Source organism: Nicotiana attenuata, unplaced genomic scaffold, assembly GCF_001879085.1.
Source record: "Nicotiana attenuata strain UT unplaced genomic scaffold, NIATTr2, whole genome shotgun sequence".
Classification (NCBI taxonomy): Eukaryota; Viridiplantae; Streptophyta; class Magnoliopsida; order Solanales; family Solanaceae; genus Nicotiana; species Nicotiana attenuata.
The window spans coordinates 184,973-246,981 of NW_017670936.1; the positions used below are offsets into that span (position 1 = coordinate 184,973).

The 62,009-nt window shown below is 41.0% G+C and overlaps 1 protein-coding gene and 1 pseudogene across 1 annotated transcript; both read left to right on the forward strand.

Annotated features, from left to right (window-relative positions):
• Positions 1–28,328: 28,328 nt before the first annotated feature.
• LOC109244621 (protein NRT1/ PTR FAMILY 1.2-like) lies at positions 28,329–32,395 on the forward strand. Its single transcript, XM_019411742.1, has 4 exons — positions 28,329–28,493; positions 28,579–28,796; positions 30,710–31,260; positions 31,449–32,395. Exons 1-4 carry the CDS (start codon positions 28,424–28,426, stop codon positions 32,344–32,346), a joined length of 1,737 nt encoding a protein of 578 aa, XP_019267287.1. The 5' UTR covers positions 28,329–28,423; the 3' UTR covers positions 32,347–32,395.
• A 6,647-nt stretch (positions 32,396–39,042) lies between these two features.
• On the forward strand, positions 39,043–45,260 carry LOC109244620 (annotated as a pseudogene).
• Positions 45,261–62,009: the final 16,749 nt, after the last annotated feature.

The following is a 62,009-nucleotide window of genomic DNA, read 5'->3' on the forward strand; positions in this document are numbered from 1 at the left end:
GAGCGAGTCGACGCCGTTGACAAGGATAAGTGGTGGGACAACAAAATTGAAAGCATATTGAACTGGAGCGGGTATGAACCTGGCAAGGGACTTGGCAAGAATCTCCAAGGAATCGCTAAGCCCATCAAGCTCAAGAAACACGGCACCACCTTTGGATTGGGGTATGAGTATACCTGGAAAGAATTCAACGAATGGTCGCCACCCTGGCGCGGTCCTTACTATCCATTGGAGCAGCCAATACCGCATTTGGAGCAGACCTTCCAACCGGCCGAGGTTATCTACGGGTCAGAAGAAGAAGAAGCACTGGTAGCAATGAGGAATTTGTTCCTAGAAGACGATGATATAGATTGCAGTGTCATTTTCGAGGAGGAGGGGGAGGAAGGCCCTTCCAGACAGGCTGTAAGCAGAGGAGCATGCCTCAATAACTGGACCGTCAGAACCACCAGAGCCCGGCAAGCCTCGGGGTAGCAAGGCTGAACAAGCATCATGCACTATTTTATTAGTGTACTTTCCTTTCACTTTTTTATTTTTTGCAAGAAAGAGCTCCAATGTTCGATACATTTATGGAATTTATCAAAGCATTTCAATTTTCTTACAAATCTTACTCTTATTATTTTCTCTCATTACTTTACTTATACAGCATTGCTATTACTTATCTTGATGAACCAATGACTGTGACATGCAACGAGACAACGCTACAGATGGACATAGATTCAGAGGAAGACGATATACCGGAAGAGATTGTTAAAGAAGTTGAGAATTTTGAGAATAGAACTAAGTCCAACCTGGACGAGACCGAAATCGTCAACCTGGGAGATGCAGAAAACATCAAAGAAACACGGATCAGAATTCATTTGTCACCATCAGAGAAGGAAGAATATACAGAGTTTCTAAGAGAGTATGAGGACATATTTGCCTGGTCGTACGACGACATGACTGGTCTGAGTACATCTATTGTGGCCCACAAATTGCCAACCGATCTAGCCTGTCCACCAGTAAAGCAGAAGCTCAGAAAGTTCAAGCCAGATATGAGTTTGAAAATCAAGGAAGAGGTCACTAAGCAGGTCAAAGCTAAGGTTCTCAGGGTAGTGGAGTATCCAACATGGTTAGCCAACATCGTGCCAGTACCGAAGAAGGACGGGAAGGTTAGAGTCTGTGTCGACTACCGGGATCTCAACCGGGCCAGTCCGAAAGACGACTTCCCCTTGCCAAACATACACATCCTGATTGACAATTGCGCCAAGCACGAGTTGCAATCATTTGTAGATTGTTTCGCGGGGTACCATCAGATCTGGATGGATGAAGAAGATGCTGAGAAAACGGCTTTCATTACGCCGTGGGGAATGTATTGCTACAAGATGATGCCATTCGGGTTAAAGAATGCAGGGGCCACCTACATGAGGGCCATGACTACCATTTTCCATGATATGATACACAAGGAGATCGAAGTATATGTAGACGATGTTATCATCAAGTCCAAGAAAGCCACTGATCACATGGAAGATTTGAGGAAGTTCTTCAATAGACTGCGAAGGTACAACCTGAAACTGAATCCCGCAAAATGTGCCTTCGGGGTTCCTGCCGGAAAATTACTTGGGTTTATTGTGAGTCGCCGGGGAATAGAACTGGATCCATCGAAGATCAAAGCCATTCAAGAATTGCCACCACCAAGGAACAAGAAAGACGTAATGAGTTTCTTGGGGAGACTTAACTACATCAGCCGGTTCATAGCACAATCAACAGTTATCTGTGAGCCGATCTTCAAGTTGTTGAAGAAGGATGCCGCCACTAAATGGACTGATGACTGCCAGAAAGCTTTCGACAGAATCAAGGAATACTTGTCAACGCCACCAGTTTTGGTCCCGCCCGAGCCGGGTAGACCTTTGCTACTCTACATCGCAGTGTTGGATGGTGCCTTCGGTTGCGTCCTGGGGCAGCATGATGAGACAGGAAAGAAAGAACAGGCCATTTACTACCTCAGCAAGAAGTTCACTCCATACGAGGCCCGGTATTCTCTATTGGAACGCACCTGCTGTGCTTTAACTTGGGTAGCTCAGAAGCTGAGGCACTACTTCTGTGCCTATACTACATATCTCATATCAAGGATGGATCCTTTGAAATACATCTTTCAGAAGCCCATGCCCACCGGCAAGCTCGCCAAGTGGCAGATCCTGTTGAGTGAATTCGATATTGTCTATGTGACCCAGAAAGCAGTCAAAGGACAGGCACTAGCGGATCACCTTGCTGAAAACCCTGTGGATGGAGAATACGAGCCCCTAAAGACGTATTTTCTAGATGAAGAGGTATCATTCATAGGAGAGGATATTGCAGAGTCCTATGACGGTTGGAGAATGTTTTTTGATGGAGCAGTAAATTTCAAAGGAGTTGGCATAGGAGCAGTTCTAGTGTCAGAAACCGGTCAACACTATCTGGTATCCGCCAAGCTCAGATTCCCGTGCACCAACAACATGGCCGAGTATGAAGCCTGCATCTTAGGGCTCAAGATGGCCATTGACATGAACATCCAAGAGTTGCTAATAATTGGGGATTCGGACCTACTCATACATTAGGTACGAGGAGAATGGGAGACCAAGAATTCTAAGATACTCCCTTATCTGCACCATGTACAGGAGTTGAGGAAAAGGTTCGCAAAGACAGAGTTCCAGCATGTTCCCAGAGTCCAAAATGAGTTTGCCGATGCATTGGCTACCCTATCGTCCATGATACAGCATCCAGATACAAACTTCATTGATCCTATTCCTGTGAAAATCCATAATCAGCCAGCTTATTGTGCTCATGTCGAAGAAGAAGCATATGGAAAACCTTGGTTTCACGACATCAAGGAATATTTGGCCAAAGGAGGATATCCAGAGCTTGCAAATACCACTCAGAAGCGCACACTTCGAAGATTGTCCAATAATTTCTTTCACAGCGGAGGAATCCTGTATAGGAGGACTCCGGATTTGGGTTTGCTAAGGTGTGTCGACGCGAAGGAAACATCTAAACTGCTAGAGGAAATTCATGCCGGGACCTGTGGTCCGCATATGAACGGCTTTGTCTTAGCAAGAAGATACTCCGTGCTGGTTACTTTTGGATGACTATGGAGACGGACTGCATCCAGTACATCCGAAAATGCCACCGCTGCCAGATACATGCAGACATGATAAAGGTACCTCCAAACGAGCTTAATGCAACAAGCTCACCATGGCCGTTCGCCGCCTGGGGGATGGATGTTATTGGACCAATTGAGCCTGCCGCTTCCAACGGACACAGATTTATCCTGGTAGCAATCGACTATTTCACCAAATGGGACAGAAGCAGCATCTTACAGAGCAGTAAACCACGAAAGTCGTGGCAGACTTTGTCCGCGACCGCATCGTTTGGCAATTCGGGATTCCAGAGTCAATCATTACTGATAATGGCTCAAACCTCAACAGCGACTTAATGAAAGCTATGTGTGAAACTTTCAAGATCAGACACAAGAATTCCATAGCCTACAGGCCTCAGATGAATGGAGCCGTAGAAGCCGCTAACAAGAATATCAAGAAGATATTGAGGAAAATGATAGAGAAGCATAAGCAGTGGAATGAGAAGTTATCATTTGCTTTATTGGGGTATCGCACCACAGTCCGCACATCAACTGGGGAAACCCCCTATAAGCTGGTTTATGGTACAGAGGCAGTTATTCCCGCCGAAGTAGAAGTTCCTTCCTTGAGGATCATACAGGAAGCTGAGCTCGACAATGCAGAATGGGTGAAGAGTCGTTACGAACAGCTAGCTCTTATAGATGGGAAAAGAATGAATGCAATTTTCCACGGTCAGCTTTATCAGAACAAAATGTCCAGAGCTTTCAACAAGAGAGTCAAGCCAAGACGGTTCACACCGGGCAGCTGGTGTTGAAGAAAATTTTCCCGTATCAAGATGAAGCCAAAGGGAAATTCTCTCCCAATTGGCAGGGTCCATACATGGTTCATCGGGTTCTGACAGGAGGAGCCCTGATACTTGCATAAATGGATGGAGAAGTTTGGCCAAAACCAATCAACTCAGATACAATCAAGCGCTACTATGTGTAATCTTATATTTTCCTATATGATGTAATTTGAACTACGTCTGACCTGATTCCCGTTTAAGAGGGGATACGTAGGCATCCTTATGGGTTCGGTCACAATTCAATAAAATTTTCATTTCCCCCCGCAATTGGAAACTGGGGCAGAATTTTGAGGAGGACCCTCAAAATTCCGAAGTAATTTCAGCCAATCATCGCAAGCTGCCGTTAGAAGTATCAACCCATTAAACTGGGGCAGAATTTTGAGGAGGGCCCTCAAAATTCCGAAGCGAGAGAGGTTGCAATGTCCTGAACCACGTCACAGTCGTCGGTTCATCTAAAAACTATTTCTTAAATATATACTTATGTCATATCTTTAACAAACTCATGCATGTTTATCGAAATCGCTTTGTTCAGCAACACTACCCCTATGATACATACCGCGTCATCAAATCAGAGCCGAGCAGGTCAAGCAAAGTCAGCGGGAACACGAACTAACCTTTCCCCTTAACAAAACTCACGATTTTTCTTTGGATGCAGGCACCCAAGTCGCAAAATCATATATTATCCACTCATACTGTTCAAGAATACAACTCTCAAAACTGTCACACCTATTCACAGTTACTATCTGCATATAGTACCCCCAACAGCAACGATATCGCAATTAGCTATCAGTTATCAGCTATCAGCTAAGAAATTTCATTACTATTCATCTTTTATTTCCTGCATTGCATAAGGCTACTATTCTGCCTTCCGAGACTAAGCTCTGTCTCCATCTGCATTTCTGCATTGCATAAGACTACTATTCTGCCTTCCGANTATTTAGTTTAGTAATGCCACTGTTCTACTGCTTGTTCTTTATGAATCTTGCTCCCTACCCATTACCCCTATGTGTTTGTGAGTGGACTCAGGGCATGGCAATATGAGTTGTTGTCCATGAACTGAGTTCTGAACCTTAACCTCCAAACAGGCTGGAGGGTGTGCCAGCATCTCCCATTACTGAGTATGCCCATTAGCCTGCTCTCCTTATGTTCTTGCAAATTCCCACTCCCCTACACCCTTATATATGCTGATTTTAAGTTGTTCCCCTTTTCCCTTTCCCCTTTCAGAATTCCATTCCTGCACTTACACTCTCTCCTAGCTTCTAAGTTCTGCCCCTCCTGTGAGCCTTGCCTTGGGACCCTGAGTTCCCTCTGAACTTGGACACTTGAAGGCTGGCTCTTCCACACTGCATTATGTCCTAGTCTGGTAATGTATTTGGGGTGTAAGCACTGACCGGAGTCCATGAGGCTCTTAGGGAACTCTGACACACCCCAAATAAGAGAAAGGCTTTTGAAATCTGATCTTTGGAGATGGTTTACTTCATACTTCAGACATGAAGTCTGAATCAAGCTCTCCTTGGTTGTAATTTTCAATTTCTGATGTATTTTTTTTCTTTATTCTCTTTGGGCTGTAACAAACTTTCGGGGATGTTTAGTGAAAAGGGAGGGGTGACTATGCATGAAAAGAGTAGATAATTTGCCTATAGGAATCTCTAATTTCAGTATTTCTCATGTAGTTACCATGCCTATAAGATTTCTGCACTTTCATATAGTTACCATGCCTATAAGACATGCATTTTCATGTAGTTACCATGCCTATAAGATTTCTGCATCTCATTTAGCTATCATGTCTATAAGAAACTCTGCATTCTCATTTAGATACCATGACTATAGTGATTCTGCACTTTCATGTAGATATTATGTCTATAGCTTCTGCACACGCACGTAGAGAATATGCCTATAGGTCTTTTCTGATCCTTGCATACCCGCTTTTCACTATGCAAACTTATCTATAGGCCCTAATAGCCAAAAATGTAATCAGATACGCAACGCTTAGATATCATGTTGTAGAATTTTTGCATTCTTCTATGTCTATAACAAAGTTTTAAGTTGGCAAATACATAGGAAGCATGCCTATAGGGGTTCTAATTCAAATCTAAATCGCCTCATTCGTTTATAAGTTTAAAACTGGCATTACCAATGGCAGAACCTGTGCTCATTTTTTTTTACTGGCAACTTTCTTTTTACCTAAATCAATCTGCAATCAGCTTACCTCTTATTTCTGAAATCTGTAGATATCATGCCTATAGGTTTTCGTCTATCACTTAGTCAAGCCTTAGGATAAACTTATAAACTGAATCAGTCTTTATCAATTACGACCAGCAGGCAGGCCTGATTCGGGTTTCTTATCTAAGCTATGTAATAAATCAGTCTGCCACCAATTCATTTTATGTTTTATTTAGACCTTAAACAGTACGTGTAAGACATGCTAAACTATGTGTTTTCTCTGGTTTAAGGAGGTTTGTCTGAGCCTTATTATTTGTTTATATGCTCTTCTTTGGGTACAAGATCGGAAATTCCATTCTCTTTTTTACCTCCCCCAAACTTGCTATATGTGTTTTGATTGTCGCCTTAGTATTTTAACCTTTTGAAACCACAAAATAAGCCAATGTCCCCTCCCTTTAGGATTAGTAATCCCAAATACCTCCGGGATTGATAGATTTGGGGCGGGTAATAGCATGCAATAAGTAAACGAGACTATTCCGCGCTTTAGTACCTTAACGGGGTGGGAAAGGGTAGATATGGATATGATGACCACGCGATAACACCACGTGTATAAGTGATTACCGGGTGTTGTGTGGGGTGATCCATATTATTTATAAACCTAGGACCCCCCTCTCTTTTACTTGTTTATTTTCAAATTTCTCAAACTATTTTTTCCTCAAAATTCAGCTTTTCTTTCGTTTCTTTTCACTCCATCTATTTGCAACCTTTATGTGAAAATCCCCTCTTATTTGAAGCCTTATTTGTCTATATGTTATTTGTACCCTAAAGTCACAACAATAGCTTGGCCAGGAACCACACTAGTGGATTCTGAGGGGTGCCTAACACCTTTCCCTTGGAATAATTTCAAGCCCTTACCCAATCTCTGGTTATCCAAACAAAACCCTTCTTAGTGTCCTAATGACAACTTGTTTTAATTATTGCATAAGCATGTTTTGAACATCATATTCCACTCGTGCCAAACAAAATACCATAGCAACGCTTATAATGAGTGGTTGCGCTCTTCCGATATTATCACCCCCCAAAATCCGGCAAAGGCATATTTGCGGTAAAACCAGTCGATCAACGGTGTAGTCGACGGTTCCGCGCCTTTCCCTCTTGAGTTGTCCGCTCAAGGGTACCAGTCTAATACCACATAGAAACCTTACTCTATTTAATTGTACATGCATCATGGTCAAACCTAGCCGAGTCAGTTATGTTGTCCGCATAATAACTCTTTAAGATAGCCTTGTCCAAAATCCACTGGGTTTCCTTGAAACCCAAAACGGACCATATCACGTTCTGTGCACTTATTTGGAGAACTAAAATGCTTTTATGCTAATTGTTGATATTAAATAGCCGAGTCTGGAGGGGGTAAGGGCCTAACCTTTTTGTCTTGCAGAAATATAAGGCACGAAGTTCCTAGATTCGGCATGGTCACCCACATCCACCCCAAACTGCTAAGCTGGTAGAAGGATCTTCACTCCAGTGATCAGACGCTCATCAGGAAATATCTGGGAAACCTACCTTCTCTCTTAGAAATTCAACCCAACAACAAAATCATAGAAGTTGCCACCCTATTCTGGAATTGCTGAAGGAAATGAAGGTGGACATCTGGCCAGAGCTTACTTGCTACTAGGACTGTACGAGCTGGGAGAGCTGTTCGAGGGAGCCAACAATGCCGAGTCTGGGAAGGTCCCTCCCGGACCAAATAGATAGGAATTTCCATTTTTCGCTCTATAAGATGTAATAAGGCCAATGGCCATTAGTGACTTTTAATTTCTTGTTATTTTAGTGTCGATGTGGGATTCGCCTACCTTTTATCAATGAAATGAGGCATTTAGCATTCTAAGTTCTCCAAATTAACTTGTCGCTAGGCCTACCTCGGGCACCCCAAAATTAGGACGCGCTTTATATTTCATGCACTACGTGTTTAAATACTGCAACCCTTTTTCTATAATCCTCACTGACTTGTTACCTTTTGTTTTATTTTTTGTTTATTCCCCTCCCCAAAGGTTAGTTCGTGAACTCTAGCAACATCATCATATTTTACGAGATCCAGGGGCCCTCCACCTACTCCTCCTCCCAGTCCTGTCAGGCACAAAAACAAAGGAAAAATGGAAGATTTGAACAACTCAGCTGAACGGGTAGAGGTCACTCATGGCACTTTGGTCCCCAAGGAAAACGCATCCCAACTGGAACAAAAGTTATTGAAATTTCAGGAAGAACTTGATCAAGTCCGGAATTTGGCAAATCTGTCATTTTCCCTCACCACTCCAGAGGTTACTTTCCCAAATACTCAGAATCCCGTACCTCCGCAAAACATCCCAAAGCAACAAAACCATCCCGCTCCTCACCACCACTGCAATACTTGCCATACCTCAAATGATACCTCACTGCTCATCCCAGAACTCCAGAACTCCACAAATGACCGCTGCCACACCCAACACAATACCCCCATCTACGTGGAGACTGTGCCACACTCCACCCAGCCCATCTCAAGCACACCCGAGTCCAATGATAAGGACTCGCTCATCAGAAATTTGGCCGAAGAGCTTAAAAGGTTGACTAGCAGAATTCAAGGCGTTGAAGGTAGTAAGGGAATTGAGGGGTTAAACTATGAAGATCTGTGCATACAACCCGATGTCGAACTGCCCGAGGGGTACGAACCTCCCAAGTTCGAAATGTTTGATGGTACAGGGGATCCCAAGGTTCACTTGAGAACATACTGTGACAAGTTGGTCGGAGCAGGAAGAGATGAGAAAATCCGCATGAAGCTTTTCATGAGGAGCTTGAAGGGAGACGCCTTATCTTGGTACATTAGCCAGGATCCGAAGAAGTGGTCGAGCTGGGTAAGCATGGCATCTGATTTCATGGACAGATTCGGGTTCAACACAGAGAACACGCCAGATATGTTTTATATCCAAAACTTGAAGAAGAAACCCACAGAGACCTTCCGTGAGTATGCTACTCGATGGAGGTCAGAAGCTACTAAGGTTAGGCCTGCTTTGGAAGAAGAGAAAATGAACAAATTCTTCGTTCGGGCCCAAGACCGACAGTATTATGAGAGGCTGATGCTGATTGAGAATCATAAATTTTCTGATATCATCAAGCTAGGAGAAAGGATCGGAGAAGGCATCAAGAGTGGTATGGTTACAAACTTTGAAGCCTTGCAAGCTACCAATAAGGCTTTACAGTCTGGTGGTACGTCTAAGAAAAGGGACGTAAGTGCTGTAATGGTTGCACAGAGAACCAAATCCCCTATCAAATACCAAACCTATCCAATGCCTCCACCCACATATCAACCTACTCCAACTTACCAAACTCCACCACCCACTTATCAATCAGCTCCACCTCCCGCATATCAACCCACTTCACCTAAATACTCCCAACCGGCACATGTCTACCAAGCCTACAACAACCAACCATCCCACTATCAATCACCTCCCTCACGTCAAAACTTTCCTAGACCACGACCAAATTTTGACCGTAGACCTCCTAAACAGTATACCGCCATTGCTGAACCGATTGACCAGATGTACGAAAGACTCAAAGCTGCTGGTTATGTCACCTCTATCCCTGCCATAACCCCAGAAAACCCTTCTCAGTGGATCAATCCAAATAAATCATGTGCATACCATTCCGGCATGAAAGGACATACCATTGAAGAATGCCGCTCTCTGAAGGATAAGATCCAGACTTTGATTGACAACAAGATCATTGTAGCAAAGGAGCCTGATCCAAATGTCCGCAATAACCCTCTGCCAGACCACAAAGGTGGAGGTGTTCACATGATCGAGATAGAGGACAACTGGGACCCCGAGGGATCAATTGGTTTAATCACAGAAGGCGACGATCCAAAAAAGCTAGTAGTCACCCCCAATCCAGTTGTGGTCCAGATTCAGCCTTCTGGGGATGCCGAGGTAGACATGTCCATGCCACTCGAGTTTGAAGCACCACCCTCTTCAAAGATGCCAGCGCCGATTGAGGTTGAGTTTATGTTGTCAGCAAATACACCTACACCCTTTGAAGTTGCAGTTTTACCACCTGAGAAGCCTGCTCCGTTCAGGGTAAAGATAGCCACGCCAATTTCGGTGGCAATGTCAGCCATAACACCGTTCCATACAAAGGCTATACCATGGGACTACATAGCCGAAGCCAGAAGAAAGGGGAAGGTCAATTTCGGGGAAGCCGTTGCAGCACAGGGTATGACAAGAACCGTCAGGGTTTATACCCCGGAGCATTTGGCTGAGTCAAGCAAGCAAGCCTCTAGTCCGCCAACCATCACTGAAACTGGTACCGACGATCTCTGGAGAAAGATACAAGCCAAAGAATACTCAATCATTGATCAGCTGAACAAAACACCGGCACAGATTTCTATCCTTGCCTTGCTGCAAAGTTCCGATGCACACAAGAATGCTTTGTTAAGAGTGCTGAGCGAGGAATATGTACCAAGTAACATCACAGGCGGAGAGATGGCAAACATGGTAGGCCAGGTATTGGAAAGTCACAAGATCACTTTTCAGGAAGATGAGCTGCCGCCAGAAGGGTTCAGTCACAACAAGGCATTGCACATCACCGTGCAGTGCGAAGATTATTTTATCACCAGGATCCTGGTCGATGGGGGGTCCAGTCTCAACATTTGTCCGTTGGTAACACTCAGGACATTGGGAAAAGGTTTGCATGAGATCAAGGACGGGGCCATCAACGTCAAAGCTTTCGACGGTTCTCAAAGGTCTACTATTGGGAAATTAGCTTGTGTTTGCAAATGGGGCCTACTTGGTTTGATGTTGATTTTCAAGTGATAGACGTACCAGCATCTTACAATCTGTTGTTGGGACGACCATGGATTCATGCCGCTGGGGCCATAGCGTCAACACTACACCAGGCAGTGAATTTTGAGTGGAATCACCAAGAGGTGATCATTCACGGCGATGGTAGCAATCCCATATACAGTCGCCAGACCATTCCAGCAATTGGAGGAAGAAGAAGGATAGGCGGGGAAACTTACCACCACATCGAGCGAGTCAACGCCGTTGATAAGGATAAATGGTGGGACAACAAAATTAATTGCATTTTGAACTGGAGTGGATATGAACCTGGCAAAGGACTTGGCAAAAACCTCCAAGGAATCACTAAGCCCATCAAGCTCAAGAAACATGGCCCCACCTTCGGATTTGGGTATGAGTATACCTGGAAAGAGTTCAACGACTAGTCGCCACCATGGCGCAGTCCTTACTATCCTTTGGAGCAGCCAATACCCCGTTTGGAGCAGACTTTCCAGCCGGCCGAGGTTATCTATGGGTCAGAAGAAGAGGAAGCACTGGCAGCAGTGAGGAATTTGTTCTTGGAAGATGACGATATGGATTGTTGTGTCATTTTTGAGGAGGAGGGGGAGGAAGGCCCTTCCATACAGGCTATAAACAGAGGAGCATGACTCAAAAACTGGACTATCAGAACCACCAGAGCCCCGCGAGCCTCGGGGTAGCAAGGCTGAACAAGCATCATGCACTATTTTATTTTACTAGTTTACTTTCCTTTCGCATTTTCTTAATTTTCGCAAGAAAGAGCTCCAATGTTCAAAAACATTTATGGAATTTATCAAAGCATTTCGGTTTTCCTATAAATCTTACTCTTATTATTTTCTCTCATTACTTTACTTATACAGCATTACTATTACTTATCTTGATAAACCAATGACTGTGACATGCAACGAGACAACGCAACAAACGGACATAAATTCAGAGGAAGATGATATACTAGAAGAGCTTATTAAAGAAGTTGAGAATTTTGAGAACAGACCTAAGTCCAACCTCGACGAGACCGAGATTGTTAACCTGGGAGATGCAGAAAACATCAAAGAAACACGGATCAGCATTCATTTGTCACCATCAGAGAAGGAAGAATATACAGAGTTTCTAAGAGAGTATGAGGACATATTTGCCTGGTCGTACGACGACATGACTGGTCTGAGTACATCCATTGTGGCCTACAAATTGCCAACCGATCCAGCCTGTCCACCAGTAAAGCAGAAGCTCAGAAAGTTCAAGCCAGATATGAGTTTGAAAATCAAGGAAGAGGTCACTAAGCAAGTCAAAGCTAAGGTTCTCAGGGTAGTGGAGTATCCATCATGGTTAGCCAACATCGTGCTAGTACCGAAGAATGACGGGAAGGTTAGAGTCTATGTTGACTACCGGGATCTCAACTGGGCCAGTCCGAAAGACGACTTCCCCTTGCCAAACACACACATCCTGATTGACAATTACGCCAAGCACGAGTTACAATCATTTGTAGATTGTTTCGCGGGGTACCATCAGATCGGGATGGATGAAGAAGATACTAAGGAAAATGATAGAGAAGCATAAGCAATGGCACGAAAAGCTATCGTTCGCTCTATTGGGGTATCGCACCACAGTCCGAACATCAACTGGGGCAACTCCCTATATGTTGGTTTATGGTACAGAGGCAGTCATTCCCGCCGAAGTAGAAATTCCTTCCTTAAGGATCATACAGGAAGCAGAGCTCGACGATGCAGAGTGGGTAAAGAGTCGTTACGAGCAGTTGGCTCTTATAGATGGAAAGAGAATGAATGCAGTTTGCCACGGTTAGCTTTATCAGAAAAGAATGTCCAGAGCCTTCAACAAGAGAGTCAAACCAAGACGGTGCACATCGGGGCAGCTGGTGTTAAAGAAAATTTTCCCGCATCACGATGAAGCCAATGGGAAATTCTCTCCCAACTGGCAAGGTCCATACATGGTTCACCGGGTTCTGACAGGAGGAGCCCTTATACTTGCAGAAATGGACGAAGAAGTTTGGCCAAAACCAATCAATTCAGATGCAGTCAAGCGTTACTATGTGTAATCTTATGTTTTCCTATATGATGTAATTTGAACTACGTCTGACCTGATTCCCGTTTAAGAGGGGATACGTAGGCAGCCTTATGGGTTCGGTCACAATTCAATAAAATTTTCATTCCCCCCCCCCCCACCGCAATTGGAAACTGGGGCAAAATTTTGAGGAGGACCCTCAAAATTCCGAAGTAACTTCAGCCGATCATCGCAAGCAACCGTCAGAAGTATCAACCCATTAAACTGGGGCAGAATTTTGAGGAGGACCCTCAAAATTCCATAGCAAGAGAGGTTGCAATGTCCCGAACAACGTCACAGTCGTCGGTTCATCTAAAAAATTATTTCTTAAATATATACTTATGTCATATCTTTAACAAACTCATGCCTGTTTATTATCGAAATCGCTTTGTTCAGCAATGCTACCCCTATGATACACACTGTGTCATCAGATCAGCACCAAGCAGGCCAGCAAAGTCATCGGGGACACGAACTAATCTTTCCCCTTTACAAATCTCACGATTTTTCTTTGGATGCTGGCACCCAAGTCGCAAAATCATATATATCACAATCGGCTATCAGCTCTCAGCTAAGAAATTTTACTACTATTCTTCTTTTATCTCTTGCATAAGGTTACCATTCTGCCTTCCGAGACTAAGCTCTGTCTCCATCTGCATTCTTGCATTGCATAAGGCTACCATTCTGCCTTCCGAGAATAAGCTCTGTCTCCATCTGCATTTTTTGCATTGCATAAGGCTACCATTCTGCCTTCCGAGACTAAGCTCTGTCTCCATCTGCATTTTTCGCATTGCATAAGGCAACCATTCTGCCTTCCGAGACTAAGCTCTGTCTCCATCTGCATTCCTGCATTGCATAAGGCTACCATTCTGCCTTCCGAGGTTAAGCGCTACCTCCATCTGCATGGCTGAAAGATCGCCACCTTTATTTTACACTTGCATCGGTTGAAATATCGCCACTTTACTTACATTTTGCATGGCTGAAATATCGTCACCTTTATTTACGTCTTGCATCGGCTGAAATATCGCCACTTTACTTACATCCTGCATCGGCTGAAATATCTCCACCTTTATTTGCATTTTGCATGGCTGAAATATTGCCACCTTTATTTACGTCTTGCATCGGCTGAGAAATCGCCACTTCATTTAAATCCTGCATCGGCTGAAAGATCGCCATTTTTTACTTACATTTTGCATGGCTGGAAGATCGCCACCTTTTATGTCTTGCATCGGCTGAAATATCGCCACTTTATTTACGCTTTCATGGGCTGAAAGATTGCCACCTATTGCATTTCATGGTCTGAAAGATCGCCAAATTGTCCAAAGGCGTCATTGTTCGGAGGCACCATTTGCATAGCCCGAGAACGCCATGCCATGGCCTGAGGGCCCCTTTTATCTTTTGCACATCATTATTCAAAGGCATCATAGCTCAGAGGCATCATTCTTATAGCCCGAGAGCATCATTTCATGGCCTGCGAATTCTTTATCATACGCTTCATGGCCCAGGACGTCATGGTCTGAGGACGTTATCCTAACCGTCCAAGGACAGCATTCATGGTCCGACGGGAACTTGCATCATGTTTAAATTTATGCACGATACACGCTTGTATTGTTTATTTTCAGGTAAACCGGCGAGCAACGACCATCTCGGCAGGAGCATTCCGCTCCAGTTCCCGCAGCCATACTAAACCTCGACCATTCAACCCAACCTGAATATTGCGTCCGTTCTTGGGAAAACCTCCATCGGCATGTTCCGCCGTCGGATCCTGAACTACATATAGCCTGATTCCGGTAAGACCAAGGATATGTAGGTAGCTCAGGAACCATAGCACGGTCAACCTCTTCAAACCATTTCACTCGGTCAAAATTGGCCATCATATCTTTACCCGGCAACTCTTTCATCCTTCCCGGGTAAAGAGGGGCAGATGTTGATANTAATTCATTTTATTCCCATGTTTATCCCAAAATATAGCAAAGGTAATTTTTGCACATTTTTACAAACTTATTTAGTATTTTTAAAGCTAAATTGCATATAATTGCAATATTAGCCTATTCTAATGATGTTCTTAACGTCAATACCACACAAGAGGGGGGGTGATTTGTGTGGTACCCAATTTGCGCTCTAAAAGAACCTGGTTCTTCTAGGTGTACTTACTACTACTGTTTGCGGAATTAAGAGTACATAAAAATAAAGAACACGGAGATTTTTACGTGGAAAATACCTGGCTCAAAAGGTGAAAAAACCACGACCTACTTCTCAGTAGGATTTTCCCAATCTTCCACTAAAATCACTGAGCCAAAACAGCATTTACAAAACTCTTGTAAACCTAAGGATTAAACTCTAATCCCAGTGTAGCACACAGCCTCAACTGTTGCGACACCTTCAAGTTAACTCTAACTTGAATACTCAAAGTACCTAATACAATTGCTTCTATGAAAGCTGGAAAGGTACACCTTTAAAACACCTACTACAATTGAACTAAAATAAAAGAAAGACACAATGGAATTGGTTCTTCTATCTTGTTCATGTAGCTTCAGGTTTGCACACTTGAATCACACACGAACTGCTTGCAAAAAGCCTTGCTATTTTGCTCTCAATTCACGTTTAACTTCTGCGTTTTTGTGCAACACCTGTAAAAGAGAACAATCACTGTTATTTGATTGAGACTCAATTGCTGATCTTCCATCGAAGTTGAGTCCTTGAACAATACAAACTCCAACTCTATCCTTTATCCGGATTGTGTCCTCTTCCCATGAGAAGACTTTCTCTCCTCATCCAATATGCAACCTTTTCGATTAGTTCAGGAGATATTGCTGCTTGATCACTGAGATTTATCTCCTTCACGTGTATATCACGTCTAGGTTGTAGATACTGTGCCTCACATGATGGACCTGGTCCATGACTGAGTTCATTTGTCATTCTTCAAAACTTCACTTGAACTTGGGCCAACATCTAAGAATTAATTGCGTTTGTAATTACAAATTTGATTCCAGTATTTTTTAATCTAATATTTATATACTATTAATTAATTTATCACCTTTAATTTATTTTCCGAAATCATTTTACTATTTTTATAAAATAAAAAAGGGAAAAGTGGCTATTTAAATACTAGCCCTATTTCGTTTCAATTATAGCCAAAATTAACCCCCCCCCCTAATTAACCCAATTTCAATCTCAAACCGGACCAGCCCAATTCCTAAATTACCCGACCCCTAACCCGTTAATAAAACCCGTCCGACTCCCCTTTTGATCCAGGTCGTTGATCATTTTGATCAACGGCCATAATTACCCATTTCCTTTTTAATTTCCCAAACACCCTAACCCTAATCACTTTCACCTAATCAGTCGCCTTTGAACCCCTTCGTCTCTCAAACTCTCTCGAACATTCCTGGAACCCTAATCGTCTCCCACCGTCTTCAACCTCGAAACCCACCGGAAACCATGGCTTATCAGGTCATGAGGGTCCTATACTCACCTCCTATTACTCCTATGTGCCTGGTACCTGAAGATTCGAGGTCTGACCTCGAAGGTTTTCATCCAGACCTTTGTCGGCTCGAGGTTTCATGGCCATCTCCGGCCTTGCTCCGGCGTATCCTGGTCTTCTGGGCCTGATTCTAACTTCTCCGACTCAGATCGGTGACTTTTCAAAGCCTTCTCATTCTAGGGTTCTTCTGAAACCCTAACCTTTCGAGGTTTTCTCCGGTTCTTTTTAGATCTATTGTGTATCTAGGCTCTACTTGAGTTTTCAAACGATTTCCCTAATTTTCTTTTGAAAATTACTTTCAAAACCCCTTCTTTTGCAATTTAGGGTTTTCTGGAAAGTGTTTAAGTGTTTTATGATTTTTCTTCTTTGTTATTCATATTGTTCTCTTACTGTGTTTCCTATATCATGTTCTCGCATGCTTTCTACTGTGTTCTTGTGCTTTCTCTTTTACCATGTTCTTGTATGTTCTTTTACTGAGTTTTACACTCCGCTCTTGAACGTTCTTTACTGTGTTCTATATGCTCCACGCTTGTGTTTCTTCTACCATGTTTTCCATATTATGTTCTCATGTGCTTTCTACTATGTTCTGGTATTTCTTCTACTATGTCCTGCTATACTATACCTTTCTACTGTGTTCTTTGATATTTTCCTCTATTGATCCTTGTTTAGGTTTCTTCTGAGAAAAAACTTTCTTAAGCATGTTTCTTCTACTCTTTCTACTGTGTTTACACGTTTTCTTATGAGTTTCTGGAAGAAACCCCTGAGCTGGTTTCGATTACTTGCCTCCTCATCCCTATATTTAATTCTAGGTGGAAACCCTAGAATTAAATTGATTTTCTTTCCTTAAATTGTACAACCGTGTGTACAAGGTCCCTCTCAGACCTTGTGATTTCTTGGCTTTTAATTGATTTTCTTTCCTTAAATTGTACAACCGTGTATTTCAGAGACCTTGTCCTTAAATAACCTTTTATGTATTTACCCTCAATTGCATGCTTTACACAAGTGTTTGATTAATTTCTTTCCTTAATTGTTTTATACCCGTTTGAATTTGAATCTCTTAATTAAAGGGAGTCTTATGTGATTGATTTATAATCAGTCTTCAATTATTTTCTTATCTTATTTCCTCATGACTTCCACACTATAAATACACGACCCCTCTTTTCACAAAGCAAACACACGATTAACACATTTCAGATCTCACAATTTCACAATCTCTCTTTGAACTCACACTCATAGTATTCTGTCTTCCTGTTTGCACTTTGGCTTTTACAAGACTACTGCCTTTTCTACTTGTTTCTTTGAAACTGGTATGTTCTAATTTAAGTTTCAGCATCACCCCAATGTGTTACTTACAGTTTTCTTTTGTATCCATGTCTACTTTATTATTTTCTGTGGAGTTTGATATTTAGTTTAGTAATGCCCATGTTCTACTGCTTGTTTCTTTTATGAATCTTTGCTCCCCTACCCATTACCCCTATGTGTTTGTGAGTGGACTCAGGGCATGGCAATATGAGTTGTTGTCCATGAACTGAGTTCTAAACCTTAACCTCCAAATAGGCTGGAGGGTGTGCCAGCATCTCCCATTACTGAGTATGCCCATCAGCCTGCTCTCCATATGTTCTTGCAAATTCCCACTCCCCTACACCCTTATATGTGCTGATTTTAAGTTGTTCCCCTTTTCCCTTTCCCCTTTCAGATTTCCATTCCTGCACTTACACTCTCTCCTAGCTTCTAAGTTCTGCCCCTCCTGCGAGCCTTGCCTTGGGACCCTGCGTTCCCTCTGAACTTTGACACTTGAGGGCTGGCTCTTCCACACTGCACTATGTCCTAGTCTGGTAATGTTTTTGGGGTGTAAGCACTGCCCGGAGTCCATGAGGCTCTTAGGGAACTCTGACACACCCCAAATGAGAGAAAGGCTTTTGAAATCTGATCTTTGGAGATGGTTTACTTCATACTTCAGACAGGAAGTCTGAATCAGGCTCTCCTTGGTTGTAATTTTCAATTTTTGATGTATTTTGTTTCTTTATTCTCTTTGGGTTGTAATAGACTTTTGGGAAGTTTAGTGAAAAGGGAGGGGTGACTATGCATGAAAAGGGTAGATAACTTGCCTATAGGAATCTCTAATTTCAGTATTTTTTATGTAGTTACCATGCCTATAAGATTTCGACACTTTCATATAGTTACCATGCCTGTAAGACTTATGCATTTTCATGTAGTTACCATGCCTATAAGATTTCTGCATCTCATTTAGCTATCATGTCTATAAGAAACTCTGCATTCTCATTTAGATACCATGACTATAGTGATTCTGCACTTTCATGTAGATATTATGTCTATAGCTTCTGCACACGCACGTAGAGAATATGCCTATAGGTCTTTTCTGATCCTTGCATACCCGCTTTTCACTAGGCAAACTTATCTATAGGCCCTAATAGCCAAAAATGTAATCAAATACGCAACGCTTAGATATCATGTTGTAGAATTTCTGCATTCTTCTATGTCTATAACAAAGTTTTAAGTTGGCAAACACATAGGAAGAATGCCTATAGGGGTTCTAATTCAAATCTAAATCGCCTCATTCATTTATAAGTTTAAAACTGGCATTACCAATGGTAGAACCTGTGCTCGTTTTTTTTTACTGGCTACTTTCTTTTTACCTAAATCAATCTGCAATCCGCTTACCTCTTGTTTCTGAAATCTGTAGATATCATGCCAATAGGTTTTTGTCTCTCACTTAGGCAAGCCTTAGGATAAACTTATAAACTGAATCAGTCTTTATCAATTACGACCAGCAGGCAGGCCTGATTCGGGTTTCTTATCTAAACTATGTAATAAATCAGTCTGTAACCAATTCCTTTTAAGTTTTATTTAGACCTTAAACAGTACGTGTAAGACATGCTAAACTATGTGTTTTCTCTCGTTTAAGGTTTGTTTGAGCCTTATTATTTGTTTATATGCTCTCCCCCAAACTTGCTATATGTGTTTTGATTGTCGCCTTAGTATTTTAACCTTTTGAAACCAAAAATAAGCCAATGTCCCCTCCTTTTAGGATTAGTAATCCCAAATACCTCCGGGATTGATAGATTTGGGGTGGGTAATAGCATGCAATAAGTAAACGAGACTATTCCGCGCTTTAGTACCTTTACGGGGTGGGAAAGGGTAGATATGGATATGATGACCACGCGACAACACCACGTGTATAAGTGATTACCGGGTGTTGTGTGGGGTGATCCATATTATTTATAAACCTAGGACCCCCCTCTCTTTTACTTGTTTATTTTCAAATTTCTCAAACTATTTTTTCCTCAAAATTCAGCTTTTCTTTCGTTTCTTTTCACTCCATCTATTTGCAACCTATATGTGAAAATCCCCTCTTATTTGAAGCCTTATTTGTCTATATGTTATTTGTACCCTAAAGTCATAACAATACCTTGGCCGGGAACCACACTAGTGGATTCTGAGGGGTGCCTAACACCTTCCCCTTGGAATAATTTCAAGCCCTTACCCAATCTCTGGTTATCCAAACAAAACCCTTCTTAATGTCCTAATGCACTTTAATCATTAGGTGCGACTCTTCATTTCTCTTAAACCCAATTCCCAAAAGGGAACGAGTTGTCCTCCCAAATGTCATAAACCCGATTTCGTGAGAAAAAGGGAGCATCGACAATGAGTATAATCGACCCTATGTACTCAATAAGTAACAAACCTAACCTTAGGTTGAAAGTAGTGACGAGCTGGAACATAGGTCGGGGTCCAACACCAATAGCCAGTAAACAGTTCATAACAATATAATAGAAGTAATAAAAGAAGTAACTCAGAGATAAAATGCTTAGTTCGTTCACAGTTCCAGAAAATAGATCTGCCTTTCAAGTATAAATCAGTGAACAATCCTAATCTTTTACCGAAATCGCCAAAAATATGAGTAAGTTTGAAAACTGTGATTTTTCCCATAGGCTTTCAACAGGTAAATGTTTCATTTTCAAATGGCATGAGGAAAATACATCTCTATGCCTACATGTCAATGTATGCATGCCAACTGTAATACCATGCAGTGATAAAACCATATGCATACTCTCGGTGCATCAATGCACTCAGTCCTCCCCATCACTCAATCCTCACAGTCACTCAGTTTTCCCAGCCACTCTGTCCTCACTGTCACTCAGTCCTCCCAATCACTCGGCACCGCACTTAGTTGGTACATGCACTAACTGGGGGTGTGTACAGACTCCGGAGGGGCTCCTTCAGCCCAAGCGCTATAATAAGTCAATCATGGTATGAATCAATATTAACTTCTGCGACGTGCAGCCCGATCCCATCAATATCCTCACAATCAGGCCCTCGGCCTCACTCAGTCATCAATCTCTCGAGTCTCTCACGCTTACAATATCATGAAAGAATAGTCGAAAAATAATGATGTGATGTATCAATGAATGGTAACATAGACTGAGATATGATATGTAGATGAATGCGTATGACTGAGTATGTAATTTCAATATAAACAGATAGCTCAATAGCAAAAATGACCCAGTAGGTCCAAACAGGATAAGCATATAGCCTAGATATGGTTTCTAACATGGATCACAGCTCAATTACTCTAGCATGTAGAGATTTCATGGATATAAAAAAGATTAGGTGACTACACAGTACCACAGAAATAACCGAGTTACAATTCACACAGTGCACGCCCACACGCCCGTCACCTAGCATGTGCGTCACCCAACACCAAACACATATCAGGTATATTCGAGATTCATACCCTCAGCACCAAGTTTAGAAGTGTTACTTACTTCGAACAAACCAAATCCAACACCAGCAAGCCAAACGATGCTCCAAAAATGCCATCCTGCGCGTACCAACCTCTAAACACCTCGAAACTAGGCAAAAGCAACTCAAATACATCAAATAAAGCCTAAGGCAACAATTCCAATTGATATAGGTCAAATCTTTACTCAAAAGCCCAAAATCAACCAAAAAGTCCAATCCGGGCCCGCGCCTCGAAACTCGACGAAACTTATAAATATCTGACAACCCATTCAATTACGAGTCCATCCATACTTTTCATTCAAATCTAACTCCAAATCGATGTTCAAAACTCAAAAATCCACTTTATGGAATTTTAGACAAAACACTCCAAATTTCACTTTTGAAATCATCAACCAATTGGCAAAAACGAAGATAGATCCATGAAATATAATAAAAAATGAGTAGAGAACAGTTACCCCAATCCATGTGGTGAAAATCACTTCAAAAAGTGTCCAAATCCGAGATGCCAACTCAATATATGACCAAATGAACAAACCCTTGATTTATATGCTTTCGCCCATCTGTTCTGCCTCGTTTCTCATGCCAAACAATCTCGAAACTCACTTTTGATGCCTCTAATAGATTCCTTGTTAAATTTCAGTCAATTTCAGCTTTTGAATCACTCCATTTGACTTTATAATGAAGGAGATATGTTGGTTTCAATATTTATAAATAGTGCAGATTTTTAACTAATTCAGTGGCAATTTCGTAATTAATCTGAAAAATCTGGCAACCCAATTATTAAATGACCATAAATTCCTCATACGATGTCGAAACTTGATGATTCCAGTTGCTATAGTTCTAAAACTTACGATAGTTCCAAAATTACGATAACATGGACTTACTCGAGGCCTCTAAACACACATAACAACATCGAAATGACGAATCGCACCTCAATTCGAACTTAATTGAACTTTGGACTTTCAACTTCCAAAACTCGCGCCGAAACATATCAAATTAATCCGGAATGAATTTAAATTTTTGCATACAAGTTCCAATGACATAACGAAGCTATTCCAATTCCCGGAACTACAATTCGAATCCGATATCATCAAAGTCAACTCTCGCTCAAACTTATGAACTTTCCAAACCTTCAAATTTCCAACTTTCGCCAATCTGCGTCAAAACCTTCTAGAAACATCCAAATGCAAATTCGGGCATACGTTTGAGTTAAAATCACCGTTCGAACCTGACTTAACCATCAAAACTCCAATCCAAGGTCAAATACTAAAAAAAGTCAAACTTGGTCAACTCTTCTAACTTAAAGCTTCAATCGTGAAATTCATTCTTCCAAATCGATTCCGAATAACTTGAAAACCAAAACCGACGATTCACACAAGTCATAATACATCATACGGAGCTACGCGTACCTTCAAACTACCGAGCGAATTGCGAATGCTCAAAACGACCGGTCGGGTCGTTTCAATAAGCCTTGCATTTATTTTTAAAAGTATTTTTTCAAAATAGCTACATACGTTTTAGCCCTCTTATCTCATCGCGTGGCTTCAAGTAATTCTCTTACTAGCAACACGCATATAAATTCTACCTTGTCTCACCGCATGCGTATCAACCCCTATTCTTATACCACCGCATGTGTATCCAAGCAACACAATAATAACTCGCACCACATGTGAACATATGTCACAACTTGTCAAAATCAACAATACCAATATTATCACAATAATTAGCCCACGAATCAATGACAATTTGTATAAGAATATCAATAATGACAAAATGAAAGAGAAATACTCAACAAGAAAAATATCTCAACAATCAACAAATTCAACCACAATGTGATGATAACTTCAACATCAATAACTCAACAAAAAGATATTCCACGAAATAACAACTTCAAGTAAGAGAAGTTCAACAATAAAAGAGGTAACAAGACAATAAGAGAGGTAACAACTTCAACTAAGACATATAAGAGCAATTACAATAATAAAAGATAAAACAAATGCTAACAATGTCAATTAGAGCATGTGAGAGTAAATTTAACAATGATAGATGTAATATGTTATAACAATTCAATTAAATACATGGATACGTCTTCCATATAGTACAATTAACACACAACAGCCCAAATCCTAAGGGTTAGTTCTCCCATACAAATTTTGGCAAGATACTTGCATCAACTAGGCTAAATCAACCCTCGAAAATAGATTTTCCCTAAAATTTGCCTCCACAATGCTCAAATTTAAGCAAAAATGACTTAATATCATGAAACAATGCAAGGAAAACCAATTGCAATAGATAAAGCCATGATCTTTACACATTTTATAAAAAAACAATAAAAGTCAACTCCGGGACCGCCCGGTCAAAACCCGGGTCCAAGGGTAGATTTCGACTACCTAGAACCCCACGAGTCCATATATTATTTTGTTTTCAAATCCGAGTCCAAATCGACCCTCAAGACCCAAATATTTATTTTTCAAAACTTTGACAAAAATTCCCAATTTTTCTCTTTGATTCTCATAAATTTGATGTTAAGTCTAAGATATAATCATGAAATATAGTTGAAAATTGATTAGAATCAATTACCCAATGTTTGTAGCGGAAAATTCCTCTCCAAATCGTCTCCCACCAAGTCTAGAGTTCTAAAATATGAAAAATGAGACTAAAATCCCGACTTCTTCACATTTTCTTCAGTTGCAGATGTCGTAATTGCGACAGTGGGTTCGTAATTGCGAAGAAAGTTTTGCAATTGCGTCTATCGACCAAACCTTCACATATCAATGCTGTTTCCAGTCGAAACCTTCCCGAAACACGTCTGAAACTCATCCGAGCCCTCAGAGCTCCAAAACAAATATCCACACAAGTATAAAAGCATCAAAGGAAATCGCTCACGTGATCAAAATACAAATATAATAACTAGAACTACAGATCGAATATCAAAACGCATGAATTTCAAAGAAAAGTTCAAGAACGTCTACAATTGCAACCAAGCATCCGAACTCTATCAAATTAATTCCAAATGACACCAAAATTTAAAGGCAAGTTCTAAATAGCATAACAGAGCCATTCCAAGTCCCAAACCAAATTCTGAAACGGATAACCAAAAACCAACATACGGTCTAACTTGAGAAATCTTCTAAACCTCAAATTGCCAATTTTCGGCAAAACAATACAAATCAACCTATGGACCTTATATTCGACTCTGGGCATACAACCAAGTCCAAAATCATGATAAGAATCTATCGAAGCCATCAAAATACTGTTCTAGAGTTGTTTTCACAAAAGTCAAACTTTGATCAATATTTCTAACTTAGGCCTTTAAACCAAGAATCAAGGGGTCCAAATCAACCCGAAACCTTTCCGGAATGAAACTAATCAATCCCACAAGTCATAAAACCACAAATACACATGTGTAAAGCATCAAAAGAGGAAACGGGCTCAAATACATAAAATGACCGATCGTTACATTCTCCCCCTCTTAAAACAAACATTCGTCCTCGAATGTGCAAAGAGACATACCTGAAGTGATGAAAAGGTGAGGATAACGACTCTTCATGTCGTGCTCAGTCTCCTAGGTCGCCTCCTCAACCGGATGAACCCTCTATTGAACCTTCACTGAAGCAATGTTCTCTAGTCTCAACTTTCTATCTTGCCTGTCTAAGATGGCCACCGGCTCCTCAACATAAGTCAAATCCTTGTCTAATTGTACTGAGCTGAAATCTAATACATGGGACGGATCACCATTGTATTGTTGCCCCGTTCCACTTTTTATTGCTTCTCATATGTTTCTTTGTGGTTATGTGACTTGTTGGGGAAGTTTCAGAGTGAATTGAGACACTTAATCCCAATGTTGAAAGCTTAAGTTGAAAGAGTTATTGGTATTTGTCTTTTGTATACACGACTCCAGAATGGAGTTTGGATGGTTCCAAGAGCTTCATATGGTGATTTTGGACTTAGGCGTATGTCTGAATATTGATTTGGAGGTCCGTAGGTTGTTTTGGCTTGAATTGACAGAAGTTGGAAAGTTGAAGGTTTGGAAGGTTTGAGAGGTCTGATCGAGAGTTGAATTTATTGATATCGGGTTCAGATTTTGGTTCCTGGAGTTGGAGTAGGTACGTTTTTGTCATTTATGACTTGTTTGCAAAAATTGAGGCCATTCGGAGTTGATTTGATATGGTTCAACATTAGTTTTAGAAGTTGAAAGTTCATTAGTTCATTAGGCTTGAATTAGGGTGCAATTCATGGTTTTGATGTTGTTCGACGCAATTTGAGGCTTTGAGTAAGTTTGTATCGTGTTTTAAGACTTATTAGTATATTTGGATGGGGTCCCGGGTCCCCTTGGGTGTTTTGGATGGTCGTCACCACTTTTGGACTTTGAAGACTGCTGAAATCTGTGTTTTTAGTTTCCTCTTTCGCGATCGCGAAGTAAGGGACACGATGGCGTAGAGTTAATGCTGGCAGGTGGTCTTTAGTTCTACGTGTTCGCGAATATTTGGAAGCGTTCGCGAAGCTTTGTGGTGTATGTGCATCGCGAACTCGAGCGTTGAGACACGTTCTCGTAGAAGGAAGGGAGGGCTTGAGGATGTCAGGCGTTTGTTCTTCGCGGTCGCGACATCTGGGACGTGATCGCCTAGTTGTTGGGAGTTGACCATCGTGTTAGCAAGTGAGCTGTCGCGTTCGCGACTGAGCTGACGCGTTCGCGTAAGAGGAATCGGTAACTAGTGAAATTTATTCTTCATGAACGCGAGCCATTTTCCACTTTTTCGCATATTGTAATGATTGGGCAAACTCTTTTAAATCTCATTTCAAGGGTTAAAGTTAATATATCATATTTTGAGTTGTAGAGCTTGATTTTAGGCGATTTTGGAGTTAATTTTCACGATTTGGATCGGGGTAAGTTTTTTTTTTTACTCGGATTTGTTCATTATTCATGATTCCGTCTTATATTTTATTATTTATTTGGTGAAATTAAAGTGAAGAAGTGGGGGATTTTAGTAAAAAAAATTAAAGTGAAAATTGAGGATTTGAGATTCGAATCAAGGTTGGAATTGGATGAAATTAGTATGGTTGAACTTGTAATTGAAGGAATGTTCGGGATATGTGAGTTTGATCGGGTTCCGGGGTACGGGCCCGGGGTTGACTTTTTGATTTTGATAAACATCGAAACTTTATTGTTTGAAGTTGTTTCCTACGGTATTATTTGTTGATATTAAGTTGTTTATTACTAGATTCGAGTAGTTCGGAGGGCGAGATGCGTGAGAAGGGCCTTTTGGAGTATTGAGTTGCCCGTTTTGAGGTAAGTAACATTTCTAAACTGACCTTTTGATTTTGATAAACATCGAAACTTTATTGTTTGAAGTTATTTCCTACGGTATTATTTGTTGATATTAAGTTGTTTATGACTAGATTCGAGTAGTTCGGAGGGCGAGATGCGTGAGAAGGGCTGTTTCCTACGGTATTATTTGTTGATATTAAGTTGTTTATGACTAGATTCGAGTAGTTCGAAGGGCGAGATGCGTGAGAAGGGCTTTTTGGAGTGTTGAGTTGCCCGTTTTGAGGTAAATAACATTTCTAAACTTAGTAGTAGTAGTAGTAGTAGTAGTAGTAGTAGTAGTAGTAGTAGTAGTAGTAGTTGAAAATATCACTGTGAAATCATATATTTGACATGCATATTTGACATGTAGGCATAGAGATGTACCATTCCTCATGCTCGCAGTACTTGACATGTTCCTATTAATGTTGGACTTTAATTGTTGCACTTGAAAGCATGTCTAAATTTCTGTACCATGAACGAGCTGATTAAGAAAATTCCTCTGAGTTATTTATTGTTATTGTCATTATTATACATGTGTTGTCATTATATTGGACTCTGACTGTCTTCTTCTGAGTTCGCCACTGCTTTCTACTCAAGGTTAGTCCTATTATTTTCTGAGTACATGGGGTCGGTTGTACTCATACTATATTCTGCACTTCTTGTGTAGATCCAGGTGCATCCGGACATAGTGATTGCTAGATCAGGGCTAGTATCAATGCTTGGAGACTTCAAGGTAGCTGTTATTACGTCCGCAGACCTTCACTCTTTTTCCTTTTATTTATTTAGTACTGTTCCATAACTCAGACAGTTGTACCAAGGATTTGGTTATGTTGTGATACTCAGTAGTGCTCATGTACTTGTTGATATACCAAATTTTGGGGTGATTGTAGTAGTATTTCAGTTATTTATAGCAGATATTTATGATATTTCCGCCGTTGAGTTTATGATATTTGATATTTATTCAGATGTTTATCTATTATGTGACTGTTGGCTTGCCTAGCAAGTAGTGTTAGTCACCGTCGCGGCTCCGGTGGAGTTGGATCGTGACACTAAGAAAAAGATATCCAACATTATCATCATTCTTAGTATTGAATTGAATTTATTTTGTTAGCATTAGTATTGATTTAAACTTTGTTTGAGTTACTACATTTATGAGCTATAAAATTTATCTACCATTTAAGAATGTTAAATTCAAACTTGAATTAATACGTTAAAAGATAAAATTGTGAAAAATTTAAGAAATTTTTACAAATTACATTACAACAAATATTTATATTATAAAATATTTATAAATATTATATAAATGTACTATCGGGTTAGTTTGGTTTTAGTTTGATTTTTTTTAGTTAAAACCAAACCAACAATGGTCAATTTTTTTCCAACACCAAACCAAATCAAACCGAATCACAATCATATTTTTTTCTTCTGATTTAACTCGAATTATTGATTTAATAACGTTTATCGACTTTCTTTGTACACACTCCTGTATACTTATTAATGTCTGCTTGACAGATTTCCTTTTCTGACAATGGTTATTATTACAGCAGGAAACATTTATTTGAAAGGAGAGAGATTTTTAAATATGAAAATCAGTGTAAGTTAATTTTACTGTGTACGAGAAGTATCTTGGAAGCATCGAATTTAAGGCGAGGTAATAGTAGGTAATGTATTGTAAGGTTATGAGTTCTAATTTTCAAGACATGGCAATTAACTGGGTTCGAAATATAATGTTTTATAACATACATTAAATAATTATTTAACACAAATCACTATGCAAAAGTCCTGTGGTTTAATGTTTCTACTCTTTCTTTTTCTCTCTTGTTCATATTAAAGCCAAGAGTGAACTGAAGAGCAATACAAGGACTGGTAGTGAAAATGGACAGAGACATAGAACTTGAGGAGAACCCAAGAAAGGGTGGTCTTAGAACAATGCCTTTCATCATTGGTACTTCTCTTTCATTTTTTTCTTCTTTTATTTTCTTTAAATTGTTTGTATGCTCATTGATTTTTTGTTTTATTGGGGTTTTCAGTAAATGAATCATTTGAGAGGGTGGCAAGTTATGGCTTACAAACAAACATGATAATCTACTTGATGACATTTTATCAAATGAGTGCTGCCACTGGAGCTAGCATTCTTGGAATATGGACTGCACTTTCAAATGGTTTGGCCATTGTTGGGGCCATTATTTCTGATTCTTACTTGGGTCGGTTCAGGGCTGTTGCCATTGGATCCATCTTCACTCTTATTGTGAGTTGTGCCATTTCATAATTTCAGGGAGATACTCTTTTTGCAATGCTAATTGTTTCATCAGTTGGAGTCAATCTGGCTTTTATCGTTTGCTTTAGTTATTCTAGTTGGTTTGAGTTTCTCTAACAGGGAATCAATTCTTATAGTTCTTGGGTGCTTTAATGTCATGTCAATGCATGGTACGGTGATGTTTGGGGCAAGTTTATCGCACCTCGACTATTTCACCGGTACCTGCTACCTCTAACTAGGATAGGTACTAGATAATTGTCCCACCAAGACTTAGGCTGATGTGAAGATTTTTTTTTTTGGTTGTGATTTGAACCCCGGTCTCCAATGAAATTTATCCACTTTTAGGCCACACCCTTGGTGTCCATCAATGGCCAAAGGGTAAATGAGTTAGCATCTTATAGGTGAAAGAGATGTATTCATCTCTTAGAGATACCCAGAGTGAGTCCTTTCTCTAATCGAACTCTTTGTGAGTATCAAATGTTGCCAGTTCAAAAAAGTTGTACTTGAGTAGCAGTCAGCGTTCCATGTTCACAAGCACTGGGAATTCCCATTTGTCTCGTCTTAACGTGTGCATCTCTTCTAGTTGAAGTCTGTACTCTACTTCCACAGCCTTCACCACTTAGTTTATGTTATATTTGGGGCACTCTCATGATTTGACTCTAAAGGGAAGTGGTGAAGTTTGTTGAACCTTGCCGCAAATAAATATGCTTGGTATTTTGAAAAGGGTATAAGAGTGGGCTCAATATCCAACAAGTTCCGAACCATGAGCCATTTGGCCTTTGGCTATTTCTCGTGTCTCAAAAGAATATGTTAGAACCAAGTTACAAGAAGTAAAGATTATATTCCTCAGTAGCATGTTCTGGTGTGCCAACTTTGTTTTGCTAGTAATCCCATCATACCAATTGAAGGAGACCTTGCAGATTGATTTCGTTTCTCAGTATGCTCATTAGAATAAGAAGCTTTTACGTTTACCATATACTGCAATCAGTACTATTGTGCTATTGCAAAGGAGTACTGGTTTAGCAGACCATTAAAGCTACAAAGATAGTCAAGAGAGCCTCGGCCAAATGGATTAGAGTGAAGTGAAAATGACTTCTATCTTTTAACATTAGGATGAGCAATTCGTTGTAGAAGGATAATTGACAAAACAGAAGGTCTTAGTCTGGTTGCCTTGAGCGGAAGGCATTATTAACATTCACGCAAGAAATTCAACAGATGCATGAGCAGCTTATGTTATCCAAATATCAATCAAGCTACATTTGTTTCTGATTTCTTTTGAAGTTCTTCTAACTGTCAGTTTCTAGATTATGTCACTTTAGCTAACTGGTACTTGACCATGTTCATTTCGAACTCCAGCAACTGTTCATCTAAGGAGTTGACCTCTTGGTCCAAAAAGATCTGATACTTTTTAAACATTTCTGTCATTACCTGCTTATGCTGATTAGGTTAGAAAGACTCGTCGAGTACCATATTATCTAATTGTCGGTTTCTTACTTCTGTAGTTCATGTTAAGTAGGACTCTGGTTCTCCTTTAGCAGAGTGAAGATTCATTGTTCAACAATTTTATTGCTGTTTCTTTATTCGTTGATACTGTGCTCCATCTATCTCGCAGCAACTTTATCATTATAGGGGAAACAAATATCTCAGTCCAGTTTCTTCTCTTTGTTAACCTCAATGTGCATTGATATAATCTATCAGTCAGCATTCAAGATAATGTAATTTGTTCCTGAGTTCATTTCTTCAGCATTTCTTGTGCATTCTATCCTTGGCTTTCTGCTGCGAGTAACAACTGCTCGAATTCTCATAAAACTCAACCATTTTGGTGTTTGACTAATAGCATACCTTTGGTCTGCTTCTCGTATTAGACTTACATGGCTAGAGAGTTTAATGCTCCTCTTCAACAGGGAATGATTATTCTTTGGCTCACTGCAATGATTCCACAACTCAAGTCCTTACCCTGCTCTCAGTTTCAACATGTTTGTAATGGAGCAACAGCAGTCCAACTTGCGGTTCTATTTTCATCTTTTGGGTTTATGTCCATTGGAGCTGGTTTTGTTAGGCCTTGTTCTATAATTTTCGGTGCCGATCAATTGGAAAAAAATGAGAACCCCGAGAACCAGAGGCTTGTTGATAGCTACTTCAACTGGTACTATGCTAGCATAGGGATTTCAACAATTTTTGCAGTTACCATTATTGTTTACATTCAAGATCGTTATGGATGGCAAGTTGGATTTGGTATCCCTGTTATCCTCATGTTTTTCTCTGTGTCGATGTTCCTAATCGGTTCTCCTCTTTATATCAAAGTGAAAGCTAAAGAAAGCTTGCTCATAGGATTGCTTCAAGCAGTTGTGGCAGCTTTTAGGAAAAGACATACCAGTCTTCCATTGACTGATTGTGATGACTGCTATCATCGGCCACTTGAATCAACTCTCCTGGCACCGTCAAATGACTTCAGGTCAGTGCCTCCATCTTTTCGTCAGTATTCCTCGAATTTTCCATAACTCTGTGTAAACAATCAAATGTGATTCGAAGACCTTATGGTCTGTTAATCACAAAACTACAGCTATAATTTTGTCACAACTTTTTCACCTTGTTTAGTGCTAAATGAAATTCCTTGACGCAAGATTTCATTGCATGTTATAGGTGTTTAAATAGAGCGTGTATGATTCAAGATCCTCAAAGAGACTTAAATCCTGATGGATCAGCTTCAAATCCGTGGTCTCTCTGCAGTGTGGAACAAGTGGAGTCATTGAAAGCTCTTGTCAGAGTACTTCCTATGTGGACCACTGGCATTATGATTTTTGTGACCACGAGCCAATTCTCATTTTCCGTACTCCAAACAAAGACAATGGATAGACATATCTTCCCTCAATTTGAAATACCAGCAGCATCCTTCAGCGTGTTCATGATTATTGCATTAACAATCTGGATTACCTTCTATGATCGTGTTTTGGTGCCTTTACTATCAAAATATACTGGACTGCCAAGAGGGTTAAGTCCTATCACCCGAATGGGGATTGGCTTAATTGTCTCCTGTATATCAATGGCATTGTCAGCAATAACAGAAAGTATAAGACGACAAAGGGCAATAGAGGAAGGGCATGATGACGACCCAAGTGCTTTAGTGAACATGTCAGCTATGTGGCTCGTGCCACAGTATGCACTACTCGGAGTGGCTGAAGCTGCCCATGCAGTTGGACAAATTGAGTTCTTCTACTCTTTGCTACCCAAAAGCATGTCCAGCATTGCATCAGCTATGTACACAATTGGTACTGCTGTGTCGAGTTTGGTTGGAAGTGTTCTGGTGAGTGGGGTGGATAGGCTTACATCAATTGGAGGTAAAACGAGCTGGCTTTCGAGCAACATTAATAGGGGTCACCTGGATTACTGTTTCTGGCTACTTGCTTTTTTAAGTTTGCTCAACTTCTTCTATTTTCTGGTCGTCTGCCGGTATTATGAACCTGGCAATGATAGGAGCTGTAGGTTATCTCATGAGTCAGAAGAGAAACGATGTAATTATAGGCTTTTACCTGAATCTTGATGATATGCTGTACAGTACCGCTGAATAATGAACTACGTACTATTTTTAACTCTTTATGGTTCAAAGAAAAAACAGTTAACCACCCATATTATCGACTAAAAAATGGGTTGGATAATAAACTTTTTAAAAGCGGGTCAAATATGAATAAGAACCATATTATCCATTTAGAAAATGGATAACCAATGTATCTAACTTTTATATTTGTAAATCCTCAAATTGAGGTTACTCAAGTTAGGGTGACTAAGCTAGCGTTTGGACATAGGTTTAGTTGAAACTTGAAAAAATAATTTTTGAAGTAGTTTTGAAAAATAATATTTGGAAGTTGAAATTATGTTTGGACATGCATTTTATTTGAAAAAAAATTGAAGTTTTGTGAGTGGGAGAACAAGTTTCACCCAAAATCTACCCTAAACTAGATTTTGGGAACTTAAAAAATAATTTCAGAAATTTTTCAAAAGTAGATCATTAATCTATGAACAAACAATGTTTTCAAAAAAGATTTGAAAAAACGGTGCCAAAATGTATGGCCAAACGGGGCCTAAAAATTCTCCCAAAAGTTATCATATGCAAGAAGTGATGGATAATATGGTTATCCATATTATCCGCTGGTTAACCCGTTTTTTATCCGTATTAAATATGGGTCAGATCAAATAATTTATGAGTTTTTTCATTACTGGTTTTCGACCCGAACCATATCTTACCCGATCCGCCCGTTTGCCCCTCCTAATCTCGTCATTTGTTTTGTGACTTTCCTCTACCAGAAGTTCAACATCTATCAACATGCATTTTGGATACCTCAGTTCTGACACATTGTCTTTTGCCAAATGGAGGCTTGGGAAATAGTATCAGCGTGTGGAAGAAAAGTTGGGATGTAAATAATTTTCACCCATCTTTAATACAACAATTTCATGAAAACACTATCTAATTTGCTAGCTTCATTATTAAGGACTCCATTTAAACATGATAAGCACCATCTTCTCGCTCATAGTTAAACTCTATTTTTGTGGTTAGTAAAATACAAAAATGTTTCTTCTTGTTACTGTTAATTTATTTCTTCATCCATTCTCCAAATACAGCCTAACCCATGATCACTAACACAAACTGTTTCTCCACCTTCTATCCATGACCATTATAGCTTGGTGACCGTGCTTAAAATCAACTTATTTCCAAAAAAATATTTTTTCAAAAGTGCTTTTCAAAAAAATACTTTTTGTAAGAAGCAGTTAGTGTTTGACTATTCAATTTGAAAATACTTTTGAGCAGCAATTAGTATTCGACCCAGCTTTTAAAAAGTACATTTAAGAACCCATTTGGCTAAGCGGCCAAAAACTACTTATTTTGAGAAGTGCTTTTACTCAAAAGTGCTTCTTAAAAAATGTATTTTTGAAAAATTACAGTTTGTGCTTGGCTAGTTCATTTGAACAGTTTTTTGCACCATGTAATTGTGTTTGAACAATCTTTTCAAAAAGTACTTTGAGTGTTAAATAACGAAAAAGACAATACATTTTCAATTTACAAGTAGTATATTATTTAAAAGAGAGGAATGAATTTAAATATTTATTATAAAAAACTTAATTAATTTTTTATAGTTAATTGGAATATAAAATATAAAGTAAAAATATATATATTAAAGATTTTAATCAATATAATAGTTATCCAAAGCAATAATTTTAGGCACCGATATTACTTATTGTTTACATGATGATTTAAATATATCAAAATATAATCATTCAGTATAAATTAAAAATCTGTTTTATTAATCCTATAAAAGAAGAGATCTATTGACAATGGAGAGACTATTTCAATAAAGAATAAGATAAGGAGAATAAAAATACGATAGAAATAAAATAAATAAAAAGAAATGGATGGTAGAAACAAAAAAGGAAAAGGAAAAAAAATAAAACTATTGAAGGATAAATTAAAAATATAAATTTATAGTAACGATACTTTTATCTTAAAACAATTATTTTTCTACTTCTGCTTTTTGGAGAAGCTAGATTTTATAGCTTCTTCCCAAACGCACAAAAATTGCTTCTGCTGCTACTCAAAAGTACTCCTCCATCTTGGCCAAACATATCAAATTTCTAAAAAAGTAACCAAAAAAATACTTTTGACATTTGAGAAGCTTGGCCAAACTAGCTCTAAGTGTATTTTATCAAAAGTGTTCTTTTAAAAAGGGCTTTTGGGGAGAATCTATTTTTTATGCTTTTCAAAAATACTTTTGGCCCCCCAAAAAAGAAAAGCAAAGATAAACAGGCGATTATTTAGGGGTGTCACTAGACATTTAAAACTGACTAAACCGATCGAACAATACCGTATCAAACCGACTTTTAGGTTTCTTTTAAAAAAATCGTAGGTATTTATATAAATATATAACCGTATCGATAATTAGGATAGGTTTTTTATTTTACAAAAATAAACCGAAAAAATACCGAACCGTCCCGTATAAATTTACATGTGGAAAATATATTTATATAATAAGTTTAAAAATAATAAAGCATAAAATTTTCTTTGGACCTTGGAATTGTTGAAATGGTTATAAGTCAACGAGTAATTTACTCAAAATATTAATTCCTAAAACCTATTATGCTACTTCTACTTAAACAAAGTTATTTCCAGCATATTCATTCGCAAGACACAAAGTATTTAGTGATTATGAGTTGCAAACTACAATGTATTGAATATCTTTCTTTTCATATAATTTAGATTTATCTTTTTGAATATTTAATCTTCTATAGACTTTATTCTTGAGTGTAACCACCTGACCCGTTCGTTTTGAGCATTTGCACTTTGCTCGCCAGTTATCGGGCATGAATAGCCCCGTATGATGTATTATGACTTATGTAAATCGTCGGTTTTGGTTTTCAGGGTAATCGGAATGGATATGGAAGAATGATTCTCAGCTTGAAGCTTTAAATTTGAAAGGTTTGAACAAGTTTTGACTTTCTAGTATTCGATCTCGTATTTGGATTTTTATGATTTGGTTAGCTCCGCTAAGTGATTTTGGACTTGGGAGCTCGTCCGGAATGTGATTTGAGGCTCGTGGTAGAATTAGGCTTGAATCGTCGAAATTCGAAACTTGGCATTTCCCGGTCGATAGTGAAAATCTTGATATCGGGGTCGAAATGGAATTCCGGAAATTGGAGTAGGCCCGTTGTGTCATTTGTGACGTGCGTGCAAAATTACGGGTCAGTTGGACGAGGTTTGATATGTTTTTGCATTGGTTGCGGAATTCGGAAGTTTGGAAATCCTTAGGCTTGAATCCGAGGCTGATTTGGTGTTTCGATATTGTTTTGAGTGTTCCGAAGGTTGGTATAAGTTAAATGATGATATGTGACTTGTCGGCATGTTTGGTTGAGGTCCCGAGGGCCTCGGGATGGATTCAGATGGTTGACGGATTGGTTTTTAAGGTTTGAGAGTTGATGAAATTTCTGGTGTGTTTCAGCTGTCATAACCGCACCTGCGGAGTGGGAACCGCAGGTGCGACAACGAAAAAGTGGAGGATCAGCCGCAGAAGCAGCCATAGCGGAGAGGGCAAGAGGCGCAGGTGCGAACATCGTACCGCACCTGCGAGACCGCAGGAGCGAGAAGTTGACCGCAGAAGCGGGTCCTAGAATTTAAGTGAGGACCGCACTTGTGATGGATTTTCCGCAGGTGCGGCGTCGCAGATGCGACTAGAAGATCGCAGGTGCGGAAGTGCTGGGCAGAAAGTATATAAGTTCCCCTTCGCGAATTTCTGCCATTTCTTGACCATTTTTTTAACGCGTTAGAGCTTAGGAGCTGTGATTTCAAGAGGGAATCAAGTGTTTTCAGTGAGGTAAGCTACTTGGTCCTTGTATCTTGTGTTTATGGCGATTATTCCATTGCTTAATCATGATATTAGTGGGAAATTAGGGAAGATATTGGGAGATTAGGGCTTGAAATTGGTGAGTTTAAATTGGGGATTTGACGGGCCATCTAAGGTCCAATTTTGAGGATTTTGGTATGTATAGACTCGGGAGTGAAAGGAGTTTCTAGTTTTGTGATTTTTGTTAAATTTCGAGACGTGGGCCCGGGGGGCGGGTTTGAGCAATTTCGGAAACTTTGATTTAATTTGATAATTTTCACGTGGGCTTTGTTCCTTTAGCATGTGTTAATGAAATAATTCTGATTTTGGATAGATTCAGGATGAGTTGAGGCCGAGCGAGCGGCAAGGGCATCGCGATGTAGATTTTCGTCCTGTTTGAGGTAAGTAATGATTGTAAATCTAGTCTTGAGGGTATGAAACCCCAGAATTTCGTGTTATTTTGATAAATGAGGTGACACACATGCTAGGTGACGGGCGTGTGGGCGTGCACCAGTAGGGATTGTGACTTGGTCCGTCCCGTGGCAACTGTAAAGTTGCATATTTTGATAAACTCTATATGATATCTATGTGTTTTAGAAATGACTCTGTTAACTTGGGTCGAATGCCATGTTTGGGGCCTTGTGCCGTACTGTTTGGACTCTCAGGGGTATTTTACTACTATCCTCACACTATTTTGATTCGAAAGCATATTCCAGTCATGATTTTTACATGTTTATTGTCTGATTCAGTTTCATTACTCTGCTTTTTAAATATATGAAAGTTGTTTGGGCTGAGTTCCCTGATTTGTTACTGAAATGCTCGAGTGGCTTTTGAGGTTGATGACTGAGAGAGGCCGAGGGCCTATTGGTGAGGATTATATAATTATGGATCGGGTTGCATGCCAAAATGCACGCCGCGGCGATATTGGGTCGGGCTGCACACCGCAGCGATATAGCGCTTGGGCTGTAGGAGCCCCTCCGGAGTCTGCACACCCCCAGTGAGCGCAGGCGACTATATATTTATGGATCGGGCTGCACGCCACAACGGTTATTATAAGGTACCTATTGAGCTTGAGTGTTGAGTACGAGCGCTGGTTAATAAGAATTGAGTCAGGAGTGACTGAGAGGCTTGCCCAAGGGGCAAAATATATATGAGTGATATTTTGCCCGAGGGGCTTGTTTTTATGAAATTACTGTTTTCACTCTTCTTTTATACTGAGCCTCTATTGAAAATGTTGAATTAATATTTTAAACAACTTTCATTGAAACTGGAATTTTGACGAGATGTTCGGAATTTTAACTGATGATTTGAACCTTGTTATTTCCACTGAGGTTTTTATGTTATGAGATGTATACGATTTTTAAAATGCTCGTCACTGCACTCAGTCTTTATTTACCTTTATTACTTACTGAGTTGGCGTACTCACATTACTCCCTGTACCTTGTGTGCAGATTCAGGTATTTCTGAACCCGATAGCGAGTGTTGATTACTTAATGGCAGGTTCATCGAAGTTAGCAAGGTAGCTGCCTGGCGATCGCAGCCCTGCTTTCCTCCCTCCTTATTCCCCCTTAGTTGTATTCGGTGATTTTTCTCGGCCATGTTGGTCTTGATGTTGTCAGACGGTTGTAGTAGATGCTCATGACTAGTGACACCCAGATGTGAGGCTTTATTTCCGCACTGTTGTTTTATTTTAAACACTTTATAGAGGTTTATTGTTAAATAGTTTTGATTTTATCCTAAGAACGAAAATATTTGGTTTTGGGATTGTGTCGGCAGGCCTGTTCCATGATAGGCGCCATCACGACCGGGTTAGTTTTGGGATCATGACATTGAGTCTCAGCCTGATTAACATCTTTTCACTCGTGTGATTTATATTTTCTTTATCTTTGCTTGATTTCTTTTACGTTGTTGTAGAATAGCTGATGAATCTATACTCTGTTTTTTCAATTCATCACCCTTTAAATAGTAAAAATATCTAGAGAGTTTTGCTAAGTCCTATAAAAGAACATATGTTATTGCATTCTAGTTCTACTGGTGACTTTTACATGACATTTAAAAAAATACTTAAAATTAACCGAACCGTACCGATATTGAAGAGAAACCGACATGATTGGGACGGTTGCGAAAATCTAATTTTTGTTATACATAATAGAATAATCGAAAAATTAGTATGGTACAAATTTTTATAAAATAACCGGCCGACCGAATCATTGACACCCCTACTGTTATTCACTCTATAAATCAGTTAAATGTATGTGAAACTTACCGGTACAAGAAAAATTATCTTGCTAATAGTTTGATATATTCCTTCCTAATTATGAACCTCACAATTTTGCAGATAGTGACAGGGGCGGATTTAGGGGGCGGAAGGGGGTTCACCCGAACCCCTTTGCCGAAAAATTACACTATATATATAAGGCAAAATCTATTTTTTACCTCTATATATTAAGTTTTGAACCCCCTTAACACAACCCAAAAGTGTAGTTTAGTGGTCAAGGGAGTTCAAAATCTTCCTAAGGTCATAAGTTCAATTCCCACTAGCTACAAAAAAAAAATTTTGAACCCCTTTCGTGGAGATCCTGCTAACAAAAGTCTAAGGCTTGACATAAAGGGATATTATTATAGCAGCAACTATAGGAAAGACATTCAATTTGAAAAGAAACATAATTTTCAGTAGAAGTCAATATATGAACTACTAGTAGTACACATGAGTATTAATCTACTGAATACTTACAATTATTTTTGGAAGTGTGGAATTTAAGGCTGCAGGGAATAGTGGATAACGCGGGGTTTAAGTTTCTAATCTTTCTTCTCTGGGTATATTAAAGCCAAGAGTGAACTGAAGAGGGAAACGTACAATGATAGTGAAAATGGGGAGAGACACAGAACCTGAGCAGGAGACAAGAAAGGGTGGTTTTAAAACCATGCCTTTCATCATTGGTGCTTCTCTTTCATTTTCTCCTTTAAATTGTTTATAATGCTCAATTAATGATTGTTTCTGATTCTTACTTGGGTCGTTTCAGGGCTGTTGCCTTTGGATCCATCTCCTCTCTTTTTGTGAGTTTTGTGCCATTCATAATTTCAAAGAATTAGCTTTATTTGAAATACTAGTGTCACCAGTTGACCTGGATTTCATTGTTTGTTTCAGTTGTTCTAGTGTTCTTGTTTCTTTTATCTTTACCTGTTTTAGCTGGTAACAGTTATTCTAGTTAGTTTGGGTTTTCTTAAACAGGGAATCAACTGGTTTAGTTTTTGAGTGCTTTAATACCTCGACTATTTCAGTAGGTACCTAATATCACCAACCAACATGATTACTAGGTAACTCTACCCATCAAGATTTAGGTTGACACGAAGAAATCACCTGGCGTTTTGTGTCCCTGCTTGGACTTAAACCCTGGTTTTCACCTACTTCATTGACCGCTAGATCATACCCTTGGGCGCTCATATGTAATGTCAGGCTAATGAATTAGCACCTTCTTGGTGAAAGAGACAGATTCATGTCTTTAGTTTCAGTATGAGCCCTTTTTCTAAATCATTTCTTTGTGAATATTAAATGTAGATAGTTAGAGAATTTGTCATAAGAGAGCAACGTATGCATCAGAATAGTTGAGGTGCGCACAAGCTGGTTCGAACACCATCATTATTAAAAAAAAATCGTAAGGGAGCCTATTGAATATAGGTAGAATTAAAATAAAATTATGCACAAGCGCAAAAGTCCTGGAATGTTTTTTGTTGGTTTTTTAAAAGATGGGGCAGCAAAAATATTAAAAGTAAAGATTGAAAATGTCTCTCAATAATTTTATTAAGCATAACAGGGCTTTAAATAGCCAATCACGAACATAAGCTGCAGAAAATCTGCATAACAAGAATTCAAAAAAACTAAAATATCTCAACAAACCTAAAAAATCTAACTGAAATTTAAATTCAAAAAAGTAGATTTATCCTAAAATTAAGCTAACTTATTATGCTAAAAAAATGCAATAGTAACTGAAGCAAATCATCAACATTTTTGTCCCTTTAGATGCCAGTGTAAGAGCTGCTGAGGAGCATTAGGAATTCTTGTAGTATCCACTGGTTCTTGCTTACTGTTTTCTTTTCGGTTCTATGCTTCAATAGTACTAGGTAGTATTTATGCCTTTCGAATTTCTTCTAACCGTGTGTTTCTAAACTATATGTTACTTTTGCTAAATCTGTTACATGACTGTGCTCATTTTGGATAATGTGATTTGTTCCTATCTTCATCTCTCCAGTGTGCGTTGTATGCTTGGCTAATAGCATCTCTTTGTTCTCTTTCTCGTATAAGACTTACATGCCTAGAGTTTTTAACTTTCTTTTTCAACAGGGAATGATTATTATTTGGCTCACTACCGTGATTCCACAGCTCAGGTCTTCACCCTGCTCTCAGTTCCAACAAGTTTGTAACGGAGCAACAGCACTCCAACTCGCTGTTCTATTTTCATCTATTGGGTTTATGTCCCTTGGAGCTGGTTATTAGACCTTGCTTGTATAATATTTGGTGCTGATCGATTGGAAGAAAAAGAGAACCCTGAGAACGAAAGGCTTATCGATAGCTATTTCAACTGGTACTATGCTAGCACAGGGATTTCAGCTATGTTTGCACTTACTATTATCGTTTATATTCAAGATCATTATGGTTGGCAAAATTGGCTTTGGTATTCCTGCTATCCTCATGTTTTTCTCTGCATCAATGTTCCTAATTGGTTCTCCTCTTTATATTAAAGTGAAAGCTAAAGAAAGCTTGCTCATAGGATGATAGGATTGTTTCAAGCAGTTGTAGCAGCTTTTAGGAAAAGAAACACCAGTCTTGCATTGGCTGATTGTGATCTAAGTTGCTCTGACACGGGTACGGGTGTCCGACACGGGTGCGGATCTAGAGATCGGATCCTTTGAGATGGAAATTTTAAGATTCGGGAATACGGATCTTAGAACCGACACGGGTGCGGGGATCCGGCTAAAAATTATTTAAAAATAAAAATAAAAATATCTTTAAATTATGATTTTATGGAATACTTACCTATATAGTTACAATTAAACATTAGTTTAAATGTAGGTAAACAATCTAAAATTTGGGATGAACTAATATTATGAATTTGAATTAACAAAAAGTATGTTTCTTAATGTTGAGAATAAATAATAATTAGGAATGTAAGTACATACTTTTTTTTTGTAAGTACATACACATTAGGAATGTAAATATCATATTTTTATAAAGCATTTCAAAGTTTCATCCAATATACACTTTTTCTTACATTAAATAATTAAACTATTGTATATACATTATTTTATATAATTATTTTTCTGAAAAATATACTTATGCCATTAAAGTGTAGTCTATTCTTTTAATTATAATATCTTTAATGTTAATATCTTTAATATTTAGAGATTTAAACCAACTAAAATTTTATTTATTGATTATAATTGTAAAAATATATTCTAAATGAGTAAAATTTCCTCGGAGTTTGCAAACACTTAATATGTATTTTATTTTATAATTTAAATACATTATTCAAAACTTATCTTATTTTTTTAACCTATTTACTCATTGACTTGGAAAAGTCTAATTTTTATAAACTTAAAACTTTTGAACATAGTATTTGTAATGTTTATCTCAATAACTAACGTGGCAAAATATTAGAATAACAAACTGGTCACTCCTAAATCCTAATTAGTCCCTTAGTCGTCTTCTTCAGTCCTTCTCTGCGCCGTTCTTCATCATCTTCCCCAACAAAACCTTCTCCATGTCTCTGGTTTTTTCCAGTACAACAGACCCATTCGAGCCCTTCCCAATATGCCTCAGTCCAGTAGTCCACCACCCATCAACAACTTCTCTGCCCTAAAAAAAAAAACACAGATCTTGATTTCAGAAACCTGCAGCATGAAAACTCAAAGATTGAAGACAAAAAGCTTCAAAGGAGACAAAAGAACTAGTATGATTTACTACATAGCAGCGAAATTGAAGGTATTTCGTTTCCCATCTCTTCAAATCTTTACTTAGGGAAATCAATTTTCCCAAATTTTTGGTCAACGCACCCGATCTTGTCTGACCGGATCCGACGCAGATCCCACACCCTTACCCGTGTCAGTGTCGTGTCGACACGGGTACGGCACCGAAAGTGCCGTGTCCGAGTAACTTAGATTGTGATCATCGGCAACTTGAAACAGTGCTCGTGGCACTGTCAAGTGACTTCAGGTCAGTGCCTCCGTCTTTTCCTTAATGTCAATATTCCTCAACTTTGCCATGCACTTTGTGTAAAGCAATAAACTATGATTTGAAGTGTCTATGATCTATTAATCACATAACTATAGCTATAATATATACTCCTGTCACAACTCTTTCACCTTCTCCGATGCTAAATGATATTGCATGTTATAGGTGTTTAAATAGAGCTTGCATGATTCAAGATCCTCAAAGAGAGTTGAATCCTGATGGATCAGCTTCAAATCCGTGGAGTCTCTGCAGTGTGGAACAAGTGGAATCATTGAAGGCTCTTTTCAGAATACTTCCCATGTGGTCCAGCGGTATTATGATCTTTGTGACCATAGCTCAATTTGCATTTTCCATACTTCAAACAAAGACTATGGATACACATATCTTCCCTCAGTTCGAAGTACCAGCAGCATCATTTGCTACGTTCCTGATTATTGCTTCAACAATCTGGCTTATCTTGTATGATCGCATTTTGGTCCCTTTACTATCAAAATATACAGGACAACGAGAAGGGCTAAGTCCTGTCACCCGAATGGGGTTTGGCTTAGTTATCTCCTGTATCTCTATGGCATTGTCAGCAATAACGAAAGCATAAGACGACAAAGGGCAATAGAGCAAGGGCTTGAGGACGACCCAAAAGCTTTAGTGAACATGTCAGCTATGTGGTTCGTGCCACAATATGCACTACTCGGAGTGGCTGAGGCTGCCCGCCATGCAGTTGGACAGATAGAGTTCTACTACTCTCTCACCCAAGAGCATTGCACCAGCTATGTACACAATTGGGACTGCTGTTTCGGGTTTGGTTGGAAGTATTCTGGTGAGTGGGGTGGATTGGCTTACATCAACCGGAGGTAAAACGAGCTGGCTTTCGAGCAACATAAATAGGGGTCACCTGGATTACTATTTCTGGCTACTTACCTTTTTGAGTGTGGCCAACTTCTTCTATTTTCTGGTCGTTTTCCGGTTTTATGAACCTAGAAATGATGGGAGCAATAGGTTATCTCATGAGGCAGAAGGGAAACAATGTGATTATATGCTTTTACCTGAATCTTGATGGTAGTGCTAACCTGCCCAATCCGCCCATATTTTAGTGGGTTGGATGAGTGATATTTAAGTCGGGTAAAATATGGGCTCCAACCCATAGTCAACCCGTAGAAATATGGGTATTCATGGGTAAAATATGGGTTGGACTAGTGGGTTGTCTTCCAACTTTTTCATATTTGTTTAGTTTAACATTTTCCTTATGAATTCATTTTCCTCCAATTGAAAGAAATTATTTTACTTATCAAGAGAAGGAAAAATATTTTTCAAGAGTCTTTTTCAATCTAACCCACCATATGCCTCATCCCCACCCCCACTCCAAACCACCCTAGCCCACCCCACGCCTACACCCACTACTACCATCCCAACCCCATCGAACTCAATAGAAAAATTATTAAGAGTACTTTCTTTTTTATTTCGATAAAATGCAGTAGAAATTCTTTCATTTCAACAGAATAAGTATTTTCTGATGTAGAAAAAGTATTTTCTTTCATTTTAATAAAATAAGTACTTTCTTTTCTTATTGTAGAAAGATTACTTTATTTTTAAATCAAAAATAGTATTTTCTTTTTAGTTATGGAGCACATATTTACGTTGAGTTTGTACAGAGTCATGTATTTCAACGTAGATTGTTGTTGAAACTTGCTATTTTCATGTAATATTTTAGGATTTAATGCTCAAGTTTTTGTTGACCTACTCTCTTCTACTCTCTTTTAATCGTCTGTACTATTCTTTTATTTTCTTTATATATTTCATGTATGTAGTATATTTTTTGAATATAAATAGTATCTTTCTATTTAGAGTATTTTTTTTTTTGAATTTATTTAGTTTTATATTGGATTGCAGACAATATGAACAAAGTGAAAAAAGCACAAATTCATATATTATTAGTGATATTGCTTGATGTGCATTAAGCACCTTTTTTTCCTAAAATAAAAACTATCATATTTTGTGGAAGAGTAACTTAAGTTCACAATATGGTACATAAATTTGAATAAATTTAATTAAGGAAAGTATATATTATTTCAGTTAAGCTTATGTCACTAAATAATCTGAGCAAAAGCAAAAATATAAATTGCAATTGAAAAAAAATACACTTATATAATATGGGTTAACCCATATTCAACCCGCCCATTTGACACCCAACCCGTTTTTTACCCGCAAGAAAAATGGGCGGGTTGAGACCCAACCCATTTTTAACCCGTCCAAATTTAATCCAACCCGCCCATTTGCCACCACTATTACTTGATGGTATGTTGTACTGCTTTGCTGAACAATGGACTACTATGTTTGCCAATTAAGTGTTTTTATATGTTTAGTCTTTAGACCTCTACATTTCTTCATGTATTTTATGAATTTCCTCTACAAAAATGTGAACATGGGTTTTTGATTACTTAGTTTAGTACATTGTCGTTTGCAATGGAGGCTTGAGTGTACAGGGTAAAATAAGTTAGTGACAGCTGGGCGAATGACGGAATTTCACGTGGAACTAAAGACAGATGGGACGTGAGTCAGCAAACAGCTGGCACCGAATGTAAGCATACGATCGGTGCTGAAAGAATCCCGAAGACAGAGTAGCCGGTAACAAAGATTCAAAGAATTGCCATCCGATACCATTTAATGGGCAGCTGTTACAAAGAATTTCTGCATTTATAGACAACCGTGCATCCATCAAGGAAGGTTTTATTCTCATTGAAAAGGAACTTGATTTGGGGATCTTGTCTTCCTGAATAGAGCTATAAATAGGAGGTACATCCATTGTAGACACGAAATACTCTGCACAAAAAAAAGTTATAATCTACTTTCTTATTACGCTTAGTCTTAGTGCTTGAACATTGCTCCCACTCTTGCCATCAGAAAGTGTGATGACCCAAAGGGTCATCTTTTGTTTTAAAGTCTATTTCTGTGTTCTGAGGCCTTGAAAACTTCCTTGTATCTCTTCTCGATTTGCGTGCGCGGTCTGGGCGCGATTCCGGAAAGCTTTTATGTGAATTTTAAGAAAAATATTAAAAATTTGGCCATTAAAATTGATTAAAGTTGACTTCAGTCAACATTTTTGGTAAACAGACCCGGACCCGTGATTTGACGATCCCGTAGGGTCCGTAGTAAAATATGGGATTTGGGCGTATGCCCAGAATCGAATTCCGAGGTCCCTAGCCCGAGAAAAGAATTTTTAAAGAAAATTGTTTGCTGGAAAATATAAAGACTTTTGGAAATGAATTGGTGTGTGTTCTTGATGGTATCGGGCCCGTGTTTTGGTTCCAGAGTCCGGTACAGGTCTATTTAATATTTACGTCATATCTGTAAAATTTGGTAAGAATCGGAGTTGATTTGATATGAATCGGACCCATAGTTGAGAAAATGGAAATTTCAATGTTCTTGAAGAATTTCATGAATTTGAGGTTAGATTCGTAGTTGCTGATGTTTATTTGATGATTTGATCGCACGAGCAAGTCTGTATGATGTTCTTAGGCTTGCGTGCATGTTTGGTTTGGAGCCCTGAGGGCTCGGGTGAGTTTTGGATGGGCCACGGAGTGAGTTTGGACTTTGAAAACTTCAGATTTGCATCTGGTATTTGTTGCAGGCTCTGATCTCACAATTACGAGGTCAGGCTTCACAATTGTGAGCCTGTCAGGTTTGATAATTGCGAGGGTTCTTATCGCAATTGGGGTGCCTGCCTTGGGCAGCACTTGTTCGCAATTGCGAACTTCTTCTTCGCATTTGCGAAGTCAACAGGAGTCAATCCTTCGCAATTGCGACATATTGTTTGCAATTGCGACAGCACCAGACCTTGCAGCAGGTTCGCATTTGCGAAGCCTGTCTCGCAATTGCGAGCTTCGCAATTGCGAAGCTCCTGTCGCAAATGCGACATCTGCAGCTGATCAAAATTTTATTTGGACGGGATTTTCACTTCACTTCTCAAATTTTCAAACCCTAAACTCCCATAGGCGATTTTCTTGAATAGAGTTCTTCCTCAAATCATAGGTAAACGATTTCCAACTCATTTTCTTCAATCTATTTCATCTTTTTACATTATTTCATTTTAAAATCTAGGGTTTTTCATGGGAAATTGGGTGTTCTTGGGTAGAAATTAGGATTTTTTGAATTTTGGGGATTTTGACCTCAATTTGAGGTCGGATTTCAAAACTAATTGCATATTTGAGTTCGTGGGTGAATGGGTAATCGAGTTTTGATTCGAACTTCGAGTTTTGACCAAGCGGGTCCGGGGTCGGGTTTTGACTTTTTGGGAAAAACATTGGGAAATTCATATTCATGCATTTGAATTGGTTTAATTAGCATTTATTGATGTTATTGAATTAATTATGGATAGATACGAGTGAATTGGTGGTGGAATCGAGAGGGAAAGCGGTGGTTGAGTGTTGAATTGTCCGTTGGCTTGAGGTAAGTGTTTGGTTTAACCTTGACTTGAGGGAATAGGAATTCCCGACTTATGTGCTAAATGAAATATCATGTGTGTGGCGTATAAGTGTGGTGACGAGTACCTATTCGCCACCAAATTTCCAGTTTGGTTTGTTCCCCTCCCTGTTTCCTATTATACCATTTCTTGCCTTATTTACTACTTGATCATACATGTTTCCATGCCTTAATTGCTACTTGATCATACATGTTTTCATGCCTTAATTGTTATTTGATCACAAATGTTCCATGTCTAATTGTTTCATGTTAACTGTTTTCCCTTCTTTGAGTTGTTTAATTTTTACACGTTAGTTGTTGATGTTTCCGATGGGGTATTAATGGTTTCGTAGCTTCATTTTATTACCCCGTTGGTATATATGGATTCATTGGTGCCTTATGGTGCACGTTGGTTGGTCTCGCTGATTTGGTTTCATGAGTGAAGTTTCATAATCTTAGCGATATTCTATTGTGTAGTTGGAGTATGAGAATTGTGGAAATTGAGTTAACTTGTGAAGCACCTTGTGTTTATTATTTGTTATTGGTGTTGATATATACATAAGTTAGGATCTGGTTGCACGCCACAACAGGAGGAATAAGGGAGGATTGTGATTGTCTGGTGGGATCGGGTTACATGCCGCAACAAGGAGTAATAAGGGTGGACAGGTGGGATCGGGTTGTGCGCCGCAACAAGAGGAATAAGGGTGATATGTGTTGAGGAGTAATAAGGGAGGACAAGTGGGATCGGGTTGCGCGCTGCAACAAGGAGGAATAACGGATGTTATTGATACCGTTATTGTTGGAACATTGATATTGTTATTGTTTATATGGCGGAATTCGGGATACACGCCTGTGACGACCCAAAGGGTCATCACCTGTTTTCTCTTTCATTCCGTGCTTCCGAGGCTTTGAAAACCTCACTTTTACTTGCCTCGATTTGCGTGAGCAGTACGGACGCGTAGCCGGAAAGCTTAAATATGAATTCTGTGTAAAAATTTATGAATTTTGATATTAATATGAATAAAGTTGACTTTGGTCAATATTTTGGGTAAACGGAGCCGGAGCCGTGATTGGACGGTCCCCGAGGGTCCGTAAAAAAATATGAGACTCGGGCATATGCGCGGAGTCTAAATCCGAGGTCTAGAGCCCGAGAAAAAAAAATTTCTGTGAAATTGTTTTTCTGAAATTATTAAGGAAAATGGAAATGAAAATTGATTAAAAGACTGTGGTATTGGGCTCGTATTTTGGTTCCGACGCCCGGTACAAGTCTTATATATGGGTTAAGCGCTTTCTGTGAAATTTGATCGAAATCGGACGTCATTTGACGTGTTTCGGACCTAAATATCTAAAAATGAAAGTTTATGAAGTTTGATGAAAAAGTGATGATTTTGAGGTTTGATTCCTCGTTTATGATGTTATTTTGGCGATTTAATCGCATGGTTAAGTTCGTAGGATGTTGTTGAGTTAGTGTGTGTTTGGCTAGGAGCCCCGAGGGCTCGGGAGTGTTTTGGAGGTGTGTCGGAGTGGTTTTTGAACTTAGAAAGTTGCAGAAAAATCTGGTATTGGTGCACAGGGATTTCCTTCTTCGCGATCGCGCCCTTCCTCTCGCGTTCGCATAGTACTGAGTCTTCCTTTTTTGCGTTCGCGTCTTGGACCTCGCGATCGCGTAAGCCAAAAATAGGAGCCCAGTAATTTCCTCTTCGCGTTCGCGTTCCACCGTCCGCGAACGCATAGCTTTGCTGATCCCTTCCTCGCGTTCGCGTGCCCCTCAACGCGTTCGCATAGAACAAACCTCGGACCCCCAGTACATTCTTTCTACGAGTTCGTGCTTGGCTCCACGCGTTCGCGATGCTTACCCGGTTTACCCTTAGCGAACGCGGCCCCCTTCCCGCGAACGCGAAGGGCAATTTTGCCCAGTGATTTTAAATACCCCAAAACAGAACATTGACGGGATTTTTCACCCAAAACACACGAACTCATCTTCTCCACAGCCCATAGGCGATCTTTAGAGCTCTTCTTCACCAAAGCTTCTTGGGTAAGTATTATCTAACTCGTTTTCTTCATTTTCTATCATCATTTATCAAATTCCTAGACCTAAAACATGTAATTTAGGGTGTAAATTGGGGAAAAGGGTAGAATTAGGGCTTTTCAATTTTCTTTGATTTAGACCTCGTTTTGGGGTCGAATTTGAAAACAAATTGTATATCCGGGCTCGTGGGGGAATGGGTGACATGGAATTGGTTCGAACCTCGTGTTTTGACCAAGCGGGCCCTGGGTCGATTTTGGAATTTTTGGAAGAAAGGTTGGGAATTCATATTTAGGCATTGGGTTTAGTTTGTTTAGCTATTATTAATATTGTAAAGTCATTATTTCATAGATTTGACTGAGTTGGAGCCGAATTCGAGGGGTAAAGCTACACTAGAGGCTTGAGTTGATTTTTGGAGCATTTGAGGTAAGTGTTTGGTCTAACTTTGGCTTGAGGGAATAGGAGTAGGGTCTTATTTGCTATTTTCTATGTGTCAAGTACGGTGTATAGGCATGGTGACGAGTATCTATACGCTGGTATCTAGCATGACCGTGTGTCCTTATATTGAGATTATCCTGAATCGTAGTGATTTCTTCCATGCTTGTTCGATGATTTCTATATACTGTAAAGAGCATGAGACAGATATTTTGAAATGACTCTTGGAGCGATGGCTCGAATGTTAAAGTGAATTTCAGTGAAAAGTGTAAGAAAGTGAAAGAGTTGATGATTACTCCCTTGCCGTGATGTGTTATTGGTTTTGTTGATTTTCTCCCTTACCGGGATTTAGTTGCGTTGTTATATTCTCCTTGCCGGGGTTGCTGTCACCAGTTGTTACCCCCCCCCCCTACCTCTTACTTGTGATTGTTGATTGGGTGAGATTTGGTTATTTATATAATTGTGGATCGGGTTGCACGCCGCAACAACACTATTTAATTGTGGATCGGGTTGCACGCAATAACACTGTATAATTGAGGATCGGGTTGCACGCCGCAACAATACTGTATATTTGTGGTTCGGGTTGCACGCCGCAACAGTGATGATTGAGGGTCGGGTTGCACGCCGCAACAGTATTGTATGTGATCGGATCGGGTTGCACGCCGCAACAAAACTATAGCTTAACTGTGTTTATTCCGGAATTAAGTTTCTGTTGGTTGTTCTATCCTTTAAGTTTAGACTTCCTGTTTTTAACTGTTGCCTCCCCATAGCATGTTTCCCCCTCCTTTTATAACTGTTTATTTCCTGTTTATTTTCCGCAATATATTTCATAACTGCAAAGGTTTATCTGGTAGTCTGGTCTAGCCTCGTCACTACTTCGCCGAGGTTAGGCTAGGCACTTACCAGCACATGGGGTCGGTTGTGCTGATACTACACTCTGTGCTCTTTTGCACAGATCCAGGAGCAGCTTTTGGACCTCAGCAGTAGGATTTGATCGGGAGCTGACTTCAGTCCAGGGTCTTTCGAAGTATCCTAGCTGACGTTCGCAAGTCGGAGTCCCTTCTATGTTATTAGTTTGTTTTCCTTGTACCGAGACAAACATTGATGTACTTCTATTCAGACTTTTTTTTAGCACTCTTTAGTAGTTCGTGAGTTAGCGACACCAGTCTTGGGTAGAGAAATGTTAAACTTCCATATTTTTGGTTTTCACTTATCTATGCTTTTAAGACTTCCGCTTTTATTTAAATGACTCGTTTTATTTATATTGTTGAGGTGTTATCAGAGAATGTTTTGAATGCTTGGCTTGCCTAGCTCCGATAGTAGGCACCATCACGACCCCCGATGGTGGGAAATCCGGGTCGTGACAAGTTGGTATCAGAGCTCTAGGTTACATAGGTCTCGCTACTCACGGACAAACTTGGTAGAGTCTGAGGGATCGGTAAGGAGACGTCTGTATTTATCCCCCAGAGGCTATGGAGCTAGGAAAAATATCACTTTTGTTCTTTCTTGTCGTGCGATTCTATTTCTCAAATACCGATTGTCCTTCTACTCTGTTCTTTCGCAGATGGCGAGAACATGTGCTTCCTCTTCTACCGCGCAGCAGCCCGAGCCCCCAGCAGCAGCTCCTACGAGGGGCAGAGGGCGAGGCCGAGGCCGGGGCAAAGCTCAGCCCCGAGCAGCAGTCTCAGAGGTGGAGCCTCATGTTGATTATGATGAGGAGGTTCCAGCCCCAGCAGCTCCGGTGGGCCCAGCTCAGGTCCCAGAGGGGTTCATAGCCACCCCAGTTCTTCAGGACGCTCTGGTCAGATTGGTAGGCTTTGTGGAGAGCGTCACTAGAGCGGGTTTGCTTCCAGTAGCACCAGCCACTTCTCAGGCTGGAGGAGGGGTTCAGACTCCTGCTACACGTACTCCGGAGCAGGTAGCTCCCCAGGCTCAGGTTCCAGAGTTCAGCCAGCTGTGGCAGTTCAGCCGGGTATTGTGACTCAGACCGGCGATGGAGCGGCTATGTCCTCAGATGCTTTGTGGAAGCTTGATAGGTTCTCCAAGCTTTTCACCACCACCTTCAGCGGTACTTCTTTAGAGGATCCACAGGATTTCTTATTTAGCTGTCATGAGATCCTTCGGACTATGGGTATTGTGGAGACCAATGGGGTCGACTTTGCCACCTTTCGACTAGCAGGATCCGCCAAGACTTGGTGGAGGGACTATTGTTTATCCAGGCCAGCAGGGTCGCCATCATTGACTTGGGACCAGTTTGCAGAGTTATTTTTGGAGAAGCTTCTCCCAGTTACTCAGCGAAAGGCTCTTCGCAGGCAGTTCGAGCGCCTCCAGCAAGGCTCTATGACAGTCACGCAGTATGAGACTCGGTTCATCGATCTGGCACGCCATGCTATTATTATACTCCCCACCGAGAGAGAGAGGGTGCAGAGGTTCATTGATGGGCTGATCCAGCCGATCCGTCTCCAGATGGCTATGGGAGCTGGTAGTGAGATTTCTTTTTAGGAGGCGGCCAATGCGGCCCGTAGAGTTGAGATGGCTCTTGCACGGGGAGGTGGTCACGGGTCAGATAAGAGGCCCCGTCATGCAGGTAGATTCAGTGGTACCTCATCTGGAGGTGGAGATTCTTATGGTAGAGGCCATCTTCCGAGGCCCTTTCAGTCAGCCCTACAAGTCTCTCATGGTACTTCAGAGGGTCGTGGTTCTCAGCCGCATTATTCTGACCAGCAGTTTCACAGTTCCCCATCAGCACCCATCAGTGCCCCACCACTTCAGAGTTTTCGGGGTGGACATTCAGGTCGACAGGCTCAGTCACAGTCTTCTCGGCTGCAGCATTCAGGCGGGTGCTATGAGTGTGGTGAGTATGGTCACATCAGGAGGGCTTGCCCGAGGTTGAGGGGTGCTCAGTCACAGCAGCAGGGTCCTCATCCTGTGATACAGGCATCAGGTTATCCATAGGCCGTCCAGCCAGCTAGAGGCGGGGGTAGAGGCCATAGAGGTGGAGGTAGGGATCATAGAGGTGGAGCTCGGACCGCCAGAGGTAGAGGCCAGCCAGCAGCCGATCGTCCCAAAGAGATGGTTCAAGGAGGTGGGGCCCAGCCCCGATGTTATGCTCTTCCAGCTAGGCCAGAGGCTGAGTCTTCAGATGCAGTCATTACAGGTACTATTCTGGTCTATGATAGGGATGCTTCAGTGCTATTTGACCCTGGGTCTACGTATTCATATGTGTCGTCCTATTTTGCACCCTACTTGGCTATACCTAGATTTCTGTTTATGTATCTACACCGGTGGGTGATTCTATAGTGGTCGACCGAGTTCATCATTCCTGTGTGGTAGTGTTTGAGGGTCTTGAGACCCGTGTTGATTTATTGCTCTTAGACATGGTGGATTTCGACGTTATATTAGGGATAGATTGGTTGTCCCCGTATCATGCTATCTTGGATTGTCACGCCAAGACCGTGACCTTGGCTTTACCAGATTTGCCCCGTTTGGAGTGGCAAGGGACCCCAGGTCATGCCACTCGTAGTGTTATCTCATAATGAAGGCTCGACGCATGGTCGAGAAGGGGTGTTTAGCTTACCTGGCATATGTTTGCGATTCCAGCACAGAGGTCCCTTCTATTGATTCTGTTCCTATTGTTCGGGAGTTCCCCGAGGTTTTCCCTTCAGACCTTCCAGGTATGCCGCCCGACAGGGATATTGATTTCTGTATCGATCTGGCTCCAGGCACGCAGCCCATTTCTATTCCGCCGTATCGCATGGCCCCGCCAGAGTTGAAGGAGTTAAAAGGACCAGTTGCAGGATTTGCTAGAGAAGGGTTTTATCAGGCCTAGTGTTTCTCCTTGGGGTGCACCGGTGTTATTTGTGAAGAAAAAGGATGGATCGATGAGGATGTGCATTGATTACCGATAATTGAACAAAGTGACGATAAGGAACAAGTATCCACTACCGAGGATTGATGATTTGTTTGACCAGCTTCAGGGTGCAAAGGTGTTCTCAAAGATAGACTTGAGATCTGGCTACCATCAGCAGAGGATTAGGGCGTCTGATGTCCCTAAGACAGCATTCCGCACTCGATATGGGCATTATGAGTGTTTGGTCATGTCATTTGGGTTGACCAATGCCCCAGCAGCATTTATGGAGTTGATGAACCGAGTGTTCAGACCTTACTTGGACTGGTTTGTGATAGTCTTTATTGATGATATCCTGGTGTACTCCCGCAGCCAGGAGGAGCACGAGCAGCACCTCGGAGTGGTTCTTCAGACTCTGAAGGATAGTCAGTTATATGCTAAGTTCTCGAAGTGCGAGTTCTGGTTGAGTTCGGTTGCATTTCTGGGTCATGTCGTATCAGCAGAGGGTATTTAGGTGGACCCAAAGAAGATTGAGGCAGTCAAGAACTGGCCTCGACCAGCATCAGCTACGGAGATTCGGAGTTTCTTGGGGTTAGCAGGTTATTACCGTCGGTTCGTGGAGGGATTTTCATCCATAGCAGCCCCGATGACCAGATTGACCTAGATGGGTGCCCAATTCAGATGGTCAAACGAGTGTGAGGCGAGCTTTCAGAAGCTCAAGACAGCTCTGACTACGGCACCGATATTGGTTTTGCCCACAGGCTCAGGGCCTTATACAGTTTATTGTGATGCTTCCCGTATTGGGCTTGGTGCGGTATTGATGCAGGATGGCAGAGTCATTGCTTATGCTTTGAGGCAGTTGAAGATCCACGAGAAGAATTATCCGGTTCATGATCTAGAGTTGGCAGCCATTGTTCATGCATTGAAGATTTGGAGGCATTACCTATATGGTGTGACGTGTGAGGTATACACTGATCACAAGAGTCTGCAGTACTTGTTCAAGCAGAAGGAGTTGAACTTGAGGCAGAGGAGGTGGTTGGAGCTATTGAAGGATTATGATGTTACTATTTTGTATCACTCGGGGAGAGCCAATGTGGTGGCCGATGCATTGAGTAGGAAGTCCTCCAGCATGGGTAGTCTTGCTTATATTTCGGTCAGCCAGAGACCGCTTGCTTTGGATATTCAGGCCTTGGCCAATCGGTTTTTGAGGTTGGACATTTATGAGCCTAGTAGAGTGTTAGCTTGTACAGTCGCTCGTTCTTCATTATTGGAGCATATCCGTGATCGGCAGTTTGATGATCCCCATTTGTGTGTCCTGAGAGACACGGTGCAGCGTGGAGGTGCCACGAAGGTGACCTTAGATGATGATGNATAGAGTTACGGAAAAGTTTTCACATTTGCTCTTCTTGTCGTGCGGTTTGTTTCTCAAATGCTAATTGAACCCCTACTCTGTCCCTCGCGAATGGCGAGGTCATGCACCGCTTCTTCAGCTGAGCAGCAGCACAGACCAGTTAGGTCACCAGCTTTGACTCGAGATCAGATTCATCGGCTTGGCTCGTCATGCTCTTATCATAGTTCTCCCCCCGTGAGGGAGAGTGAGGAGGTTCATTGAGGGACTCGTCCAGCCCGCTCAGAGATGCTAGAGGTGGAGGTGGAGGCATTAGAGGTGGAGGTAGAGATGCTAGAGGTGGAGGTGCAGGTATTATTCTGGTTTGTGGTAGAGAAGCTTCGGTTTTATTTTGCGCCGTATCTGGTCATGCCTAGTGGTTCTTTGAGTGCCCCTGTTTATGTGCCTACGCCGGTGGGTGATTCTATTATGGTGGATCGCGTCCATTGTTCATGTATAGTGGTTATTGGAGGTTTTGAGACTCGTGTAGATTTGCTTCTTCTGGACATGGATGATTTCGGTGTTATATTGCTGATGGACGGGTTATCACCTTACCACGCTATCTTGGGCTGTCATGCCAAGACTGTGACCTTAGCTTTACCGGGTATGCCACCCGACGGGGATATAGATTTCTGCATTGATTTGGTTCCGGGCACTCAGCCCATTTCTATTCCGCCATATCGTATGGCCCCGCCGGGGATGAAAGAGTTAAAAGAACAGTTGCAAGACTTGCTTGAGAAGGGTTTCATTAGACCCAGCGTTTCGTCGTGGGGTGCGCCGGTGTTGTTTGCTAAGAAAAAGGATGGTTCGATGAGAATGTGTATTGATTACCGGCAATTGATCAAGGTTACAATCAAGAATAAGTATCCACTGCCGAGGATTGATGATTTGTTCGACCAGCTTCAGGGTGCCGAGGCATTTTCAAAGATTGATTTGAGATCTGGCTACCATCAGTTGAGGATTAGGGCATCCGATGTCCCTAAGACAGTTTTCCGCACTCGGTACGGGCATTGTGAGTTCTTGGTTATGTTATTCGGGTTGAAAAATTCCCCAACAGCTTTTATGGACTTGATGAACCGAGTGTTCAGGCCTTATTTGGATTCATTCGTGATAGTGTTCATTGATGATATATTGATATACTCCCGCAGCCAGGAGGGGGCACGAGCAACATCTCAGAGTGGTTCTTCAGACTCTGAAGGATAGTCAGCTATATGTAAAGTTTTCGAAGTATGAGATTTGGTCGAGTTCAGTTGCACTCCTGGGTCATGTCGTATCAGCAGAGGGTATTCAGGTTGACCAGAAGAAGATTGAGGCAGTCAAGAACTGGCCTAGACCAGCATCACTTACAGAGATTCGGAGTTTCTTGGGATTGGCAGGCTACTATCGTCGGTTCGTGGAGGGGTTCTCATCTATTGCAGCCCCGATGATCAGGTTGACCCAGAAGGGTGCCCAGTTCAGATGGTCGGATGAGCGTGAGGCGAGCTTTCAGAAGCTCAAGACCGCTCTGACTACGGCACCGGTATTGGTTTTGCCCACAGGTTCAGGGCCTTATACAGTCTATTGTGATGTTTCCCGTATTGGGCTTGGTGCAGTGTTGATGCAGGACGGCAAGGTCACTGCCTATGTTTCGAGGCAGTTGAAGATTCATGAGAAGAACTATGCAGTGCATGATTTGGAGTTGGCAGCCATAGGTCACGCATTGAAGATTTGGAGGCATTATTTGTAAGGCGTGGCGTGTGAGGTGTTCACTGATCACAAGAGTCTTCAGTACTTGTTCAAGCAAAAGGATTTGAACTTGAGGCAGAGGAGATGGTCTGAGTTGTTGAAGGATTATGATGTCACCATTTCATATCGTCCGGGGAAGGCCAATGTGGTGGCCGATGCATCGGGTAGGAAGTCAGCCAGTATGGGCAGTCTTGCTTATATTCCGGTCAGTCAGAGGCCGCTTGCTTTGGATGTTCAGGCCTTAGCCAATCGGTTTGTGAGGTTGGACATTTCTGAGCCTAGCAGAGTGTTAGCTTGCGCGGTCGCTCGTTCTTCATTATTGGAGCGAATCCGTGATCGGCAGTTTGATGATCCCTATTTGTGCGTCCTGAGAGACACGGTGCAGCGTGGAGGTGCCCAGCAGGTTACCTTAGATGCGGATGGAGTTTTGAGACTGCAGGGCGAGTTTGTATGCCCAATGTGGATGGGCTTCGAGAGTTGATATTGGAGGAGGCCCATAGTTCCCGGTACTCTATTCATCCGGGCGCCGCGAAGATGTATCAGGACTTGCGGCAGCATTATTGGTGGCGTAGAATGAAGAAGGATGTTGTTGCATATGTGGCTCGATGTTTGAATTGTCAGCAGGTTAAGTATGAGCATCAGAGGACTGGTGGATGGTTTCAGAGGATTGAGCTTCCCGAGTGGAAGTGGGAGCGGATCACTATGGACTTCATTGTTGAACTCCCGCAGACCCGAAAGAAGCTCGATGCAGTTTGGGTCGTTGTTGATAGGCTGACCAAGTCAGCGCTTTCATTCCTGTGGCAGTCCTATTCATCCGAAAGGTTAGCTGAGATCTATATTCGGGAGATTGTTCGCCTTCATGGTGTGCCGGCATCTATCATTTCAGACCAGGGTACTCAGTTTACCTCGCACTTCTAGAGAGCAGTTCAGTGAGAGATGGGCACACGGGTTGAGTTGAGCACAATATTTCATCCCCAGACGGACGGTCAGTCCGAGCGGACTATTCAGATAGTGGAGGACATGCTCCGAGCTTGTGTTATTGACTTTGGAGGTTCGTGGGATCAGTTCTTGCCTTTAGCGGAGTTTGCCTACAACAACAGCTACCAGTCCAGCATTCAGATGGCTCCAGATGAGGCGTTGTATGGTAGGCGATGTCGGTCTCCAGTTGGATGGTTTGAGCCGGGAGAGGCTCGGTTATTGGGTACGGATCTGGTTCAGGAGGCCTTGGATAAGGTCCGGATTTTTTTTTTCAGGATAGACTTCGTACAGCACAGTCCAGACAGAAGAGTTATGCAGACCGCAAGGTCCGAGATGTTGCATTCATGGTTGGTGAGCGAGTATTGCTCCGTGTATCGCCTATGAAGGGCGTGATGAGATTCGGGAAGAAGGGCAAGCTTAGCCCTAGGTTCATCGGTCCATTTGAGGTTCTTGATCGTGTGGGAGAGGTGGCTTATAGACTTGCATTGCCGCCTAGCTTATCAGCCGTGCATCCAGTTTTTCATGTATCCATGCTTCGGAGGTATCACGGCGATCCAGCCCACGTGTTAGATTTCAGCACTGTCCAGTTGGACAAGGATCTGTCTTATGAGGAGGAGCCGGTGGCTATTCTAGACCGGCAGGTTCACAGTTGAGATCGAAGAGTTTTCCTTCTGTTCGAGTTCAGTGGAGAGGTCAGCCCCCCTGAGGCATCGACCTGGGAGTCCGAGTCCGATATGCGGAGCCGTTATCCTCATCTACTTCCCGACTCAGGTACTTCCTTCTTTTGTCCGTTCGAGGACGAACGGTTGCTTTAGAGGTGGAGAATGTGACGACCCAAAGGGTCCTCACCTGTTTTCTCTTTCATTTCGTGCTTCCGAGGCTTTGAAAACCTCACATTTACTTGCCTCGATTTGCGTGCACAGTCCAGGCGCGTAGCCGGAAAGCTTAAATATGAATTCTGTGTAACAATTTATGAATTTTGATATTAATATGAATAAAGTTGACTTTGGTCAATATTTTGGGTAAACGGACCCGGACCCGTGATTGGACGGTCCCGGAGGGTCCGTAGAAAAATATGACACTCGGGCATATGCCCGGAGTCGAAATCCGAGGTCTAGAGCCCGAGAAAAGAATTTTTCTGTTAAATTGTTTTTCTGAAATTATTAAGGAAAATGGAAATGAAAATTGATTAAAAGACTGTGGTATCGGGCTCGTATTTTGGTTCCGACGCCCGGTACAAGTCTTATATATGGGTTAAGCGCTTTCTGTGAATTTTGGTCGAAATCGGACGTCATTTGACGTGTTTCGGACCTAAATATCTAAAAATGAAAGTTTATGAAGTTTGATGAAAAAGTGATGATTTTGAGGTTTGATTCCTCGTTTATGATGTTATTTTGGCGATTTAATCGCATAGTTAAGTTCGTAGGATGTTGTTGAGTTAGTGTGTATGTTTGGCTAGGAGCCCCGAGGGCTCGGGAGTGTTTTGGAGGTGTGTCGGAGTGGTTTTTGAACTTAGAAAGTTGCAGAAAAATCTTGTATTTGTGCACAGGGATTTCCTTCTTCGCGATCGCGCCCTTCCTCTCGCGTTCGCGTAGTACTGAGTCTTCTTTCTTTGCGTTCGTGTCTTGGACCTCGCGATACTGTAAGCCAAAAATAGGAGCCCAGTAATTTCCTCTTTGCGTTCGCGTTCCACCGTCCGCGAACGCATAGCTTTGCTTATCCCTTCATCGCGTTCGCGTGCCCCTCAACGCGTTCGCATAGAACAAACCTCGGACCCCCAGTACATTCTTTCTACGCGTTCGCGCTTGGCTCCACGCGTTCGCGATGCTTACCCGGTTTACCCTTAGCGAACGCGGCCCCCTTCCCGCAAACGCGAAGGGCAATTTTTCCCAGTGATTTTAAATACACCAAAACAGAACATTGACGGGATTTTTCACCCAAAACACACGAACTCATCTTCTCCACAGCCCATAGGCGATCTTTAGAGCTCTTCTTCACCAAAGCTTCTTGGGTAAGTATTATCTAACTCGTTTTCTTCATTTTCTATCATCATTTATCAAATTCCTAGACCTAAAACATGTAATTTAGGGTGTAAATTGGGGGAAAAGGGTAGAATTAGGGCTTTTCAATTTTCTTTGATTTAGACCTCGTTTTGGGGTCGAATTTGAAAACAAATTGTATATCCGGGCTCGTGGGGGAATGGGTGACATGGAATTGGTTCGAACCTCGTATTTTGACCAAGCGGGCCCGGGGTCGATTTTGGAATTTTTGGAAGAAAGGTTGGGAATTCATATTTAGTCATTAGGTTTAGTTTGTTTAGCTATTATTAATATTGTAAAGTCATTATTTCATAGCTTTGACTGAGTTGGAGCCGAATTCGAGCGGTAAAGCTACACTAGAGGCTTGAGTCGATTTTTGGAGCATTCGAGGTAAGTGTTTGGTCTAACTTTGGCTTGAGGGAATAGGAGTAGAGTCTTATTTGTTACTTGCTAATTGTCGAGTACGATGTATAGGCATGGTGACGAGTATCTATACATTGGTGTCTAGCATGACCGTGGGTCCTATATTGTGATTTCCATGACTTCGTTGTATTATTCATGCCTTGGTGATTATTTCTATTTGTTGTGCAATGATGTGGAAAGAATCGTGACCTATGGACATTGAGGAGCGTTGGCTCCAGTTGTATAGCGAATTGCGAAAGTATAAGTGATAATTGAACCTCTAGAGCATTGGCTCGAGTTGTGAAGTGAATTCTGAAGTAAAAGTGAGGAGAGAAAAGATCATTATGTTGTCCCTTGGCGGGCCATTGTTGAATTGTGGTTCCCTTGTACTGTGTTCTTAATTGATATTACGGACGCTTAGGTTAATGCTTCCTTGTGTTGAGTGATGACTATAGTTATAGCTGAGGTAGTTAAGTGTTGCCATAGGTTGGCTATAGCTGAGGTAGTTAAGTGTTGTAATAGGTTGGTTATAGCTGAGGTAGTTAGGTGTAGCAACAAGTTTGATTATAGTTGTGGTAGTTAGATGTTGTAACAGGATTGATCATAGTTGTGGTAGATAGGTGTCGTAACTGGATTGATTATAGTTGTGGCAGTTAGATGTTGCAACAGGATCGGTTATAGTTGCGGTAGTTAGATGTTGGGACCAGTGCGGTTATAGATGTTTCTCCCTTGCCGGGACATTTGATTTGACATTTTGTTCCCTTGCCGGGAAGTTATTATGTTGTTGTTCCCTTGCCGGGAAGTTATATATTGTTGTCCCCCAGCCGGGATTATTTTGTTATATTGTGATTGATGAAATGGGAGCGTGTGGTACGCCTACCACGTAGTATTATGAAATGGGATCGTGTGGTACGCCTACCACGTGATTTTTGAGGGCCGGGTTGCACGCCGCAACAATGATATTTGAGGATCGGGTTACACACCGCAACAATGATATTTGAGTATCGGGTTGCACGCCACAACAATGATATTTATGGATCGGGTTGCACGCCGCAACAATGATATTTATGGATCGGGTTGCACGCCGCAACAATGATATACGTGGGTCGGGTTGCACGCCGCAACAGTGTCATTATATATTAGGATCGGGTTGCGCGCCGCAACAGTTGTTGATTCAAGTGTGTTTATTTTGGATATTCTTTTCTTGGTTCGCTGTAAATTCTTGCGCTGCTTCTATCTTTATATTGAGGTTTCCTATTTGTAACTATTGCCTCCCCACAGCATGTCCCTCCCTTCCTTATTGACTGTTTATTTCCTATATTTCTTTCCGTTGTATATATATATATATATAGTTGAACTGCACAGGTTTATCTGGTAGTCTGGTCCTAGCCTCGTCACTACTTCGCCGAGGTTAGGCTAGGCACTTACCAGCACATGGGGTCGGTTGTGCTGATACTACACTCTGTGCTCTTTTGCACAGATTCAGGTATTGGACAGCATCAGTAGTTGGAGGGCTTCCTTCAGTCCACCCGGAGACCCAAGGTAGACCTGCAGGCGTTCGCGGGCCCTGGCGTCTCCCTCTATCTTCATTCACCGTTTCATTATCTTTTGTTCAGAGACAATTTATTGTATTTTTCTTCAGACCTTGTATGTAGTAGATCTTAGATAGTCTGTGACACTGTGACACCAGTTCTTGGGTAGAGGCTTATGTTGTACTTCTGCATTTTTATTCAGTTTCTTTAATTTAAGACTTCCGCTTAATTATTAAATTCCATCGTTTGCATGCGATTGTTGATATTTGTTAAAAGAGGTAATGAAGTTAATGAAAAAGATAATTAAGGTTTGGCTTGTCTAGCTCCCACTAGTAGGCGCCATCACGACTCCCGAGGGTGGGAATTCCGGGTCGTGACAAGTTGGTATCAGAGCTCTAGGTTACATGGGTCTCACAGTTCACAGACAAGCTCGGTAGAGTCTGAGCGATCGGTACGGAGACGTCTGTATTTATCCCCCAGAGGCTATAGAGTTAGGAAAAGTTTCACATTTGCTCTTTCTTGTCGTGCGGTTTTGTTTCTCAAATGCTAAATTGAAACCCCTACTCTTGTCCCTTCGCGAATGGCGAGGTCATGCACCGCTTCTTCAGCTGAGCAGCAGCACAGACCAGTTAGGTCACCAGCTTTGACTCGAGATCAGATTCATCGGCTTGGCTCGTCATGCTCTTATCATAGTTCTCCCCCCGTGAGGGAGAGTGAGGAGGTTCATTGAGGGACTCGTCCAGCCCGCTCAGAGATGCTAGAGGTGGAGGTGGAGGCAGTTA

Excerpts from the sequence above, each read along its gene's own strand:
- LOC109244621 (XM_019411742.1), top strand. The coding sequence starts at position 28,424 with ATGGACAGAGACATAGAACTTGAGGAGAACCCAAGAAAGGGTGGTCTT. Across the intron at positions 28,797-30,709 it reads GATCCATCTTCACTCTTATT|GGAATGATTATTCTTTGGCT; the intron begins GTGAGTTGTGCC and ends CCTCTTCAACAG. Across the intron at positions 31,261-31,448 it reads GCACCGTCAAATGACTTCAG|GTGTTTAAATAGAGCGTGTA; the intron begins GTCAGTGCCTCC and ends TGCATGTTATAG.